Below are 72,089 nucleotides of genomic sequence, written 5' to 3' on the forward strand. Positions count from 1 at the left end.
ATGGTAGTGGCATATTATAAATTTTTCCTCATGGTCTTTACCTGCTGGCCCATTTTCATACATTTAGGTCATTTACAGTCATTTTCTGCCATTACATTTGCAAAAGCTATTTTTAGGGTTTTAGGTCTCATTAGGTCTAGGGTTTTGTCATCAAAGTCTTGTAAAAGCTTAATAATGGTCAGCAGGAACATGAGGAGGTAAAATAAGGTTTCATAACCAAAAATTTCAATAATCACAAGCTCAGTGATTGATTTTTCCTCATAACCCTGTTTTGAGGAAAAATAGAGTTTTATTGTTCTATGTATATAAATTTCATGTAATTTCATTTTTCCTACATGTAATAAGTCCAAGATGCAACCTTGGTCACCTTGCCAACCTCCTGCACTCTAGTTCCTGCAAAAGAGTTCAAAATTCAAAGCATTAGTCCATAAAAAGGCAAAAAGCAAGTCAAAATGCCAAAACAGAGTTTTAAAGATAAAGTGAAAAGGCAAACTTTAGAAAAGTGGGTTTCTTTTTATTGAAAAATTAAAGTGATGGGTATATAAGGTATTTTTCATGTTGAATACATCATTTGTGTGCCAAAGAGAGAGAAATAAGAGCCAAGTCATGTTTTTGAGGCGAAGAAGGTGATTTGCAGCAAAACCTAGCAGTTACACTGGGCGCGTCGCACCTGGGTTGAGGCATGGCGCACCTGGTTGGTGCGGCGCACAGAGCATAGGTTTAACATTGAAAACCTAATGGGTACGACACACTAGAGAAGCACGATGCACCTGTTAGTGGGCGCAACACACCTGCCTTCCAAGCCCGAACTTTGTCCAAATCACTTCATCAGCCTCCAAATCTTGCAAACTTCTTTCTTCCAAGTAAGTCAAGCATCCAAAAGTCCCTTTGCAAGAGTTTTCATCAACTTTGATGGTGTGAAAATAGGTGAAAAGGAAAACCCTAGTTGTTGCACAGTTTCATTGAAAAACTGCCTAGGGTTTGCAAAGTTGTAATTGTTGCTATTTTCTCCGCTACACCATTTTCATTTTCCTCTTCGCTACACTCCCCTCATTTCATTTTCCCTCCCCTTTCTCATTCACACTCATCCATTCCCCTATCCCCAAAACTAAAAACCCTAATAGCTAATTCCTACTATTCCCAAACCCTAATCTATATACCCTAACCCTATCACTTCCCAAAAACCACTATATCTAGCATGACAATCCCTCATTTACTATTCCCCTCATCAATCCCATTCGTCAAATAGCAAACACCTATTGTTGATATAAAATCTCTTCATACTTATCCTGAAACATCAAACAATGGAAAACATGGAGATAGATTCACCTTATGACAGGGATGAAGAAATAGTAAGTGATTCCTCCCAAGAAATTCATGCACCTAGAAAACCGCACAAGGGAGGAAAACACATCCGGGAGGAGCCCACTACACTTACTGAGCTATTGGCTTGCCCTCTTGCAGTAGCTTGTTTCAAACATCAGTCTTGCTATCAGTTTTGTGAGATGGTGGAAAGAGTCAAATACCATCATGAGCTTGCCAGACTTTTTGTTCTTCATCTTCACAATGGTTAGGTCAATTTGGCAGGTGTTACATTCACTTTGACACCTGAAACTATAGCTGAAGCAACATGTATTCTGAATGTGGGTGAATAGTGGAACAAGGGATAGCTGGTGGAAAAAGAGCATTATGAGCCTTATATCAAGGCTGGCTATCAGAAGCAAATCAATAGGGTATTCCCTTTCAGATACATATAGGATACATATGTTCCCCTTATGAAACTCATAATCAAATATTTTAGCTGTGAAGGCAGATTTTCTCGCTTATACACCTATCATGTCAGATTATTGATGCATTTTACTAGAGTGAGGATGATGAACATCCCCTATTTCATGTGCTAGAATATTGAGAAAATGACCACATTGGTGCAAAGGAAACCTCCTCATCAGCAGTACAACAACATCTATCATTTTGCACTGATCAAGATTGTGGTTTTGCATCAACTGAGTTTACTGAATGTTTCATGGGATGATTTCATTTCACATGAGGTCTTCACAAGCCCTCAAGTGACCCCATCAGTTTTTCATGAGGCGGGAGGGCCTTCACATCAGCAAGAAGTGCATGAGATTCAAACCACTAGTGTGCTAATGTTTATCACTTATCATAAGGGCACAAGGAGGTTATTTGTAGCAGCCAAACAAGTACTATCTCCACCCGGGGTGGAAGGGGTCTCATTTCCTTTAACATCAAAGCAAGTACATGACAAAGGTAAGCATCCATTGCATGATGAGGGGCCTTCAGAAGGTCAAGAGAGGGAGTTCATTCTCATTCAGGATGATGACTCTAATTTGGGCTCCCAAAGCTCAAAGCTCAAGGAAATCATCAAGGAACAAGAAGCTGACATTCATGACTTGTCTCTTAACCTGGGAAGAGCCATGTTATCGGGAAATCTAGTGTCTATGCAGAGCTTCTAGTCCCACTAAGATTGGTAGCTATCTTAGAAACAAACAAACTAAAACTACTTTTTTTTTCCTTTATGAGAAGTAGATAAGAGGGGAACAAAGGAGACCAACCTCTATCTTGCGCTTGGTTTCTTGCTTGATTCCTCTCCCTTTTGATAGATATTTGCCACTCGCTTCCTTGTCTACCCAGCTTCAAAGAGCACCTATGGAATCAAAGCAGCATAACACTATCCAAGAACAAAGATCTACTATCACAAACAATATAGGACCAGATATATATTGACCACACAAATGCATATATCATCAATCATACAAGAATGTGAAGGAAAAATTGAATAGCTTTATTAATATCAAGAATAGAAAAGAGCATTACAACCAATTTTTCTAACCCAACGTCATCCTCTCAGCAAGAAAGCCCTTCTTCACCTCATGAAAAGCCTAGATCACCCAACACTATGATGTTACACCAAGAAACCAGCAGCACTTCCTTACAAGATACAAAATTCCAACCTCTGGATCTCTGGGATGAGGGATCCATATATAGATGATTGTAGGGGGGTGAGTCAGCTTCTGGGTTTTTGATTAGTGTCCTCTCTCTAATATTTCTTGATTCCACTTGGAGATTGATTATCTCTTACTCATCCCTGGGCGAATTCAGAGAGGCAAGTGTCATAGGAGAAGTTTCTGGAAGATTCCATGACGATCCACCTTGCAAACTGTCTCTGCGATTTGTCCACTCTCACCCATCACACCTGATAGAAGGGCTTTCCAGTATGCATCGCACCTCCTGTGTGCATTAGGTGGGATGCATCGCACTTTGACCATGGAGCAAGTGAGATGGTCCAGTTTTGACCAGTTCTGAGCAGTTTTTCATGGAGAACTTCTGGGAGATGACGTAATCAGCTGACCTTGATCTTTTAGTGTATGAAACAACACTTTTAGGGACTTAGGAGCCCTTGGTTTATGGACATGTTTGATTGGGGTTGCAGTGCCGAAAAACTATCTATAACAGTTGCCCCCTGAAGCATGAGGTCGTTAATCTTTTGATGTCGGGTGAAATGCTTTATCATGAGGATCCAGAGTTTTTTCGAGCTGGGAGGCGACCTGTAATAAGATACAATACAATACATTATCTTCATAATATTTTTCATGATCTAGCTGAGGCGGGCATTCCCATGCTCAGCTTTATAAATTCATTTTCATGTACATAAGACAGACAACCGTTTGTGTGCAGATTGATGATTCTGGTAGAGCCATCATCCCTTAGATTGGATGATTATCTGTGCAACAATGATGTAGATTTGATGTCTTTATTTTCCTGAATATATATCCCAGCCCGGATGGATGAATCTAGATCCGGGGTCTTCAATCTTGTTTGATCTTCACTCAAAGTACAAGTTGATCCATGTGAGAGATGTTTTGGAGTTGAACATGGAAGGACATCGCCTGATTACCAGCGGTGATGTAAGTTGTTAACAAGCATGAGAGGAATCACCGATAATGATGATGACCCTCAAGGTATGGCAGTACAATTCACGTGGTGTGAAAAAGGGACTTGGTGTCGAACACCATGAAAAATCTTTCGGTTGAAGGCCATTGATGTAAACCTGTCGCCGGAAGTGAGAAAATTGCCATTGAGGGTTCACTTTCGGTCGAAGGCCATTGATCAAGCTTCAAAGTACTGAAAGGGTTGTTCCTAGATCGACTTCCTAGATAATGAGCTGATTTCGACAAGAAGTGATCCGTTGTAGGAGGGCCTTAATGAATCCCACATCTACGACATGGAACGGAGGAAATGATTTTAATGGAGGTGAAAACGATCTGATGATATAAGGTTTAGGGTGGCAGTCATGAAATAATGGAGCGTGAATGTATTGTAGTGGATGAGACATAGGTGAATTCTCTGAGCGACTTCTCTTGAACATACCGGCGACACTGACATGATGGATTGGTAGCGTTAACCCCAAATGTGGATGGTGTGATGGACCAATGGTGACATGACCAGTGAACAGAACAACCCAACCCGACTTGGATGCGGAGTGAAAGTGTCATGTTCAAGAGTGACTTGCTACCAATAAAGTTTCTTCAAGTTTTCTTCCCAATTTTTCCCCAGTCATTGCTGACTAGTACCTCTTTATTTTTGTCAAGCTTAAGGAGGATAACATATGCTTGTTCTATAATTTCCCCTTCGGGCAAACCCATCGCTATGTTTTAACGAGCCTAGCGATAGTGAAACTCATTCTTGTCTGTATGGACAAGTTTGTCGCTATTCGGTTTTAATGAGTTTAACGACAAAGATAACTTGGTCCTTTTCAATTTTAGAGAGTTTGAAAGGGACGTAAAGAAAACTCCAATAATCCTTTTTCGTCTTATAATCCCTTAAGTCTGAAAAAGTATAAAATAATGCGAAAGGGATGAATTTTCGGTAATTTTAACGAGCCGAACAAAACAAGCACTCGATATTTTTGTGTAATAATCCCTTAGGTCCAAAAAGATTAAAATCTAGAGGAGGGATAGCACTTCCGGTCACTTTAACGAGCTGGAGAGGCTAATTTCTCGGCAATCTTTTCATATTTTACGAATCATATGAAAAGAGCTTAAAGGAGACTCGTTTTTCGAGGAACGAGTGATAAATTCGGGTAGCAGCTGATTCCAGGTAAGGTTTGGAATTTTCCAATCATGGAAGTGTCACAAGGATGGCTAATAGGATCACTCTTCACAGCTGTTCCTCAAAAAGGGTAAACAATCAAATGGAGGTGAATGATCAGCCAATACAGAGTGGAGGTGATGATGAGAACATTACCAAGGCTTCAAAGGTTGATGATAATGCATTCATGATGGTTATTTACTGGAAATTGGTTCATTTTTTAATGAATGAGCTTAAACTCTGGGCGAAACATTTTCTCACCGCTTATGTTTAATTTTTAACGAGCTTGAACTCCACATAAAAATTGCTCGATCCAGTCGTATAATAAGGATGTCTCATCGATAGGTTCAATTTTTAGGGAGCTTGCACCATTCGAAACTATGCTCCGATGCCTCTCATATGCAAGCTAGGAACGACCAACTATGCTCCTCTACTTAACTACCAAGATCACTACCAAAGTTAGGTAGGACACTTTTTCCTTTACTTTGTCGGTGCCATGGTGGCCCCTGCGATGATGAATGGTCGATTCGACCACTCACTCGACTTAGGTGGTTGAAGTCAACGGAATCATAGAGCTAACGTTAGCTGGTCATTTCTCGCTTGCTCACAAGAGGTTTGCATGCCCCCAGGTATAGCGAAGTAGAGTTTCTAGGTTACCCTTCAATTTGCAGACAAAACGTTTGTTCTGTCGGGAAAGGTTTACCTTTTAATAGAGGTATCTTATCCAGTCTAATCCCCTCTTCCTATACAGACGGGGATCGGGCCAGTCATATATCCTTCATGGAAACCTACCCTATATCCAGAGTTTCCCTGCCGAAGCAGACCAGGGTGCATGCCCCCTAGGTTTCAGTCATATCCTCCCGAATGACTCGCGCTCTTCAGGTGGATGGACTGTAGATTTATGAGACATTCCTTGCGTGAAAATACCATTTAGGGATGGTATTCGACTATTTGCTATGTGTGAACCGGGGAACAAAAGCTGGTCTACGAGCTTGACCACTCTTCCTTCATGCGGAAAACACATTACTCTAAAGAGTGAGGAGACAATGGCTCCCATGCAATAAATATAGTCACGCCCAAGGAGTAGATTATAATCCAGAGGTCCTTGGACTACCATTATGTTCATGTGAATGGTTTTCCTCCTCAATGTTATCGGCACATTGGGAAGGATCCCTAACGGTCGACTAGTTCCTTTGTCAAAGCCTGTTAAATTTCTCATCTCAGGCAAAAGTGATGGCGAACCAAGCGCTTTCCAAGCAGTTGAGGAAAGGATACTCACAGAAGCCCCTTCATCTATGATGGTACCGGCCATGACCATTCTGTATATTTGTGCAATGATTCGAAATGGTACACTAGTCGGTAAACGGGGTCTACCTAGTAGATTCCAATCGAAGGAAACAACTAGGTTTCTTGGAGGTGGGACCGAATAGGCGGCTGGATATGACTCTGACGAACTTCCTTCCTGTGGTAAAGGAACGGGTAGACTGCCCCCATGTTCATCAGAGTCTGTGTTTATGAAGAGAATTTGAACGGTGTCGTTCTTGTTCTCTCCAGTGATTGTATCATCTGAAGATGGACCTTTTGAAGGCAAGACCGGGTCAACTGCCGCCTCGACCGTTTGAATTTCATTTGGTGTGAATTCATATGGTTTACCTTCAATGATAGAAGCTTCGACTGACCACAATGGCGTGTCAGTCAGATTTTCAACTAGTTATGGACTTGGTAAGAGTTTCTTATATCCAGGAGGAAGCCATAATGGTGAAACCGGACGGTCGTCCAAAAATCTTTTAGCCTCGTCTAGGAAGGGACAATGGTGGATGGCGCGATCGCCTTCACACAGTTTACAAGGGAATTTACTTTTCCTTTTCTGTCCCGACACTTCGCTTTCACTAGTGTACTTTCAACATGATCATCAGAGGTTGTTGACATCGGATTGTGCAAATGAGGAGACTAGTCCCTTAAGATCCGAGGGATGCAAGGACAATCTCGATGATAGTGATCTCCTTTGCACATGACACATGGAGATTTAGGCTTTGACAGTGAAATGTGTGGATTTTCACTAGATGATGCCTGGTTGCCCCTTTTCACCTTTGGCTCCTTCTTCTTCTTCTCTTTCTTCTCCTTCCCCTTCTTCTCCTTCTTAGTTACTTGATTTTTGGCTTTACCAGCTCCATCAAGCGAAGAGGAAGGAAGAGAGGGAGAATCAGACGAAGTAGAAGGTTGGGGGGTAACTTTGGTATCATCTAGTTGCTGACTTGATTGCTCAGGAATCATGGTGTTCTAAACGACAGAGGTCGAGAAGAGCCATATGGGCAGGCCGATTGTCAATCCTGGAAGTGACAATGTGGCCATATGGGGTGCACCAACATCTCCCCAAGAGGAGAAAGGACTAGGATTTCCTCCAAGGGGAAATCCTTGGTTGGTGGACTCCATTTTTCTCAACCTAAGACCAACGTAGGAAAGGTGACGTTTATTACAATTAAAATAAATTTTAGATGCTTTGACACAACTTGTTTTTTCAATTTTTAAGAGTTGAGAAAAAACAAAATATGAATCTAGTCGCCTTCGATTTTTAATGAGCTTGAAGTGACAAGTGCTCAGATGGACCTTTTCCTTTAAGGAGTCTAAAAAAGAACGAAAGAGACTACTCTAGAAGTCTAGACAGAGGGATTACCAAATCAATCGCAAAACTGCAGAATACTTTTTACAGTATGGCAGTCAATCTTCCCGAATACTGTGTTCAGTGCATTGCGATCGATAGGGTGGCAGACACAACTTCCTATGGATAAAGGATATAGCCTATTGTGGTCTCCCAATATATACTCAACGGTACGTGGGAGCACAAGTCCGTACTGGCACTTGTCATCTCAAAGTGGAGGAATCACCCAACCAGCAATGAAAACAACAGTTACCAAGCTTTACGATGCCGGAATACTTCTCTAGCCTAGACTTCTAAATGTTGTGCATTAGGTTCTAAAGAGTTTTTAGATTCATTAAATTTATTTTATAGTTGATCTTGTTTAAGAAATTTTCCTTTCAGGTTCACCGCGTGATGTAGATATACAATTCCTAAAATGCAATCTAATATGATAAACAATCGTTTAATCTTCTTTTTGCAATGAAAATCCTAGCTACTAAAGAAAGAGAGATGATATTCTTTCAACATAGAGCAGAGAGCACACACTATATGCACTGTCCTAAACCAAACCAACAAACAATCTAAATGCAAATGCACATGCATGTATTTGTTTTCAGCCTTCTTAATGTGTGAATGACAAAAAGAAAGCTAAGTGCAAATCTGAATTATTTTTCAAAGTGACATTACTAACAAGCTTCTTTTCAAGGAAAAATGAAGACAACAATGGAACTTTGCGATTTGGAATTGAAAACTTGCTTTCGACACTTGAAAAACTATTAATTCAAATCAAATACAAGAGTAACAGTGTAATCGACTATCAAGAACAATCGGATTCTCTTCTATGACTAAAAATGACACTTGCGACACTTCCAAATCAAGAAACGACAGTTCAATTACGCTACTTCTTTGTAAAAGAGAACTGAAAATGGCTCACAATACATAATTTTTTTTACAGTTCTTTGCACAATGGAGGTGGAATAATGGCAAGGAAGGGGGTTTCCACAGAGGTATACTGACTACAGACAACAAAACTCCTGAATAGAGCTGAAAAGAGTGAAGAAAAACCAAAGTCTGGAGGCAAAATTAGCCTTCTCTGACCATCACACCTATTACACAGGGATTCCAGTATGCATCCCACCTACTGCACACGGGAAGTGCGATGCATATTGATATCCTTGAAGAGAGGGTGCGATGGTACAGTGTGAGACTTTTGATCCAGTTCTTGATCACAGTTTGCAACACAGTCCAAGGATTTAGGCCGAGCAAGTGATAATCAGTAAATAAATCACAAGGGTAGATCTAAGGAGGTTACTAGAGCCACCACAAGAGCAATTAGGATGTTTACAAATCAATTGTTCAGTTTATAAACAAAACCTGGAGATAGACTGAAGCAACATTGATCTACTTTGCACTTGCATAGCAAATGCAGTTCGAAGGCTTGCTGGCTTGACTTCAGGCTTCGTCTGTAAGTTTATAAAACGAACAAATATAGAAAAGTAAACAAGCTATTCGCTCCCCAACAGAGTCGCCATTTTGTTATCGGGAAATCTAGTGTCTATGCAGAGCTACTAGTCTCACTAATATTGGTAGCTATCTTAGAAACAAACAAACTAAAACTACTTTCATTTTCCTTTATGAGAAGTAGATAAGAGGGGAACAAAGGAGACCAACCTCTATCTTGCACTTGGTTCCTTGCTTGATTCCTCTCCCTTCTAATAGATCTTTGCCACTTGCTTCTTCGTCTACCCAGCTTCAAAGAGCACCTATGGAATCAAAGCAGCATAACACTATCTAAGAATAGAGATCTACTATCACAAACAATATAGGACTAGATATATGTTGACCACACAAATGCATATATCATCAATCATACAAGAATGTGGAGGAAAACTTGGATAGCTTTATTATATCAAGAATAGAAAAGAGGATTACAACCAATTGTTCTGACCGAGCGTCATCCTCTCAGCAAGAAAGCCCTTCTTCACCTCATGAAAATCTTAGATCACCCAACACTATGATGTTACACCAAGAAACCAGCAGCACTTCCTTACAAGATACAAAATTCCAGCCTCTGGATCTCTGGGATGAGGGATCCATATATAGATGATTGCAGGGGGGTGAGTCAACTTCTAGGTTTTTGATTAGTGTCATCTCTCTGATAGTTCTTGATTCCACTTAGAGATTGATGATCTCTTACTCATCCCTGGGTAAATTCAGAGAGGCAAGTGTCATAGGAGAAGTTTCTGGAAGATTCCATGACGATCCACCTTGCAAACTGTCTCTGCCATTTGTCTACTCTCGCCCATCGCACCCCATAGAAGGGCTTTCCAGTATGCATCGCACCTCTCGTATGCATTAGGTGGGATGCATCACACTTTGACCATGGAGCAGGTGAGATGGTCCAGTTTTGACCAGTTCTGAGCGGTTTTTCATGGAGAAATTCTGGGAGATGATGTAATCAGCTGACCTTGTTCTTTCAGTGTATGAAACAACACTTTTAGGGACTTAGGAGCCCTTGGTTTATGGACATGTTTGATTGGGGTTGCAGTGCCCAAAAATGTCTGTAACAAGCCAAGTGGGTAATAAACTATCTTGAGCAAAGGAACAAATAGTTGGAAGACCATCAATCTATCATGGAGCTACAAAACATAAGAGAAAACTGACAAGTAGCAAAGAGGAGAAAAATCAAGTTGGCATTGCTAGAGCAAGAGATTGAAGCTGATTGTGAATCTTGACTTGAAAGGGAAAATATGCATTTGGAGAAGATGCTAGAGAAGGCCAAAAAAGAGAAAAAGATGTTGAGGCACATGGCCTATCACTATTTGGCAAGAAACAAGATTTGTAAAGCGAGAATAAGGACCTTGAAGGCCAAGTTGAGGAAAAATTTGAGGAGGAGGAAAGAGAAAGACAGGCTCAAGATTTTGGTTGAGGCTTCCTTAGTCCAACATAGTACTTGATGCAGGTCACTCAGCCCAAATTTCAAGAAATTTGGCACACTTTTTGTCAATTTTGAATTTTTGGAGGAAAAAATAGGTTTTTCTGCTTGGTGCGTAGCGCCACCCGGCGCTTGCTTTTTCTAGGGACCTCCTCTAGAGGAAAACTCTATATTTTTGGATTCCTCATGAAAAATTATGAATACCCAAAAATTACTAGAAATTTTTGTCAATTTTTGAGCTTCCAAAAGGGTCAAAAACACCTCAAAAATTCCCTTTCTACCCCTTTTTGGCCATAGAGGAAGCAGTGTTGGGAGAACTCACTTCTGGAGGGGTAAATGGACACCAAATTCAGAAATTCGACCTCTTATGGAAAGTAGATAGATAAACCTTTATAACAAGTCCACTTGGATTAAATTTGGTGCACGGGAAGGCCTTCAAAATCAGCTGTAAAAAGGAACTATGCACAGGGACAGTGGCGCAGCGCACAGGATGGAAAATTGTCATTTTTTGCCAAAAACTCTATTTTTCGCCTAGTTTTTTCTCAGTTTGACTTTTCTCCCTCTCATGGTCAAACTCATACTATAATTTGATGTAAATGGATGGAATTTGATGTAAAAATGTTGAAAATTTGCTCATGGAGGTAGATAAATCATGAAAAGGTAGTTTTGAACAGAATGAATCATTTTCCTAGGTTTTAGAGGCAAGCTGTTTCACTGCCTACTTTTCAGTTCTTAGTTTATATCTCGTTGAAACAGCTACTAAACTCATGAATTTGACCCCTAAAGCCTAGCATGAGTTGTTTGGTTCCTATATATAGTACCTTTTCAGTCATTTGTAAAGGTTGGACTCTTGTGAATGCTTTGAGCATTATTGTACATTCATCTCTGTAGTTTGGCAAAGGAATAGACCAGGGTTTGCAGCATTTTGTGGGATTCTTGTGGCAAGTTGATTTGGTATTGTTTTTCCTTCTGTAATTCAAGTTTACATGTGTTTATGTATGCCATCATATCTTTATGTTCAACTTAACTAAATGAATCAAGGATAAAGGTAGAATTCATTGATGTTATAATGCTCTACCTAGCGTTTGTTTAGTTATTCATGTTTTCAACTATTTGAAGAGTATCCCTGAGACTTTCATGCACTCTCCAACTCCTCACCAGTCTTAAGACTCTCCATTTCACTCAATTTAAAGTATGAAACCATTTTCCTACCTTGGCCCATAGAAACCTCTACAAGACTGAGTCCATTCCTTGGACCCAAATCTGCCTTTCACATTTGAGGCAACAAACCAACATTAAATTCAATCAAACTCCTCTGAGCATATACCTAACCTAAAATTAGTCTTACATCAGTCATCTCAAGCCTCATTTGCTATATTTTCCAGAGATTGACAAGGAGAGAGCCCTCTCCTGACCTAGTAGGGCTAGCTACCAGGTTAAGCATGGTTTGATGTTACCCTAGATCCTACCTTTCTTAGCCTGCGGTAGATTTAGGCTATAACAGGATACACAATAAAGGTTGGTTGTATAGATTAGGGTTTTGGGCCTAGGAATTGCTTGACTGGTAATGGCGATATACACAGTAAAGCCTGACGAATCCCTGGTTGGTTTTGTTGTGAGTCCCACATTCATGCTTGGAATATGGCATGGGGATGATTTGCTGAAAGAAAGATTTGGTTCATTCCAATCTATGGTCAAATGGTACGTGGAAGTACCTAACTTGGTTGGATTTTGCATATGTTAATAAGAGATTTTTTCCCTTGTATTTCATGAGTAAATGTGATTTCTATTATGTGGCTTTGATGGTTGTTTTATCATTGTTATTATTCTGGTCATATGTTGGTTATAAGCATGGTCTTATGACATACTTTAGACATGGCTCTAATCATTTTTTGATTAGTAAATTAATGATTAATGAATACATGACCTAATAGATGATAATGTAGTTATTATTAGAGGGCATAAGACCTTCTTGAAAAATCTTAGATAAGTAAGAGGTCCCTATGTTCAGATGTGTATTTATGACCTGTACATTACATATTCATGATGTGTTTGATGAAAGTCCTATCATGGTTAAGATGAGTCAAGTTAGGTCCTTCAAGTTCTACTTTAGAGGACTTGTCTCCTTATTATTTATAATATATGAGAGTTTCATTAAGTTATGGGAAGAGGCCTGAGTCCTATCCCTAAAAAAGTAGCTCAAATCTCAATGGCGCTGGCGCAAAACTGAGTAAAAACGACTACAATTGATGGGGTGCAAGCCCATGAGAGTGACTGGGGGATCTCAATCACTAACTTGCCTTGTCGTGGGAGCAACTAAGAGCACAAGTTAGTGAAATCTAGGTTAACTCAATGGTTGGGAACCTGGGGTGGTTTGTTAGCTCTTGGGGGTCCTATAGCACCTCAAGGAGGTCTGTAAGGTTTTGGTTCATTGGTTTCACTTCCTAAACTGTACTTAGGGAGTTGAATCATATCATAGTAACTCTTTGTCACATATTTACCCTAGTGAACCAATAAGCTTGGGTAAGTGTGGGAGGAGGATTTTACACTCCCTTATCATTGTCTCTCCCTCTCTCTATCTATCTCTCTTATTCACCCTCCTCTCTCACCATCCCTCCCTCTCTCCTTCTCTCTCACTTTCAATATCCACCTCTATCTTTCTCTTCTTCCCTCTATATATCTCTATTTTTCCACTCTCCCCCCCTTTATATCTCTCTTCTCTTAATATACCTCCCTTCCTTCTCTCTTTCCTTCCCCCTCCCCCCTCACACACTCTCTCTCTCTCTCTCAATTTTCATTTACATATTTTTCTTTGTCTATCTATCTCTTCTTCCCTCTCTATCTATATCTCCTTCACTCCCTCATTCTCTCTCTCTCTCTCTCTCTCTCTCTATTCATATATTTCTCTCTTCTTCCTCATCCACTCTCTCCATCCCTCCCGCTCCCATTCTCTCTCACTTTCTATATCCACCTCTTTCTCACTTATTACTTCTCTATCTCTCTCTTCGTCCACTCTATCTCCTCTCTCAATCTCCCTCTCATCCTTCTCTCTCTCCTTCCTCCCCACAACATTTCTCCTCCTCTCTCTCTTTGTCTCCACCCCACTCTCCATCTATCTATTTTCATTTACGTATTTGTTTGAGGCTCTTTATCTCTTCTTCCCTCTCCATATCTATCTCCCTCCCTCTCTCTCTCTCTCTCTCTCTCTATTTTTCTCCGCTTTTATCCTCGCTATCTCTCTCCCTCCATCCCCCATCACTCGTTCTCTCATTACCTGCCTCTCACTATCTCTATTCATCCTTGTATATATTATTCCTATTTATGTCCCATCCATATTTCTCTCTCTCCCCCATTACCTCATTGTCTCTCTCCCTACCCCCCATCATTTTCTCTCCCTTTCTCAAACCCTCCCTCTCTTTATTAGTCTCTCTATTATTCTCCCTTCATTCTCTCCATCCCTTCCTCTCTCCTTCTCTCTCACTCTCTATTTTCACCCCTCCTCTATTTCTCTTCTTCCATCTCTATATCTCTTCTCTTAATCTCCCTCCCACCCCATCTCTTCTCTTTCCCTATCTCCTCCCCCCCCCCCTCTTTCTCTTCCTCCATCACACTCTCTCTCTTTATTATATTTAAATATTTTTATCTATCTATCCATCTCTTCTTCCCTCTCTATATCGATATTCATCCCTCTCTCCTCCTCTCTCCCCCTCACTCCCTCACCATCTATCTCCCTCTCTATTTATCTCTCTCTTCTTCCCCCTTTGCTCTTGCCATCCCTCCCTCTCTCCTTCTCTCTCACTCCCTATCTCCACTTCTCTATCACTTCTTACCTCTCTGTCTCACTCTTTTACTCTCTCTCTCTCTCCCCCCTCTCCTTCCCTCTCTCTCTTCCTCCCCCCCAACTCCCATCTCTCTATTTCCATTTACATAATTTCCACGTCTTTTTATTTTTTCTTCCCTCTTTGTCTCTATGTTCCTCCCTCACTCTTTCTATCTCTCTCCCTCACTCCATTACTATCTCTCTCCCTATCTACCCAATATCCCTCTCTCTCATCATTGTATCTTGCACTCTCCACCTTTCCCTCTCTCTGTTTGACTCTTTCTTCTTCCCGCTCCACTCTCTCAATCTCTCCCTCTCTCCTTCTCTCTCACTCTTTATCTCCACCTATATTTCTCTATTCTTCCCTCTCTATCACTCTCTTATTCTCTCTATTCCTTACTATCTCTTCTATCTTAATTTTCATCCCCTCATTCTCTGTCTCCTCTAACCTTGTTTAGGTACCTATTTTTCCTCCAACTCTCTATCTCTCTGATTCCATTTACATATTTTTTGTCTCTCTATTTCTTCTTCACTTTCTATATCTATCTCCCTCCTCCCTCCTCCCCTCTACCCCCCCTTTTACTCTCTCTACCTCTCACTCTCTCTCTTTGTATTTATCTTCTTCCCTCTTTCTCCCCCCTCCATATTTGTCCACTATCTCCAACGCCCTCTCTCTCTCCTTATCTCACACTCTTTATCTCCAACTCTCTCTCTCTATCTCGCCATTATCTCTCTCTCTCTCTCTCTCTCTCTCTCTCTCTCCCTCCAACTCTGACACTCTCTCTTTCTCTCCCCACCACTTTCTATCTATAACAAACCCGGGTTATATTTCCATGTAAAAAGGAAAAAACCAATAAAGGTCATGAGACACATATTCCAAGATGAATGGTGGGAAAACATTATAGTGGGAATCACTTGTGGTTCAATAATGGTTGTGGAAATTGGAAAAGGCATTGACAAAGGAAAAGAGGCAATAAATGGAATTTAATTATGAAATAAAGGAAAATAGGAGAAAATGAAGGTGAGAGACAAAAATTTTCATGCAAAAGGAAATTAGAGGAAAAATGAAGGAAAATGAAGAAAAAGGAGACACCAATGATTAAAAAGCATCAGAGAACCAATTGCTAGCTTTTGTTAGTTCTAGATTTTATTAGTTCAATTTTAGTTCTCTCCTTCCACATTCTAATTCTCTCAGACTCTTTCACACTTATATTATTCTTGGAGTATCCTTGGACCATTCTAGCATTCACTTGGATTGGAGAAAGAACTCAAGGGAGCACAAGGAGATAGTTGGATTAACAACTACAATAGGATTACTTTGTAGGTAACAGGTTGCATGTGTGATTTCCTTGCTTGTGTTGGATGCATGGTATATGCATGTGGTTCCTTGGTTATGTGCTTTCATTGGCATGGAGAGTTTCTTGGATTGATAGTGGTTTCAACCTTGCCTTTCCATTTCCTAGATATTCATGGTGTAGTGAGTTTCCCATTTGGATTTTTATGATTGGTTCTTAGGTTTCCTATGGATGTGGGTTGGAAAAATCTGTTTGGAGCCTTGAAACATCTTGGTCTCCCTAGAGTTTGTGGGTGGAGATGGGATATCTTTGGAGCCTTGTAACAATTGGGCTCCATAGAGGTTGTGGGTTGAGTTACTAGTTCCTGCAGCCATGGACAACTTGGGTAGAGACAAATATGGTCGATGTTAGTGATTTATGGACCGTATAGGTGAGATCACGGTGCTTGAGTGTTAAGGTGGTTTGGTCTCTAGAATCCCTGGTTGGATCTATTTTGGTTTAACCCTTATGATCCTACATTCATGATTTGAATAATGCATGGGGATGATTGGCTGAAAGAGATATTTGGTTCAACCCAATATATGGTTGAGTGGTATGTGGAAGTACCTAACTTGGTTAGAATTTTCATATGTTAACGTGAGGTATTTTCCTGTTGTGATCTAAGAGCACTTGTACTGGCTATTATGGTGATATTATGGCTGATTTGTCATGGGTTATATTCTGGTTATATGATGGTTATATGCATGGTTCTATTATGTGCTCTAGCTATGACTCTTATCCATGATTTGGTAAGCTACTGGATGGTTGATGAATGCATGGGATAACAAGTGTTGTTGAAACAAACTTGAGAGGGAATTGAGCCTTCTTGGTGATTCTGAGATGAAGTTTAGAAGTTTATGATCGAATATGCATTCATGACCTGTAGCTTATATGTTTACTATCTATTTGACAAAATGTCTATCTGGTATTAGACATGTCTAGGTTAAGATATTTCTCAAGATTTGATTGTTTAACATTATTATCATCATTATCATGATTATATAAAGTTATAGACATTTATGGGTAGTGGTCTAGAGGCTAGCCTAAAAAAGTGTCATAGATATCGCAACCTCATGTAGTGAACGTGAAATTTGGGTCATAATTGCATGGATATAGGCCTATGGCTGTTATTATAGCCTCCCAACTGCATGATGAAGTGTTATGGGTGTGTTTGGGGAGTAAACCTAGTGAAAAAGAGTTCTAGCTCAAGGATTGATAACCTGGGGTGGTTGGTAGGCTCCTGAGTGGTTTGTAGTCCCCAATGGATGTAAATTTACTTCCGATTTGTAGGCCCCACTTACATAATTGGAAATTGCAGGTTAGGTCATATCATAGTGACACTCAACTCATTTTTACCCTGGATAGCTTGTCAAAGTGGGTAAATGTGGGAGGGGTAGTTTCAAAATGGTATTAAAGTGAGGTTGCAGCACTGGACCTCGAGGTAAAAGCATATCATAATACAATTTTATGTGCTTGACATGTAGGTATGATGGTTAATGGTTGTTAAACACATTACAATTATATGCATGCCTGTCATTTTATTGTTGTTATGGTTAAATGCATGATATATGTTAGTGATTAGTGCGGTCATATGCACATGCATGGGTTTGTCATGCATGATAGTTAACTTGTTGTTATTTGCATTATGGTCATATACATGATGATTATTTCCATTGTGGTTAAGTTCTTGATATTATTATGTATCATGCTAATCTAAACTGACTTATGAAGGTGTAATAGCCTCTCGTGAGATAAGTTGAGGTATGATCTTGATTATGTCTTCAATTTGGTTTATCTAACATGGTATGTTGTAGGACAATAAAAAATCGGAGATGAAAAGCATAATAGTTGAGTGTAGTTCATATGAATCCACATACATGCTTGAAGAGACATTGTTAGGATTGGAAAGGTTAGTTGATTAGCAAGGAGAACAACATTCTCCTGTTATAGCAGATACATTGAGAAGTTTAAGTCATGAATTGTGAGTTTCAAGGCAAACAATGAGTAGTTGATTGAGGCATAAGAAAGGCTTTGTAGAGATTAGGAAAAGCAAGACGATGTTAATGCAGTGATTTTTTATATCCTTTCAAATTTGTAGAAGCAGGGAAAACTGGGGTTAGCCATGGATAGGAAGAAAGGGCTAATGGAGCTTATGGTAGAAGGTCTCAGAGAAGACACAGGTTGGACAAAGAGGATATGGTCAAAGGTGGAAAATCTTTGGATACACTTGACAAGAGGGGTAGTACTTATGGATTTCACTTTAGTTTTGGTTTCGAGAGACATCATCACCATCACTACCATCATCCTTATATGAGGAGTGAGAAGGGATATTTTCCAAAAGAGTTCAAGAAAGCCAAGCATCCTACATTCGATGGAGAAATGAAGAAGTCAGAAGATGGAGAATCATGGATGCATGGGATGAGTTTGAAAGACTCTTCAAGAAGTACCTATATGAGAAATGTCATGATTTAAAGTACAAGAGTTCAGGATGACAAGACTAAAGGAAATTGGCCTCAAAAGTGGGGAAGACATTAGAATGAAGGTGATAAGGATAACATGGGACCCCATAAGAAGTTTACTGTAGCTGAGAGAGGACATGGGTCTCAACTTGTAGAGTATAAGAGTAAAGGAAATGCAAGAGAACCATTTCGATGTTGAACCTGTGGTGTAGGTCATTACAGGAAGGATTTCCCTTTGTATCAAAGTGGCACAGTGGGATTGTGACAGGCCTTAGATCTACAATGCGTAGGAGGAACAAATAGTTGGGGATGTAGGCTAGAGCATTCCATAGATGTATGCATTAGTGGATAACAAGCAGGAATATCATTAGTCATCCATAATTGAGGTGGAAGTGGAACTAGCGGAGAGTTGTAGGTAGAGCCTCAATGCATCTTGCAACAATAGGAGCTCATGCTTCGGGATTGAGAAATAGCGCAAGTTAAAGTGCGTGGAAGTACTTTGGGGCCGAGGAATATATTTGGAAGAAAGTTGATCAAATGTAGGCATAATAATAGGTTTTCAGTTATAGCTAGAATTGTCAAGGGAATTGGAATCTATTGAGAGATGACATGTGTACGTGTTCAGTTGCAGGGTAACATGTTGTGTACAACAGAGCAAGGTAACTAGTATATTGTTATATTTATTTATGCACTGAAAGTTGTGTGTTTATGATAGTATGAAGCGGGGAATTTCATAGAAAAAGTGACTGACAAAGATATTAAGGAAGTCTTGGGATGAGATTTCACTCGTGCACCCATGGAAGCACTGGGAATAGTGGGGGTTGTGTCATGGTGTCTATTGAAAGTTTTGTGCTTTCAGTGTTTTACAATTGGTTTGCGCTTGATTTGTGGTTTTGATTATTTCTAGTGCATGGCCATGATACTTTGTTTGTGGTGTTGTATTGTTATTTTTTTCCATGGTTTTCTTCTTATTTGCTTCTTGTTCATTCCTTTTATGTTTTGAGGGTCTTGGGAATTGGTTGGGGAAATATGAAAGTTAATGGAGCTCGACAAGAGATGAGTGAAACCCGACAAGTAATGTAAGACCGAGATGAAGCTATATCCATGAATAAAGGGAAACTAAAGGCAAGATTATGACAACAATTGGGCTGGTTAGGTCCACTAGGGTAAATGGACACTGGCAAGACAATAATGAGAAAGATAATCAAGAAAGGTAAACCAAATGGATTTGAGGCATTAAATGCCTTGACAAATGTTGGGAACTATTGTTCTCATTATTGTGCATGCGTTGCACAGATAAAGGAACTCCTCTTAAGCTTGACCTTATGAATACAACTAATTATGTTGTGATCATCGTTATGTTAATGCCTATATACATACATGCGTATGTATGAATGCCATTGTCTGATAGGGTCATCAAAAATAATTCTTGTGGAAGAATGATTGCTTATGTAGGTGAATGGCATGAAAATATTCTTGGTCATGAGGAATCAAGTGGGTAGATTAGCCATGGAAGACCTATAGGGTTAGTATCATGTGGATATGATTCTAATATTATGTGTTTATAACCATGCTTATGTTTATGTATGGTAGGAAATGTTGAAGGATAAATTAAGCTAAATGAAAGAAGTGTGCTCTACGGCATGCTAAGAAACTCATGGATAGTGGAAAGAGCCACAAACTCGGGACTTGGGTTGTGGATGCATGCAGTAAGGCATGGGAAAGATGCTAGAGGAAAGAATTCATGGTAGAGATAATGTGGTCTCTGGATGTGAAACATTGCTGTTGTATACGTGTTGTACATGTTATGTTGTGTACATGTTGTACATGTTATGGTGTACATGTTGTACTGTGTCATGTGTGTTGTGTAGTCATTATATTTTGATACATGTATTCATTGTGTTGTATTGTGTGCAGGTGTATGTATTGTATTGTACATCATGTGTGGGTGTATATGTTGTGTTGTACACTGTGTGTGGGTGTATGTGTTGTTTTGTACAATATGTATGGGTGTATTTGTTGTGTTGTACATTGTGTGTATGTGTATGAGTTAGGGATTGGTTCTCTTGATGTATAGCGGTTGTGGGCTGAGGCCCTGTAACAACTTGGGTTCCCTAGAGGTTATGGGTTAGAGCCCTATAACAACTTGGTTGCCCTCGAGGCTATGGGTTGAGATAGTAATCTCGGGAGCCTTGGACATCTTGGGATGAAACCAATCTTGAGTGACTGATATTGAGGGTAGAGGCGGTATAGTCCCTGGATGCCCTTGTTTCTGATACTACATATGGAAGAGAAGGCAATGGGTGCTTGCTAGGTTGGAAACCGATCTAGTGTGTGAATGTGGTCAAAGAGAAGAGAAGATACTGGGCACTTGCTGGGTTTGCCAACTGATTCAGTGTGTGTACAGAAAAGACAAAGAACAAAAGGTAGAAGCAAAGAACCATTTAAAAGATAAGTATCAATATTTTTCTTCAATTTTAATTATGCATATAATCTAGCTTTTGATTTATGATGGTAGAGATATAACCATATGTGATATGTTTATATATGATGATGATGATTTGATCTAAGATCTAATTTAACTTGTTGTGGCAGGAAGTAAACAAAATTGCAAGTGTACCTTATTGATGAGCTACCACTGAGTTATGATTTGAATTTATTTCAATTCCTTTTGAGTATAACATAAATTATGTACTTGGTACATGAAAGCACAGAAATGAGTAGTTTCGGTGGTTGGAACTGACTGCAAGAGTGTTAGAAACAATATAAAAAGAAATTGGAACATGACACATTATGCTAGTAAAGCACTTCTGGAGCAGGGCCATTATGGGACACTAGTACCCAATAGTGTCCATTGATCACCATGAGCATGCTATGACTGGTATGATAGTTTCGAGGTAGGGATATGCCTTTGTTTTTAGACCTTCCAATGAAAGGAAATCTTGCCAAAGGATGGATCACCCGATAAGGGGATGTCAGCGAACTTGGAACATGAATGACTGCACGGAAGAGGGTGACCAGATTACCCGAGGGAGTGGGAAGCAGAGAAGGAAAGGTTGGGGAATAAATTTGTTTTGGTCATTAACATTGCCAGACGGAATCAGAAACACATTAGGAGTGTGCCCTGGAACAATGAGTCTGTAACTGTTCACTATGAGGATGAGTAGCACAAGGATTGTAGCAATGGACATTGGATGTAGAGTTTGACTTTGGCAATGGATTCTAGACTTCCTGGGAAGGAAATGAATCCTAGTATTTCTTTGTAGGTGGAGGCGTGAGCCTTTGGATTCCCTTGTTGTTGATGCAGGCGTCATATCCTTTTATTTTTTGGTTGAGAAATTGTGCATATGTATGTATGTGTATATTATTTTAAATATTGTATTGAGATATGTTTATAAAGCCCCATAGGCAGTATGTTTCTCATGTTTTCAACAACTTGTCATTGTAAATAATGCATCGAGATATGTTTATAAAGCTCCATTAGTAGTATGTCTTGCTAGTAATAAGAATCATAAAACATAGAGGATGGTGTTCCCCCAAGGGGGAGGGGTTTGTAACAACCCTAGGTTATATTTCCATGTAAAAAGGGAAAAATCAATCAAGGTCATTGGACACATATTCCAAGTTGAATGGTGGGAAAACATTATAGTGGGCATCACTTGTGGTTCAATAATGTCTATGGAATTTGGCAAAGGCAAGGAGGTAATAAATGGAATTTGATTATGAAAATAAAGGAAAATAGTAGAAAAGGAAGGTGAAGAGGCACAAATTTGCATGCAAGGGAAATTAGAGGAAAAATGAAGGAAAATGAAGAAAAAAGAGACATCAATGATAAAAAGGCATTAGAGAATCAGTTGCTAGCTTTTGTCAGTTCTAGATTTTGTCGGTTCAATTTTGATTGTCCCCTTCCACACTCTCATTCTCTCATACTCTTGCACACTTAGAGTATTTTTGGAGTATCCTTGGTGTATTCTAGCATTCACTTAGCTTAGAGAAAGAAAGCAAGGGATCACAAGAAGATAGTTGGATGAAAAACTAAAGTAGGATTATGTTTCAGGTAAGAGGTTTCATATATGATTTCCTTGCTAGTTTTGGATTCATGGTATATGCATGTGGTTCCTTGGTTATGTGTTGTCAACGGCATGGAGATTTTCCTACATTGACAGTGGTTTCTACCTTGCCATTTCCTAGACAGCCATGGTATATTGGGTTCCCCATTTGGATTTTTATAATTGGTTCTCATGTTTCCTATGGCTGTGGGTTGGGACAAATTATCTAGAGTTCTGGAACAACTTGGGTTCCCTGGAAGTTGTGGGTTGAGTTACTAGTTTTTGGAGACCTGGACAATTTGGGTAGAGACCAATCTGGTTTATTTTAGGGATTTTTGGACCGTATAGGTGAGATCACTATGCTTGAGGGTTGAGGTGGTTTGGCCTTTGGAAGTGCTAGCTAGTTCTATTTTGGTTTAACCCTTATGATCCCACATTCATGCTTAGAATATGGTGTAGGGGTGATTGAATGAAATAAGGGATTTGGTTAATCCCAATCTATGGTTGGGTGGTACATAGGAGTTGCTAACTTGGTTATCATTTTCATATTTTAATATGAGCTATTTTCATATTGTGATCTAAGAGCACTTGTACGGGTTATTATGGTGATTTTATGGGTGATTCATCATGGGTTCTATTATGGTTACATGCATGATTCTATTAGGTGCTCTATCTATGGTTTTTGTCCATGATTTGATAAGTTACTAAATGGTTGATGAATTGATGGGATAAAAAGTGTTGTTGCAGCTAGCTTGAGAGGGCATTGAACCTTCTTGGTGATTCTCAGATCAAGTTTAGAAGTTTATGATCAAAAATGCATTCATGACTTGTAGCTTATATATTTAGTATCTTTTTGATGAAATTCCTATAAGGTATTGGGCATGTCTAGGTTAAGTTCTTGCTCAAGCTTTGAGTGTTTAGCATTGTTATCATCATTTTCATGATTATGGAAAGTTACAAGAATCATTTTTGAAGCTAGCCTAAAAATGTGGCATAGATCTCGTGACCACATGCACTGAACATGGAAATTTGGGTCATAACCACATGGAGATAGGCCTATGGGTGTGGTTATAGCCTCCTAACTACACACATGCAGTGTTATGGGTGCAGTTGGGGGCTAAACCTAGTGTAAAATGGTTCCAGTTCAGGGATTGATCACCTGGGGTGGTTGCTAGGCTCTTGAGTGGTATGTAGTCCTTGAGGGATGCCAGATTAATTTCTGTTTGTAGGCCCCACTTCCATAACTAGAACTTGGAGGTTAAGTAATATCATAGTGACACTCAACTCATGTTTACCCTAGAGAGCTTGTCAAATTGGGTAACTTTGGGAGGGGTAGTTATACTATCTCTTTATTTCCATTTACATATATTTTTTATGTTTCTCTATATCATTTTCCTTCTTTTCTTTTATCTTCCTCCCTCTCTCCTTCTCTCCCTTTTCTTCAATATATCTCCCCCCTTTCTCCCCCCCTCTCTATCTCTCACTCTCGCTCTTCTCCCCCATCCATTTCCCCATCTTGCCACTTCTCTCACTATTTTTCTTATTCCTTCCCTCTCTTTCCTCTTCATCTTTATCTCTATATGCCTCTCTATCTTTTCCTCTCCCCCACTCCCTCAATATATCTATCCATTTCTCCCCCATATCTCTCTCTCTCTCTATCTCTGTCTCTCCCTCCCTCTCTCTTCCTCTATATTTATCTCTTTATGCTTCCCTATATTTTTATTTTTCTCTTTCTCATCACCCTTATCTCTCTCTCTCACTTATTCGCTCCCTCTATTTCGTCTACATCTCTATCTCTATACGCCTCCTGCTATCTCCCTCTTCCTTGAGAACATTCCTTGATTGCAATGAACTTGAAATTTATCTCGTAATTATTTTGTATTTTATTTTTTATTACAAAAAATATCGATAAATTCATAGTTGCAATCTTCACAAAAAATAAAATACATTTTGGAAAATAAACTGGAAGTTGAGAAAATAATGCTTACACACAATAAAATAAACACCAATATTTTGGATTGAATAGCCCTCGGAAAAAACCCTGAAAGGAAAACCAATGCAACAAATGAGGGCTTATATTACTATGAAATAGTAAAAATCTACGTACAATATCTAGATTCCCAACTTACTATCCTGTAATAAATAATCTCACCAAAATAATTAGGAGAAAAATTCTCCCCCTGCTAAATAATTCTTCCTCCCTTCTGACCTACTCGCACTATTGGCCTGCACAATTCGCATGACTTATGGAACTACTCCAAACTAGGTCGTCTAGCCTTCTCTTACCACTAGAAAAATTCTCTCTACTTTCTCAAATGTCTTTCTAGACTCTGACAACTAATCCAAACTCTTCTCGACAATTCTCTCAACTAGAATGGCTAACTCGCACCTCCTCGATGACTTTGTCTACATAATATTTCAGGCTCCCTTCTACTGACTCTTCAATACTAGAAATCCTCTAGAACCCTTTGTTGTTGCTCCCTTAATCACTAATGCTCTCCTTCTTTGGCTCAAACTCACTTCCTTTCTAAATATCTACACTGGATAACTCGATCTGCCAAGGAAATCACTCCCCTCTTGTGTCACAACTATGTCTATATCCATCCCATCGACCTGGTCTTATAATATCTATTTGGAGCTTCAACGAACATGATTAAATCCTCATAATTGACTAAGATCATCTTAGACTGAATTTGTGTGAGTCTCTAGAGCATTCTTGGTCTTCCTTGATTAATTCCCATGAATTAAACAGTTTTCCTAAGTTAGACTTAGGAAAAATTTAAATGATGGCTAAGTAGTTTAATAAAGGCATTTCATAAGCTTATCTCATGAAACCTTTTATGGGTTTTGGAAATATTGTGTTCCTTAGTCTCTTAAACAAAAATCAATACTGGAACACCTACTCGATGCTACCAAAATCTAGCAATCCCTCTTAGAGAGGAAGGTGTTCTCTCTCATAAACATTTCCCCTATATAGTGGGACCACACTGCTAGTGTCTAACACCTACAACATCTTGTTATGTTCCACCAAGCTACTACACATACTCTGATTCATCTATTAACCTTGTTGCTGAACCACTCTACATCTTCAGTGCTACTAACATTACGCTATGCTCTCTTCATTGTTGCCAACATTTCTTGGGTTGCATATGATCTCATGCTGCTACTGGTGCAACTATTGCATCTGAGAACTAATCTATTGTTCCTGCAACTGTCCCATGAGTCTATGATTGTAACTAGCTCTTCCATGTTTATTGAGTATCTGGTTGTGCCTACTAACATCTCGATCCCTTGCTATTGAATACTGTGGGTCCCTATAGAAAAGGCAATGATACAAGAGGAAACACTTGTATGATTCTATCTTCCTTGGAACCTACCCATTCCTACAAATTTCAAGTACTATGCTTCTCCTCCTTCCATAGGTATAATCACTATCAATGTAACCTCCTCCAACCTGGAGTTTAACTCATCTATCTTTGCTGAAGTTGCAGTTTGCTGCTCCCCCTTCTTGTCCTTTTTTTTCTTGGGACATTGGGTGTTGTAATGCCAAAACTCACCACACTTGAAGCATTTGATCCTTGACAGATGCTTCTTCTTCTTTTAACCTCCCTTTGAGCTTTGTCTCTAAATGGGACACTTCTTCACTTTTCCTTCACTGGCAAGTGCTACATTCTCCTACTCCTCTGTTAGGTCCCTATAATACTAATGATTCCCCCATTACTATTGTTTTTGTATCCATTATTATTATCGTTGCGCCCCTATTGTCCCCATATTGTTATTATTATGCCCCATAGAATCCCTCTATTGTTATTTTTCTGCCTTTATATTACTATTGTTAGGTCGGCTTGGTTATATTGTGACCCCTTAGACTCCTATATATAGAAAGAAGGTTTTGTCATTTGAATCATCCAAGAATTGTTCATTTGTGTAATGTAAAGGAGGCTTCCCCCTCAAAGAGGCTGAATTCTAAGGCATTGATATATCTTTTCTATCTTTTTGTGAGTTGGTTTCATAACATTTGGTATCAGAGCTTTGGATTCTAGGGTTTCGCTACTCCAAACAAGTCATCGTGGAATTTTCGCTATAACTTTTTTTCTGCGATGTTTCAAAAGCTAAAAAAAAACCATTTGAGACTAAATTGCGTTGAACCTTGGGTCCAGATTTCAAATTTTGTATCACTATATTTTTGGAGATATGATCTGAGGAAGTTAGGGTTTTTGCAAGATCCAAAATTTCATCTAAAATGGGTCATTGTGGAATTTTTGCTATAACTATTTCGCTACGAAGTTTCAGAAGCTAAAACAAAAAACCATTTGATAAGAAATCAGTTTGAACTTAGGCTTTGAATTTCAGATCCTGTATCACTATATTTTCGGAGATATTTACAGTTTTTGCAGACCCCAGAATTACATTCCACAGGTCAACTTGGGAAAATTGTCATAACTCTCGCTTTGAGCATCAGATTGAATTTTTGTAAGAATTTATAGAAAGAGGATGGACTATAGTTTTTTTAGGTATCAATTTCATAACCTAAGGTTGAAACACTGACCAACGGTACATCATACAAGTTCACTCTAATGAATCAGTCTATACTCAAGTCATCATGGGAGATTTGACATAACTTTTCATTGGAGAATCCAATATTTATTAGACTTGTGGGGTTAGAAATATTACTCAGAGGGTTACTGTAAGAAGAAATTCTAGATTGGGAAGATCGAAAATTACAGAGATACATCAGATTCAATATTGAGCTCCTACAAAGTGAAAAAAGGTGTGTAGTTTTTTTTAAATGTTTGCATAAGCTTGGTTTGAAAAATTAGTTTGAAGGAATTCAAAGGGCATAGTGAAGCATTATTATTGGTAATTGATGCCCCGAAGAAAGAAAATGGAAACACCTAGTAAGAAACCTGAAAGCTCTAGCATGACTCATGAAGAAGAGGAAGAAATACAAAATTACAAGACCAAGTGTAACAAATTTCACTCGCACAAAAAGTAACAGAAAATAAGATGGATGGTTTAAAGAAAGATGTAGAAGCTAAGATGGATGGTTTAAAGAAAGGCGTGGAAGCTAATATGGATGGTTTAAAGAAAGGTGTAGAAGCTAAGATGAATGACGTGGAAGCTAAGATGGACGATGTGGAAGCTAGGATGAACGGTGTGGAAGCTAAGATGGATGGCATGGAAGATAAGATGGATGATTTAAAGAAAGGCATGGAAGATTTGAAGATAGATTTGAAGAAAGATTTGACAAAGTTTCTACAAGAAATGCTTACTAATCGCGAAAGGGTAATAAAGGAAACTCATGATGAGAACAAAATAAATGTTAATCATGATTTCATAGACTCTAACATTGGATCAAAGAACCACCATGTTCCAAAGATCGATATGAGGAAGTTTGATGGCAAGATACTGGAACATGGATACTACAGATGGAGCAATTTTTTAATCTCCATAATGTGCAAAACACACAAAAGGTATGCATTGCAACTTTATATTTGGAACCAAATAAGTTTGGATGACATCAATGGCTTTTCTCTCATAAACAAATTGTCACTTGGGCTATTTTTACAAATGAAATGATAGCACATTATGAGGATACAAAAAGCAACACTCTTTTTAGCCAATTGATAAGTTTCAAACAAAATGGTTCTATGATGGAGCACATTGAGGACTTCCAAAAATTGAATATAAGGGTAAAAGATATTCCAGAGGAGCATAGGATTGATGTGTTCATAGGGACTTTAAAATATAACATCCAACATGAGGTTCACCTTTAGGAACTAGATTCATTGGAGAAGGCATTCAGGTTGGCAAAAAAAATGGAAAACAAAATTATGGCAACAAGGAAGTCTACCACTCACAATCATAAAGATGGAAGTGTTGATGCCCCTAGCCATCCACAACCTACAAGGTTGACACCACAACAAATGGAAGAAAAAAGAGCGAAAGGGCTTTGTTATAGTTGTGATAGAAAATACACTAAAGGTCATAAGTGTGCCGAGAAGAAATTATCTTACATAGATTGTGAAGAGGAGGAAGAAAAGGAACAAGAAAAATCAAAAGAAGAGGATATACACTGGGAACAAACCCTAGAAAAAGAATAAATGAATCCGACCATATCTTGTAATGCATTGGCTAGAATTACCACTCCTCAAACTATCAAGATAGAAGGGCATGTCAAGACGAAAAAGGTAATAGTGTTGATTTATTCGGGAAGTACCCATAATTTTATTCATTGTAAGATAGCCAAGGAATTGAATTGCTTCCTATATCATTGTAAGATAGCCAAGGAATTGAGTTGCAAGTGGAGGAACCATAAATTGCTCAGGAAAGTGCCATAATATCAAGCTATCGATGGGAGAATATGTATTGAATAGCGCAATGCTTTCCATTCCAATGGGTGGTGCTGATGTTGTACTAGGAGTCCAATGGCTACAATCCTTGGGTTCAATAACTTTTAATTTTCAAGAAATTTTCATGAAATTCTTTTTAGAAGGAAAGGAAGTTGAATTAAGGGGTACCACAGGGAAATCGGGAAATATAATCAGCTCTAATAGAATGACAAAGCTTCTAAAGAAAGAATAACGAGGCATAACTGCATAATTATGTTCACTAGAGGTTCCCACATCGAAATCATCCATTTTTCCAGATCTCCAAAAAGTCTTGGACAATCATTCCAAGGTATTTGAGACTCCCAAAGGCCTCCCACCTATTCGTGATCATGATCATGCTATTAATTTGATTCCAGGAATTGTTCCTCCAAACATCAGGCCTTATAGATATCCCTATGTGCAAAAGAGTGAAATTGAACATATGGTTGCAGAAATGCTAGAGGCTGGTATAATTCAACCTAGTCAAAGTTCTTTTTTTGCTCTGGTAGTATTGGTTCACAAGAAGGATAGATCATGGTGCATGTGTCCAGATTATAGGGAGCTCAACAAGCTCACTATTAAAGATAAATTTCCCATTCCTGTCATTGATGAATTATTGGATGAATTGCATGGATCAATTTACTTCACCAAGTTGGATCTTCGTTTAGGATATCGTCAAATCAGAATGATGACTGAAGACATTCCAAAAAAACATTTAGAACTCATGAGGGTCATTATGAATTTTTGGTCATGCCTTTTTTCCTTACTAATGGATCTTCTACATTTCAAGGTTTGATGAATTCCATTTTCAAACCCTTCCTTAGAAAATTTGTGTTAGTATTTTTTGATGATATACTAATCTACATCAAGTCTTGGAAGGATCATGTCCAACATGTTGACATGGTGCTCAAACTATTGGAGGAGAAACAATTATATGAAAAAATATCCAAATGTTTCTTTGGAGTACAAGAGGTGGAATATCTGGGTCATATTGTATCTCATGAAGGTGTTAAGGTAGACCCTAGCAAAATTAAAACCATTAAGGAATGGAAAATCCCCACATCCATAAAGCATCTACAAGGATTTCTCGGGTTGACAGGGTATTATCACAATTTTGTTAAGAATTATAGGAGAATAGTAGCACCTCTAACAACATTATTGAAGAAAGATGCATTTTCATGGACTCCAGAAGCAACAAAGGCCTTTGAACATCTTAAAGAGGCAATGTGCCAAGCACTAGTATTAGCTACACCGAACTTCACAAAAACATTTATTGTGGAATGTGATGCCTCAAGAAATGGCATTGGTGTTGTTTTAATGCAAGAAGAAAGACCCATTTCTTTTGAAAGTCGTCCAATCAAAGGAAAGTATTTACACAATGCTATTTATGAGAAGGAAATGTTGGCAATACTACATGCACTTAAGAAATGGCGACCCTACCTAATGGTAAAACACTTAAAGGTAAAAAAAAATCATGATAGTCTTAAATAATTTTTAGAACAAACATTATCATCAGAAGAGCAGAAAAAATGGGTCACAAAGATGTTGGGTTATGACTTGAAATCATCTACAAAAAAGGGAAGCAAAATGTTGTGGCCGATGTACTCTCAAGAAAGGATGAGGATGTGGAAGCATTTCTTTTCACCATTTCTATTATCCAACCAGATTGGATAAATGAAGCAAGGGATGAATGGAAGAATGATGAGGAAGTGTGGGCACTCATTCAAAAGATGCAACAAGATCCCAGTACAACTAATACATTTAGCTGGAAAAATGATTTGTTATGGTACAAGGATCGGTTATACCTATGTAATAATTCACAACTCAAACAAAATATTCTTAGGGAATTGCACACCTCTCCCTTAGGAGGGCACTCAGGATTTCTAAAAACCTACCGCATGGTTAAGAAGGATTTTTTTGGGATGGGCTTAAATCGGATATTCAAAAGTTTGTGGCGGAATGTTTGGTTTGCCAACAAAATAAAGTTGAAACAATTAAGACCCCAGGACTATTACAACCTTTATCCATTCCAAGCCAATGTTGGGAGGATGTTTCAATGGATTTTATCACTCTCTCTATCACTTCTTCCCTATCTCTCTCTTCTTCTCTCTCCTCTCTCCCTCTATTTATCTCACTCTTTCCCCTCATCTCTCTTAGTATTACTGTCTCTTCCACATCCACTCTTTAAATCCACCCCTATCTCTCTCTCTTCCCTCTTTATGTATCTCTTCTTCCACTCTTCCTCCCTCTCTCTTTCTTCTCTTAATCTCCCTCCTCCTTCCCTCTCTACTTCCTTTGTTTCTACTTTCCTCTCTCTCTTTCTCCCCCCGCTCCAACTCTCTATGTATTTATTTCCATTTATATATTTATCTATGTATCTCTATCTCTTCTTCCCTATTTGTCTTTATCTCCATCCCTCACTCCCTCACTATCTCTCTCCCTCTCTCCCCCATCACTCTTTCTCCCCCCCTACTTTTACCCTCACACCACTATCATCCCTCTCTCTCCCTCCTCTAGCTGTATCTCTTTTTCTCCCTCATTTTCTTTATCTCTCTGTATCACTACCCAAATCTCTCTCTCCCCCCATATTTACCTAACTCTCTGTCCATAGTTACATGTTTTATCTCCCTCCCTCTTCCTATCACTCTCCATCCTCTCTCTCTCCCTCCCCTCACTATCTCCCTCCCCCCCCCTTATATTTCCATATCCCTCCCTCATCCACTCAGTCTATGCTTCACAAAAAAACCCCAATCTCTCTCTCTACCCTCCATCTCTATCTCTATCTCTATCTCACTCCAATATATATATCTACCTCCCCCCCCCCTCTCTTCCACATTTCTTTTCCTCCAATTTTTTTTTTGTCTCCTCTCTCTCTCTCTCTCTATCCCCCCCACCATTTGTCTATTCCTCCTTTCCTCACTCAATTAGTTCTTCAAAACAACCCCCCCTCTCTAACTATTTCTTTATCTCCGTCCCTCTAGTCTTCTCTATCTCTCCCTACATCATTCCGTCCTCCTCTCTCATTTTCTTCCTCCCCATGTCATTTAACTATCTCTCACTCTTTCTCTCTCTTCCCCTTCCACTCTCTCTCCCTTTCTCCTCCCCCCCCACCAATCTCTCTCTATACCCTCCATCTCTATCTCTATCTCTATCTCCCTCCAATATATATATCTACTCCCCCCCCCCTCTTCCACATTTCCTTCCCTCCAATTTTTTTTTTGTCTCCTCTCTCTCTCTCTCTCTCTCTCTCTCTCTCTCTCTTTCTCTATCTCCCCCCCATTTGTCTATTCCTCCTTCCCTCACTCAATTAGTTATTCAAAACAACCCCTCCTCTCTATAACTATTTCTTTATCTCCTTCCCTCTAGTCTTCTCTATCTCTCCCTCCCTCATTCCGTCCTCCTCTCTCATTTTCTTCCTCCCCATGTCATTTAACTATCTCTCACTCTTTCTCTCTCTTCCCCTTCCACTCTCTCTCCCTTTCTCCCTACTCCCCCTTCCCCCTCTCAAAATCCACCTCCAAATTTATCTCTCTTACTCCCTATGTCAACCACAAACATCTCCCTTCCCACCCTCTTTCCTAATCTCTCTCACTTTTTAACACTCACTCACCACCTCATTCTTCCCCACCTCTCTCTCTCTCTTTATCTCTCTCTCTCTCTCTCTCTCCCTTGGACCCTTTATCCCTCCCTCTCTTACTCCTCCCTAAGAAAATAAAAGACCTACCTTGCTGAAGGGGTCTCTTAGACCTAACTTTGTCATCATATATTATGTATTATGTAAATGTTAGTAATCCTCAGTAAATGTGTATGGTAAAGTAAATGGGTGGTTGAGAGTGGGTAAAACCACTCCAACCACATATTTCATGTATAAATATACACAAATTCTAATGGAAAAATAGTTGGAATTCCTTCCCAATATTCTGTTGTTCTTTGTGTATGTTCATGTGTATTCTCACTATTCCAAGATGTAGCATGTTCTTTCTTATTGTATGTTTATACCATCTGGTTTTGTTGCCTCCTACATTTGGCCAGGTGATAAAAACAAAAAATGAAGGAGTGGAATGAACCTGGATAAGGAAAATGAAAGGATTAGACTCCAAATAAAGATTTGTCTGATAAGTGCTGCCCAAGAAATTTTTGCTGCGTGCAAGAAGTGTTCGTGAATGTCAAGTCTCACAGCAGAGAACTCATAAGAAGATGATGAGAACCTTCATGAAGAAAGATCAAGAGGATTATTCTACAAACTTAAGCATGTTAGAGAAGCTGCTCCAAAATATTTTGCTGTATGGAAAATCTTGATGGCTAGTGTTTTGAATCTGATAAAAGCAAGAATTCTTATTAAGGAATATTTTTTATCCATTGCGAAAAGGAAAATCGATTGAATTTAAAATATTTCTTATGGAAGCTCGTGAAACATGTATTCCACTTTGATCGATTATGAATTTTGTGAACCTACAAAATATTAAGATTATAAGTGCAAAGTATAAGGGAACCCACTAGAAGAATTTAATACACTGCCTTTTTATATGAGGAAATATGCGCAGTGCACATGCTGCATTAAAAAAGCTATATTAATGGAAATGTAGGCTGCTTGATGAAAATTATGACTACTTTAGCACAATTGTGGTTTGAAATTGGTCAAGCCGACTTAGGTGACATGTGACTATACATATGGATCAACCAATGAGAAATCTACCGTGAAAACCACTTCTACTTCGACTTATGGTAAATTATACTGCTAGCTTATTGTGTCATTTTAATCAAATGTTTTTTTTTCCAGAAGAAAAATCTATATATGTTATATTAAGGTCATATAAGCATTTGATGATTACATGGTAGTATGGATCGGAATGTACCATCGATCATATATCAATTCCTTCATGGTCGATCTAATGAGAAAAATAGCAAAATGGGGAAATAAGTGTTCAGAAACCATAGATACAGATATACACATACATGTCCTTGATCATCGGCCGACCAAAATGGAGAACTGTGGCTAACATTCATAGAAACCAATATTCACTGAGAAGATAGCATGAGCCGGAACTCGATGATAAAGGAAGCAGGAGGAGGACGATCCGGCAGTGGAAGGCCGTCAGAAGAGAGGGGCCGAAGAGAAATGAAAACTAATCCGGAGGCAGAGAGCCGGTAATAGAGGATATGATGATCGCAGGAGGAGAAAGTTGATCCTGAAAAACACAGCAACAACGCCATTTCCAAACATGCCAGAGCGTGAGGAGGAAGATGGCGTGCCAGAAGGGCCGCTGTGTAGACCACCAAGAGAACGCCTCCTTGACCGAGGGGAAAGAAAGGACAGGAAAACCATAGGTCGAAGATAGATCGCTCCAAATGGCAGTGGAGACAAAACATTGAAAGAACACGTGGATGTTCGTTTCCAATTGAGAACAACAAAGGCAGCACTGGCTTGGACCATGCCACCCTCTATGTTGAAGAACATCCCATACTAAATTCCTGTCGTGAAAAAGTAGCCAGCCGAACAGAATTGATTTGAGAGGGCATTTGGCTTTCCATAGCTTGAGTGGAAAGAGGGAGGGTGGAGGCGGCCTGTGAGAGAGGGCGGTGTAGAGTCGATTGACGGTAATGGGGTGGGTAGTGGAGTCCGTGGAGCAAATGAGGGAGTCGTGAGTGCCCAGTTGAAGGATGTTGAGGCGAGAGAAATGTTGGGTGGCGGAGGACCAAAGGGGGCGGAGGGGGAGGGGTAACTGAAGCTGATGATCCGATTTCCAGATGGGAGATAGAGAGGACCATTTGTCAATGAGCCTGGACCAAGTGAAGATGCCCCTGGAGTGGAAGAAGGTAAGAAGCGGCGGAGGGATATGAGATTCCAGATTGTGAAGGGTGGGATCGAGTGCAATGAAGACGGAGGAGCCAGAAGAAAAGGTCCATTTGAGAAAGCTAAAGAGGAGACGCTGATTCTTATGGAAGCAGCACCAGATGGGAGAACCATGGCAGATCCCAAGAGTGGATCTTCTGTGCCAAAAAACTAAGCTGCGATTCTTCAAATATTTTTGTTTGATGAGAGCAGACCATGGGCTGTTCCCGAAGAAGGCCCTGTACATAGATTTTGCGATGAGCGCGTTGCCAAAACGCCGCATGTTGATAAGGCCCCAGCCTCCATGTTTTTTGGGGGAGGTCATTTTAATCAAATGTTGTTAATTTAATTGTTATGTTGATCATTTTACAATTAAAATTTCACAAATGTGGAATACAACATAAGTATTATTTCTCGTTGAGCATGTTTGTATTTTTTTAACTAGCTCATGAAGCCAACATTGCTTAGTGTTTTAATAGAAATGAATTTGAAGTGATATATTCAACCAATCATGAGATTATGTTATAAACGTGTTTCATTTTTTTTGAACAAGCCAGTCATTGAGAGATGTGACAACAAAAATATCCATGCCTCCTTTCTTAGATATCATGTCAATGAGAAAATTAATAATGAAAAACCATATTATGTAGAATAAATCACATGTCGGAAAAATAACTGGAAGATATGCAACGAGTTACATGAATAATTGTGAATATTAGTGATGTTTGCAATGTGTGTTACTGAGTAGTTGGAATCTTGGCTTGAACAAGATACACGAGGAGGAAAATGGTTTGCAACTGAAGGGGCATGTGAATAGTGTATATACGATTGGATGTGAGAAGCACTTGATGGAGTCAACTTGGACCATTGGTTAATAAGAGTGAAATTTTTCCATTGGATAACTTGCCGATAATGCACATGCTTGGAGTCAACCTCGACTTGACTATTCATGAAGTTAACTTCAACCCAACCTAGCTGTAGAATAACATTGACTTCAAGTTGACTTTTCATGAGACAACATTATGATTTCAGGTTCGATGGGAGAGAGTAGTACTAATCTTAGCATTGGATTAAAAAATGCTAAATTAGAGCTTATGTGGAAATTTTCTAAGTATTGTTAACTAACTTGAATTAATTATTTTGAATGCCTAAAGGTGAAGGTTTATTATATTGTTGCTACTTATGTATTGTTAAAATTGTAGATGGGATTTCAAAGTAGAAAATAAACTTACATCAAATATTTTGAGTCTATAATTAAAAAAATGAGTCTACATAAATTTTTCTATCACTAATTTGAGTGGTTGATTGAGGCTTTCAGTCAGTCCTTATATTAAAAAGTTAAGGGAAGGTGAAACATGAGATGTGTTTAAGGCATGCGATCTTCCCCGCTTTTTGTAATTTAAATTAATTCTTTGTTGATGAGTCGATATTAGATCGATATATACTGTAAAAATCCCAACAAAAATTAGTCTATTTATTTGTCAGTGCCATCCTTCATAGATTTAATTATAGACTCATCCCAATTAATATTTATACAACTACTTGATGACGTAGCAACACATCAATCATAAAAATAAAGCCATTAAGACAATTAGAGACAATTTTAAAGCAACAAAACATATATAATTTTGTAGCAAAATTCAAGAACAGGAAATCATATGAGAAAAACACACAAAGAGCTAAATGATCAAGATGATGACAACATCAAAAGAATGTATAGATTGGGCCCCCCAAAATAAAGTTATAGAATTGATCTTGGATTGTGTTAGAGGTAAGAAGTAAGATGGTTGATGTGGAATATGTCCAATAATTTTTTATTTGTACGAAATACTCCCAAGAATGATAGTCATGTGTTGGAATCATCGTAGAGAGAGAAAAAAGGACGCCCCCGGATTAGAGAGGAGATGCTCGACAGTTCTTGGTTAGAGTAGTAGTCCGTATGATTGAGAGATCGTAGTGGATGTGAACAGTTGAAGATCTATAATAAGAGGCCACCAAAATAGATGAATTCATAGTAAGCCTTGTACATGGGAATCCTCCTCTCCAGCTGGCGGATGTTGCAACTAAGTTACCTATGCAGCTCAATATGCATGGTTGATGTACAATAAGGATATTTCTACAAAGAGCAGTGGTCCAAAACGTTATTGCATCCTTTTTCGGGACCTGGAAGGCATTGAAGGTGGGGGATATGTTGAAGGGGTCTCTTAGACCTAATATAGTCATCATATGTTATTTATTATGCAAATGTCAGTAATACTCAATAAATGTGTATGGTAAAGTAAATGGGTGGTTGAGAGTGGGTACAACCGCTCCAACCACATCTTTCATGTATATATATACACACAATCTAATGGAAAAATGGTTGGAATTCCTTCCCAATATTCTATTGTTTTTGTGTATGTTTGTGTGTGTTATTTTTGTTCCAAGATGTTGCCTGTTATTGCTTATTGTATGTTTGTAACACACCTCAACCATTTCCCACCAACTCACTCTTCCCCAACCCTCACTCTCTCTATGTTTCTATCCTTATTTCTCTCTTTATTTCCCTTGATCCCTCTATCCCTCCCTCTCTAAGGCTCCCTACCTCCCCCCCCACAAACCCACCTCAACCATTTCCCATGTTTTAAAATCACTAGTTGCATGCATGTGTGCACATTCCTAGCATTGGAAATGGGCACACATTTTTGAAATCCGTACACTTTATTGAAACTAAGATTGCACATATGTTGTTGACACTAAGAATGCACATATGGTATTAACACACATGTTTTTTTTGAATTTAATTTTTTCCTGGTCAGAATCTAATGTGCATAGTGACTTGGTTGCTTCAGATATAGATTTGGGATTATGAACTTCGTAGTTTGGGATGAAAATACATGAAAACATCGATTTTTGAAAAAACAAATATATATCGCTATCTTCCACATTAATTTTCTATAACCTAGACAAATCTATTGTCCATGAAACTAAATACCTATGTAGAGTCAACTCTTTAGATTCTAAACATATAATTTTTTAAATGTTAATTGTTTTTACTATTTTTAATATATTTTTCTCCTGACATATATCAAAATCTTAAAATACATCCCCCATCTATTTTTTATAACTTTTTGGGGCCTTAACCATTTGGAAAAAAAATTACATGGTGCATTTGAGGACATTAAAACCTACAATTTAAAAAAAGAAAAGAAAAAAGAAATGTTTGATAATGGTAAAACCCTTTTAGTTTAGCCTTGAGGTTCAGCTTTATTGTTCGAGTCCTCATTGTTAAAGCACCTTTTCTATGCAGAGGTCATAGGTTTGATTCTATCAACACTCTTGGGGTCATGATCCATGGTTGAACTGACAAGAAGTGTTCCTTCCAAGTGGATCTTCTTGATACAAATATTTTGTGGATGTAACAGTGACTAATCTTCACGGTCCATGAACCATATAGAAAAAAAGTACCCATTTAGGATGCACTAATGAAAGACCTTGTAATTTCAAGGATATAATGGATTTCAATTATTTAAGAAAAATATCAAATTAAGATTATAATTATTGGAAAAATAGTTATGTACGAGAACAAGTTGTTCTCTACATATCCACAAGTTTTTGTAGCAAGTTTTCATCATTTATATACTCAAAGGATACACTAACAAAAACATATACATTATGTTTTTCATGAAATATAATATATCGATGTTAGGACAACTCAAAATTGGCACAAGGAGGAACAATTTCTATAAAAAAAAATAATATATTTGGAAAACCAACTCATTTTGTACATTTCATCCTTTTATACCATCTTCAAATTAATTGGGTAAGTACCTCTAATTATCCCTCCAAATTGACATATTGTTGTTTTTCCATATTTTCATTGCTAGTAATGCACCATGAGAGACCATAATTAACTTGCACCTATCCATAATCCATTTGTCATTAAACATTTTATTTTTATCATAAGTTTTTTCATAATTTATTTTTAGTCTTTTACATATATTATTAAAAGAGTTATATATATATATATATATATATATATATATATATATATATATATATATATATATATATATATATATATATATATATATATATATATATATATATATATATATATAGATATTAAAAATGCATATACATATAAAATAGACTAAATGTTGTAAAACAAAATAATATAAAATATGTTAATTAATAATAAAATATTTCTTTTTATTCAAAACAAATACAAAATATATTAAAATATAAAGTCTAGTACACATTTTAGAATATACCAAGATACTCATGACAAAAAAGGGGGAGAAAAAATATAGTCCCCATCGACATGAAAAAAACAACAGATAAATCTATATGGTCCCACCTACACCATTTATAAATGTCATATTGCAAGACATTTAACAAAATTTCCAAAACAACCTGATATGTAAACATAATAATAACTAAAATGCCAGTTTAGATGAGAGGCAACACACCCTCTTTCCATATTGTATCTTCCACAATAAAACTATATTGAAAGACTCCTAGTGTTGCACAAAGACCCTCTTTAGATAGACCATCCTCCACCGCCACCTTATTTGATTCCTGGTAAATATGTTGGAATGAAATGGTTTGGAATGAGTTTTTAGAAGTGTAATACGATCAAACCAACAACAAAGATTAGGGGCACAAAGTTGGACTGGCCCTGAATCCCATCAATAAGATCCTTTGAGTCTCCATAAATATATATGTGATCCAACTAAATCTTCTTTACAAATCATAGTAAACCCTAGAGTGCCAAAATTTCTACTTTGGTATTGGATCCAGTACCTCCATTCCAGTAAAGTTTGTATTATGAACAAGGGCATATCCCGAGACATGTCTCACAACCACAGGTGCTACCCTATGCGGCCCCATTAAACATCCCTGTTGGAAAATGAGTTTGTGGATGATTCGATCTCACACTAATCCTTTTGACACCCTGAGTACTTCCCTCTTGTGTACCCATCGATGCTAGAATGTTGGAACAAATACAAAGAACATTAAAAGGAATCCTTTAAAAAATACAATACTTCCTTGCACGACAGAGCTCCTAGAAAATAAATAACGGGACAATATTTTGTTTCCCATATCTAGATACCTACCATCTGAGACATAGATCCACAATGTGAAAACTTTGAAAAGGGAGTTTTAACATCCATAGAACCAATGTCCAAACCTGTAGGGTCACAGAGCATAAAAGAAGTAGAACCATTTCCAAGTATTTTGTGCACAAAGGAAATCAACATTTTCCTTGATAATCTCTCTTGCATAAATTATCCCAAGTTAGGGGGTTATTATGCCAAACCAACCATGTGAAGAGGATAATCTTCAAGGGTAAATTCAAATTCCAAACATTCTGAAACCAACAATTGTTAGTCAAAGAGTAATATGAGCATAATATATACTTGTAAACCTCTGCGACCATCATAGAGCTGAGATTTAATTTCCCACATCAAGTGAGATAATATCCCTTCTCTTTATTACATAGACCAACTTGTCAAAGACTGTAATTAAACTTTCCATGTAACAAATTGGAGTCCAACCAAGCCAATATTTGATGCCTCCTTCCAAATAGGATGATGGCCACTCCATTTCTTAATAAACTGGTCCAAATATATGAAACCCCTAGAATGAAGAAAATTAATAGTTTCTTCTGGGATGCTGATAGTTGGACAGACATTAATCAAATGATCGATACCAATAAAAATTTGATTTCCTTTACCAAAGGACCATCTGAGTAAATGTAAAAATCATCTTTTAACCTTGTCGAAGCTCAACCAAATATCAGATCCTAATCTGAAACCAATTTTGGCCCTTCTGTACCATTTCGTGATGCCTAGCCTCTTCAAGTACTTTACCTTAATAATATTCTGCCATAGTCCCTTGCCATATAGACCTCTCTAGAGGGATTTTATGAGAATTTCCCACCCAAAAACTCACATGTCCAATAAGCCCCAACTACCATACCCCTTACGCTTAGTAATTACTCTCTGCAAACCAAGTGAAATTCATGATTCTCTCTAGTACGAGACCAGAGGAAACATGAAACAATAGAACAAATTTGTTTAATAATTGTCATCAAGAGTGAAAACGGGTAAGTCTAGTAAACTGATAATTGTTGCAAAATAGAATGTATGAGAGTATATCCTCCCCTAATGAAAGCCACCTGTGAGTCCATCTGTTTAATTTGTTATTAAATTTATCCAAGATCCATGACCAATCTAGAATTCTATATTTATTCGGCTTCAATCTATAACCCAGGTAGGTAAAACCAACCTCCAACATTTTGATCTCAACACCAAAAATTCTAGTTATGTATTCAATCTCCTCCCTATCTCCATTAGAAAATAAAAGGATCAAATTTCTATCGTTAGCAACTAGACTTGATGCCTCCCAATAGCTCATAAGAACAGTGTGTAGTGCAGGCCATTGTGTTCATGAAACCAAACCAAAGGTGAGGATATCATAAAAAAAAAACAAGTGCGTAATAGTCATGTTGCGAGTGAAACTGAATCCCATAAATCTATCCATAGTCCCGACCTCTCTAATCTTTAGGCTTAAACCATCGAAAACAAGAATGTAGAGAAGAGGCAAAAGAGAGAAACCTTGTATTAATCCTCTTCCATCCCTGAAAGTGGATGAGAAACCATTAATCAACACAATAAAACTTATCGTGGTTACATAGGCCATGATCTAATCCATGTTGTGCACCGCAAGGCCAATCTTAGTTAATATGAGACGCAATAAAGCCTAATCAATGCAATCATAAGCCTTCTGTAGGTCAAATTTCATAACCATAACCTCCAACATCTTTGAGTGTATGGAATGTATACACTCTTGTGTTGTAGCTATAGCGTCATGAATAAACCAGTTTGTAGAGAAACCAAAATTTTCACGAGTAATATGCTTAGAGAGAGTATCCTTGATATGACCTGCAATAACATTGGAGATCAATTTATAGGTGATGATACAAAGAGAAATGGACCTATAATCAAAGAAAGAGTGAGGATGTGATGCCTTTGGAATGAGGGCTAAAAAAGTGGAATTTATGGCTCCAGAAATGTGTCCAGTAATGCAATATTACTCAACAAGATCCAGTAGGTTATGTCCCATCAAATAGAAGAAATACAAGAATAACTCCATTGTCCAACCATATAGACTGGGACTTTTGTCCTTCACAAAGGACTTCATACCCAGATGAATTTCCTCTAAGGTGACCAGGTGAAATATGGCCTCATTAGAAGCCTTAGAAAGCATGATAGGGTAGTCCTTAGTCCCCCTTGATAATCGATATTAACCCCAACACGAGCCAAGAAAATACCCTCAAAAAATGAAACTGCCTCCCTCTGTATCTCTGCAGTAGTATATACTTTGTCTCCATTTGCTGCAACAATGTCCCATATAGTGTTCATATTCCTTCTATTGTTTGCGTACTAGTGAAAAAAGTGAGTATTCTAATCGCCCTTTTGAAGTTAGATTGCCTTTCTCTTGAGGCGTCAAGTGGTCTCTTGGATAATTTATATTTTCCTCTTTTTTTCCTCCCGCTCCTTCAACCTTGCAAGGGACGATTAAGTAGGGAGTGCATGATCCAATTCCATTCCAAGTCGGGATATTTCCTTTATAATCCCTTGTAGCTCCCTTCTCATCTATAGTTTTTTATGATGTTCCCAAATCCTAACCCTGCTCTTTAGAATATTAAGTTTCTTTGTAATCAGAGACATAGCTGATGTTCCAGGTCCAGAAGCCTCAGCCTTCCAAGTAGTAGTCACCAACCTATTAAAGTCATCATATTCTAGTCAGACCCAATTGAATTTGAAAGGGTTACCCAAATGCAGATCCTCCCTTCTCCATTGAAGCACTATTGAGAGATGATCCAATATATATGTCTTGTCCACCCAAGATCTCAAGAGCTCCATTAGATTCTCGTGAGCCAAAAAATGGTCGGGTCGTTTACCAATATGTTCATCCCTGCCCTGTCATTATTCCAAATAGGGGAAAGTGGAAAAGGGCAGATATTCGCAAGATGATTTTCCTCATAAAGGTCTTGAAAACACATAGCCAAAAATTCTCTATGATTCCAAACACCCCAACATGCCAATCAGTTGAAAGATAAGACATAAATCACAACTTTTATATAATTCACTCGTTGGAAAAAGATATGAAAATATGGGATGCCCAATCCCTCGAAGGATGAGCCATCACAACTTTCTATATAGTTAACTTGCACAAAAAAAAAAAAAAAAAAAAGGGGCAAAGTTGTCATCCATAAATGAGTAGTTCACATTTCGTCCACAATAAAAGGCACTATTTCTTCAATGTCACCTACAACTCCCCCTTATCCCATTATCCCAAATGATGAAACATGCCATTGCATAATTGAATTGTGGTGATTGAATGTTGTACTAATTTATAAAGTTGATGACTTTGATTAGATACATCGTAGCTTTACAGATGCATGGTTTTATTCTTAAAATATATTAGATATATATTCTTTACCTATATTATCTTTTATATAATATATTATGTGCTATTTTGTTAATTAAAATAGTCAAAATTAAGTGTTACTGTCGTCACTCTAAGCTAACAAATATTGATAAAATGGCTTGCATGTTTGTCATTTTAGAAAAAATATGGAGAGAGCGCCTTGATGCCATCATGGGGTTATAATGGTTAGAATCGAAGCCTAATGTCACCAATGCAGGCCGGAGAATATGGACATAATAATTGACGTGTCTATCTCCTTGCTATGTCCAAGATGAGAAGCCTTCACCATTCGATAGTGAAGCCAACTGAAAAACTGTACCGACCATGATAATATGTAATCATTAGAGATGTATTTAATTATGCATCTCAAATTGTGAATGGATATAATTCTTTTCCAACCATGGTGTTCTTGCTTAATAGGGAAAAACTACCTATCTTAAACCAACAATAAAACATTATATATTGGAATTAACATCCACATAATAAACATTACATTTTACCATATCCACCTTTCTTTACAAGTGTCCTTTGCAACTTTAAAAACAATGGCCTCTTTTTTGATATTGGCAAAGTCAAACTTTTGATTAAGTAGATAAGAAAATTAATATATCTAAAAACAATATTACTTTTAAAATTAATTTAAATAAAAATGAATTATAATATATTTTTAAAATAAAACTAAAATGGATTCAAATACATTTTTAAAATGAAATTATTCTTCAATTTATTTATTTGTTGTATAAAATATTATATGGTTTTATTTAAATTTGGAATATAGGTTTTATAATTATTAGTGTTATTTTTAGTTTATTAAATTAATTTGAGTGTTTGTATGAACTATTTGTATAAATTTATTTTAATTACAAATTAATTAGTACTAAGGGGTCAAATCCCTTGAGGTGCAATCTCTCTGTAGAGTACAAAACTTGAAAGGTTTGCATTTGAAGGTTTAAATTTCATTTTTGAATGCATAAATGGATTCAACACTTTGAACATTTCAATTGTATAGATTACAAAACTTAAACTTGCAATTCCAATAAACTTTTGTTGGATTTCAAATAAAATTGATCCCAAAATATACCTTCAAAAGGGCCACAGAGTTCTTGAAATCTTTTAACCACAAAAATTGAGTCTTTTCAATTGTTTTATATAATATATACATTGCTTTTCTTTTAACCATATATGATATATAAATATGACATTGAAATATTTTGTTAGACCACATTGTCTACATTAAAATGTGTTTTTGGTTATTGATATATTTTCAAATACACATCAATGTTACTCGATTTTGTCTATTAAGATATTTTATTTATGACCCACATTGACTTTTTATTATTATTAATACTATTTTTTGAATGCCACATATTAATTTTATATTAGAAATTGAATGAATTACACATCTCCCTCTTATTACACCTACTAGGAAATAATTGTTTTTTCTACTTTCTTTTACTTATTCTCTTTAGACATTAAAGTATTTTACTATTGTTAACATTATCATTATTATTATTATTATTATTTTACTTTCTCCCTCCAATACATATACATATATGAAAATGATATTGAAATAAATTAGTTAATATGGATAATATATTTTTTTTTCAAGGTTAGGTAGTCACTTCATATTAATCTTTCAGAAAAAGAGATACATAGTTGATCTCCACAATCCACTGGTCTACCACATTACAAATCAAAATAGTAAAGTCCCAAAATTATTACATTACATGTTGCCAAAGCTATACACCTACCATTCAAAGTAAATTACACCTAACAAAAATGGATTTATATAATAACCAGAACTACACCGATCCCACTGTAGAAAACTGTAATAGAAATGCAGACTCACCTGATCATGTGATTTTGATGTAGATTTGACTTGAATTGGTGGCTACTAGTCATTATCTTCATCGTATAGGGTAAATATGATGCCTATCATTTTCGTAGCCAAAATAAAGACTTCATTATCTATTTTCTCCATTTTGTTGAGAATATCTACAACACAGACCAATGTCTCTTATTGAGTATCAAATCTCTCAATGATAGATATTCTCATTATTGTTTTTATATGTTAGTAAAGCTTGACTACCTACATGTACGTAGTCTATTGAGATCAAGTAGAAGTGCCAATCATAGGCATCTAACTCCTATTATCCATGAAAACCTATTGATTAGGAATCAATTCATGTTCAAAATAAACTTTCTCTTCCATATTAGAGATGGTATGTCTAACCATCTCAGTAATAACATCCATATCACAATCCCTGGAGCAATGAGCTACAATATGAACACGAGGATGGGAGGAAGATAGATAAGGTGTATCAATAGCTGCAAAGGGACCAACTCTATTTCCTCTCCCTCTTTAGCCTCTCAAGGAAATTCTGTGTCAAGCTATATGAAGGGAAGATAAAAGAATATGTTGTAACAGATACAGCCACCCTCCAAAATTTTTCCTTCACTTCATTTTGGGGCCTCCCTCCTTAAATCTTAGTAGCTTGTCTTTCACTACCCAGGTACTTGTGTTTTCATTTGAATTTATCTTTCACTTTACATCTTGTGTTTGCTTACTTGCTTTGTTGTCTAACCACAAGCTGGCCCCATGACTTGGTTGCAATCCAATTGTTGCACTGCCTTGATGATCTGCACAATCCTTGAGGGAAACCAACCTTGCTCTCAAGAAATGCGCCGTGCAACCCAACAATGGGATTTGGCTCCAGAATTGCATATACCTAGCTAGTAGCTTATCTTTTGCTGGGAAACTGCGGAGAGTAGCCCAAGCCATCAAGTGAGCCTTCAGCTCCAAAATTGTGTAGAGCTAGCTGACAACTAGCCTTCATCCTAGGAATTGTGTAATCCAAACCCACAATGAGTACTCACATCTAGAATTGCACAAAGCCAGTTGACAACCTGCCTTCAGATGGGAAATTGTGTAGATCCTGAGAGGCAGCCCATAGCCACTCAACCCAGAAATTACGTAGAACCATACTGTGCTCAGAAATTGCTCAATACATGAACCAGAGAGTTTCCCAGTCCTTCCTAGAATTGTGTAATATTTTTAGGTAGTGCATGGCAGTTTTCTCAAAAAGAATGAAGCTAAGAGGAAAAGCATCCCTGTGAAGTAGGGAATCTATTAGTAGTTTCCTGAAGGTGACACATTTCCATCTTTAGAAGTTTCTGCTAAGTGTTGTTGTTGTCCTTGATCTCAAGCATATGAGTCATGAACTCCATTTGCTCAAATCTATGTAATGGATGCCTCTAGAGATCATTTATGCATTTGATCATCAAGCTCTAGCTTCCCCAGGATATCAAGGAGCATTTGGAGCATTGTCATCACTTTTTGGGGTGAGTTTTTCCTTTATTTCTTTTTGCTACTTTTTTTGTGGCTTTACTTGCATGCACTGCGTCTCACATTTACTTGCATGCACTATGCAATGTGGAAGCTCAAGGCCTCTACCTTGGCTTCTAGAATTGCGCAGAGGTTGTACTGGGCTAGCTCCAATTGCGCAATGTGTAGATCCAAGAGCTAGTCTCCAAGCTTGGTCACTGAGACTGCGTAATGTGAAGTCTCTCATAGGCCCTTTCTGAGACTAAACTGCACATTGTGCAGTTTGAGTCAGTAGGCTTCCACACTGACTATCGGGACTGCGCACTGTGTACCTCCCATAATCAATCAGTCACCCGTGTTAGTCAAAATTGCGCAATCCCTCTCATCAGATGCCATGATTTTTGCTTCATCATGGTGTGAAGTTGGATTTGTAAGAGCTAATGTTTTCTTGCCATGCGTGTCTATTCTGTCCCACAGGTACCACACTCGTGAAGTGCTTCTCTCCAGCAGTCATTGTACCATGTCACCAAAGAGAGTTGTTTCAAGAGCGACCACTGAAATCAGTTTTGGGGAAGAAGTTGAGCAAGCGCAAATTTACTTGCCAATATATGCGCATGCCCAACACTAACAAGGAAGTAATACCAACAACAGTGACAAAAGGCAACAATATAGTATAGGATTAGGGAAAGAGGAGATTGCTAACATAATAAAGGGAGAACAAAGCTGTAGAGAGAAAGCGCATTCAATCTTCGTGTAGACAGTTTTGAAAACAGAAGGAAAAGGAAGCACAAGGCACAGATAACAGAGAAGAGGAAAGAGTAGAGCTTGTAGGTAGCAAAATTGAGATTGAAGCAAGAAGAATAATATTTGAAGGAAGATCAGGAGATGAGAAGCAGAAATAGGAAGAATAACAAAGGCAAGGTGTAATGATAGAGCAACAATGCTAATACAGGTTGATGAGTTGGAACAACCAACAACTAAGGAAGAGAGTGAACAGATGCAGGTTCCCTCACCAAAGCTAAGCACAAGAAAAGAGTCCAGCTAGAGGTCGATAGGTACATGGAGTAGTTGATGCGTGAGGCCACTAGTGATGACTTGCAGCTGAGCGCAGATAACATGTAGAACTACATTGGTGGTCCGACCACACTCAGGTAAATGTTGTGCATGCTTCAGGATGATACGGACATAAGTTCCAAGACCACATGCCCAGATGCCATGGATGCAAGAGTCCACTTTCAACAAGACACCAAAAATAATTTTGGGGACATCACAACATAGTACCATGCTTCGCATCAGTACATGATAGAGAAGCATCAAGTGGATGTTTCTGAGTTGGTCTCTTCCCAAACCTCGAAGTCATAGTGTTTTGTTTTGTTAGGTTATCTCTAGCCTATTTTTCCTCACATGGGTACACGTGGAAAATGTGTATTATTTGTAATCGTGTTGTAAGTGAAATTCCGAGTGTAATTAGTGGAATGTGAACAATCAATATATAATGTAAAGAATTATTTGTAAATAAGTTGAAGAGTTATGAGGGTAGTCGAATAGTCACAAATGGGAATGTCAAGGATCATCCCACCCTTTGTTATTAATAGAACCTCATAACTCATAGAACGGGCTTTTAGGAGCCACACTCTGGCTAGGAATTTCTTAAAGAAGGCTTGAAGAGTATTGTGACGAGCCTTGGTTTCTCCACAACGTAGAGTAAGTACATATCTTTGGAGGAGCAAGTGGTGTTGACTGTAATGTTCCACTATTGGGGCTAGTGGCTGTCAATGGTGTATGTATGGATGGAACTTTCACTTAATAATATAACTAAGCCAACACGTTTTCATGCATATGTTGTTATTGTAGTTCAACTATTCTGGTTACTTTAGTAATGTATGTTATTTCACTTATACATTTGTGTATGAACTATTTTGTATACGATTGTATGAATCTTATTGAATACATGTTGTTGTGTTAACCGTCACTTTGGATTGTGGATTATTCTGCTTCCAGCTTGTGATGTCATTCCACTTGTGTGTTCCTTTAAGGCTGCGTACTATTACAAGATTCTAAGGGAGACACTTCCTCTTCCCCTCTGTGTATTAGAACCCCCATTAATATCACTCGACTCATTGCAAGGTCACACACTTTCTTCCGATAAAGTTATCATAATTACCTCTACATGCTATTGCAGTCGAGGCACTATTGTACTACCCACTCCTGGGACTCTTACTGCAAACAGTACGAGGCCTAGTTGGGACTTCTTACTGGGGAGATCCCCTGACAGGTTGGCGGGTCCAACATCGTTAAAAAAATAATAATTCTAGAATCTAGGGTTACAGGATATAATGTAGGGAAAAGATAAACATAAACAATACTAGAGGAAGAGTTGTTGCAGGTAAGATAAAGACCCATGATAATAAAGAGGAGAGATATGCTTCAAAGAGTTTATATAAATTTAGAGATTATTTCATTTAGAAACCACAAATGATATGGAGTAATAGGGAAAACCAAGAATAGAGTGAGGAGTAAGATATTAATAATAAAACGATCCCCAATATTTGGAAAACATCAAAGAAATGACAATAAAACTAGCAGCCAATTTAGCAAACCTTGGGTAGAGAAGGCAATACCAAAAAACCAAGGAAGCCTAAGACTAGAGCTAATGAGCTCATATTCACAAAATTTCACCTTTAGATTGAAGGCCACAATGAAACCTACAAGCAGGGACATGAATTTTTGTAAATGCACATCAAGTTGGCCATAGAGAATACATGAGCTTCCCAAGTTTATTTAGAAGGGAAATCTAAGAAAATATCCCTAAAACCATGTAAGGAAATGCTTTTAGGGGACAAAAATAGACTAATGAACTCATTGATAACCTTCTATGTCAATTATCCCACCAAATGTTTATCCAATTTAAGAAAACAACCTTAGACCTAGCATTCTCCCTCCATTTCAGGTAATGATTCTTGACCGTCTCCATAATTACACTGGTAATGATCTTGTAAGTAGCCAACTAGTTGGATTTTCCTCCTAGGGATTCTGTACAGTAATTACCATGATGAACCATAATTCCCATGCCTTCACCTCCATCTTCGTATCCACCTTTGATCATTGTTGCATGTGAGCTGCTAGTTAGGGGGCATACAATAGCCTACACTTAGATTTGGCACACTCATATTAACTCAGGGGCACAAAGCCAACACTCTGATACCAATCACAAGGGAGTTAATATGGATATTGAAATAGTTTATTTAAATCTTGTATTGAAATGTTTTTAAAAAGTCCAAAAACTACACCTAATCCTTACACTCAAATGTGAAAATATAAAAAATTAATTATTTATATATTTTTACTTTTATTTATTTTATCTCTCTCTAAAGTTTAGATAAAATTATGGTATGACATATTTTTTTTAATATTTTTATCAAACCTAATTCATACTAGGTTCCGATATCAACAATGAGTTAAGAGCACATTGAAAGTGATATTATTGATGTCTTATAATGTTTTTAATTAAAACTAACCACACACATACACACACACATATATATTTGTTATTATATCTGAAATTGCTTTTTATTTAGAGAACACTTTTTCTTTATTTTAAAAGGGACACATGTCAACTCATCATTGAGTATGGAAGGAATTACACTTTTCCTCATATTGGGTTGTAAAATGTGTCTCTTAGCAGAACAAGTAGGAGTTGCCTAGCCAAGTCCCCAAGTTTGTTGCCTCTATAGATATTATTATACCTTTATGGATATTATTAGACCTCTGTGAATATCATTGAGTCTCATTTGTTATCCATAATGATTTAGGCTACCTAAAGTGAAACAAACAAAACTACCACACACACACACCCACACACTTTCAAAATTGCTAAATTAAACTTACAAACTAAGTTTGTTTTTTGTTTTTTGTTTTTTTTCATTTCAAAATTTTTGGGGTTGGAAAATTTTCATTATTCATGTCCAATAAAAAATACATTCTCTAGTTTAGTTTTGTTTGCTACTAGGGAAACCATACCATTGGAAGAACTAGAGTTATTTAAGATTCCAAAAAATGAGAATGTTCAAGGGGATTGAAACCAAAAAATAGTTATTTTGTTGCCTTCTAAAACATTGTGGACATAAAGCTAAAATATTGTAAATTAAAATGAGCATATGGAGAGTGTACTCAGGCTGCCATCCAATCTTTTTGGAGTTTGATTCTTCCATAGTTATCATTTATTTGCTTCTCCTTGGTGAGAAATTTCTATCGGCTGGAAGATTGAGATTTGATTCGATGTGCTATAGTTAATTGTCCACGTCTGTCACAGTGAGTTGAAGGTCCTTAAGCAATAGTAATATTTCATCTCAGGCTACATTCCTATCTATTAATACTTATCCCAGAAACATTTTGAGTTGCCAATATTTTTTGATTCTGTACATATACTTGTAAACCTCCTTCTAACATGACCAACATCTGGGACCCATCTGGTAATTTCACTAGCTAACTCTATATCTAAGAGCCATCCTCTCTATCTAGATATTCCCCTCTCAACATTGGAAACTTCCTCTTACACATGTTGTGGCACATTGGCCTTATATTAGATAGCTGAGGTTTATACCAATTTCTAGGTGCAAGAACTTTCCATTTTCTTATAACAAGCTACTCCATGACAAGAGTGTGTTTGTTGCCAGTGTTATTCCTACATGTTTCATGCATGAAAAGAGTCCTTCCAAGTATAAGAGTGGCAAGAGTAGGAGTTAAGACTAGAGGGATGGAAAGGGGGAGAGAAGAAAGTAATACCCAATGTTGTCTTCAGAGAGGCTTTGCATCCTCGAGTTATGTGAAAGGACAGAGAATAACTGAGGATTAGATGTAGTAGAGACCAGGGATAGGGGAAGCTAAATATATGAGGAACAAGGACATGGAGAAGGTGGAATAACAAACAATGAGAAGAATAGAAAAACTAAGAGCTAGAATTGCTTAGAAGGGAAATAACAAGAAAGAGTTGGCATGAGCACCAGAGGAAAAGAAATGTGACAAATATCATAAACACTTCACCATATCCACTCCACACATGAGCCTAAGGCCATAACCATAATCTCCTAATTTTTGTGCTATATTTCGTGAATTTCCCCCTTGCTCATGCATGATCGCTTTGGTACTTAAGCTTGGTATTCCCCAACTCATGTAATGAACATTTAACTTTAAAATTGGTGACTGCAATGACTTCATACAATACATTTGCAAGCCTCCAAATCTCTGCATTAACGATTAAAATGATAATCCACCACTATAACATTAAACAACACATGTTGATGATCGCCTGAAATAATTGAATGGTGTTCCTTCATGATGGTTGATTTAATTTTTGAACACTATTAATTCCATGAGGATGTTGTGCCATGCCCACCAATGGTTGTACTTGGTGGTAAATGACCATACACGACACCATCTCTCCCCCTCTATACCCAATATTGATCTAAAAATAACCCAAGTAAATATTTTAGACATTTTGATCTTAGAAACAGTGTTTAGCACCATATCTTCTGCAATTTTCAAACATATAAAGTTTTGTATTTGATCTACTCTTCATAATAATAAACCAAAATAGACATAAAAAACTAGTATGTAAACCCTTGATTTAGAGTGATGCAAAATTATGTACTTTACAAAAGAAAAAGGAAAAAAATAATTAGATATATAATTCAAAATAATGATGATAATAATAATTATCATTTCTCTAAAATTAAAAGTAATGATTCATATTTTAAGAAATAAAAAAGATTATTTAGATTTACAAAGTGGATATAAAATTGATGACCTAAAAAATTAAATAAAGATCTATTAAACTACTTCAGAATAAAGTGTATTTTAAAATAACTTTCAAATTTCAATTTTATTTATTTCAATTCTAATATTAAGATTTCTTAAATTATTAATATTAAAATTGATGGATGGATTTTATTTTAAAATGATCTCTTTAAAAAAACTATTTATTTATTTAAAGTTTAATATTAATATTTCATAAATTATTAAATATTAATAATATTTTAAAATAATTCACATAAAAAATATTTGATTAATAATTATTATATTTATAATAAAATGCTTTTTATATGTTTTAATTAATTTAATCGCTCATAAAATATAAAAAAGGATATTTATTTTAAATATTATATTTATTATAAATCAATTATTAATATTAATGATTAAATAAAAATTAAAAAGATAGTTAACTTTAAAATTTATTAGAAAATATTGTTTGTAATAATTCCAAAATATTATATTATATTACATTTAATACTTTTTGAATTTTAATAGAAAATAATATATCGGAAATTATGGTTTTAAAGGAGTGAGAAAATTATATAGTTATTATGATAAATTATGAAATTAATGAAATAAAATAGTATAATTAAATAATTAAATAGTTATTTGTAGAATGATCAAATTATTGATAAAAATAAAGAAATTTGATAAAAATGTTGAGGTTAAGAGAAAAAGAGAAAGAGAAACATTGAATTTAAATATAACCATAGGGAAGGAGGAAGGTTTATTAATGTAAACAATTAATATGAAAAATAGGGGAGAGGAAAACTAAGATGGAGGTGGGGAGGGAAAGGAGTAGAGATTAGGTAAGATGAAAAAGGGAAGATGATGGGAAATATAGAAAAATGATTATACAAAGGGAGAAAGGTTTAAAGAGGAAGGAGTTAGGAGATAGAGAGAACTTCCAATGGGGAGAATATAAATGAGTTCAGATAAGGAAGAGAGATGAAAAATCATGAGAAAATGGAAGAGATGAGGAATTAAGGGTAAAGGGGACAAAGAAGAGAGATTAGGAATTCAGGGGGTGTATTTTTGAGTTAGGTGATTTATAATAAGATTTCGAGATTGAGTGAGTTTGTAACCATCTTTTTAGTTAAAATTATTGGGGTGATTATCAATTTTAAAATATTCCTAAATGATACATCAAGAAAAACAACATACGAATGCAAATATTTTAGTTTAGGAAAATATGATGACATGTTTTGAATTCTGGATCCATTTGTGAGAATATAGACATTCTGTTGTGGAATGTGCTAGCTATATGTTTTTTAAGACAGGTTTTGATTGATTTTCCAATTTGGTTAATGTAGGATTTGCCACAAGAGCGGGATATTTTATAAAATACCTATCAAAACATAGGATTAGATTATATCCTTAGTAGTTATAAATAGATGCTTAAAGTTTTATGAGGTTTAAAGAGGGTTTTAATGTTCTTTTTTGCTAAGATATTCAAAATATGATCAATAATTCCATAGATGTAGGGAAGAAAAATGAGAGAAAGAGACACCATAGAGGAGTTAAATATATTAGGATTAGATTGAAGGGATTTTTGTAAATCTATGTTTGTAGATTGAGTAGTGATTAGTTATAATAACTTTAGTGAAATGAGGTATTTTTTTTCCAAAGAGATGGAGATCAAAGATTTGAATTACACAAGTATCAATATTTTTAAGAATGATATATTTTTGGGATGGGTGGTGGTGGGATTAGGTATGAAGATATATATAAGTATTTATATTTTTATATAGGCTCCATGAGCATACCACCAAGCTCACACGTGATGAGAAAATCCAAAAAAGGAAGAGAGTTTTCCTTTTGGATTTCCATAGTGAATTAAAAGTAGGGAAAATTTCTATTAAGTTGGGACAAGAAAAATTCCAAGGAGGTATAGCCACAAGGGAAAACAATGAAAGTGTCATCAACAAATCAAAACCAATATTTAGACTTTAGGTGGAAGTTGTTTAAATCTAGGGCCTGAAAATGTTCAATAAAATCTTTGTAACCATAAGTGATAAGGATAACACATGGTTGTACCTTCAATTTGTTTATAGAATATTCCTTAAAATGTATAGAAAGTGAAGTGAGGAAAATTTTAATTAAATTAAGGGTTTTAGCATGGAAAAATTTAAAAGTAAAGTTATGAATTTAGGAGACAAGTATTTTAGTAAATAAGGCGACACCACATTAGAGTGAAGATTATAAGTTTTGTCGTTTAAAATTAATATAATATTTGATAAATGGAGGTTTCTATTTTTATAAAATATTAAAATTTATTAATAAGGAATCAAAATAAATCCTAATCTAAATTTGTGTTTTTAACCATTTATGCAATAAAAAAAACAATTAAAAAAATAAAATATTTATTTTATCTTTTATAATTAAGAAAGAAAATTTAGGAATACATATGATAAAGTTATTATTTATATGTAAAAAACTTTTCTTTAGCAAAATAATTTATAAAAAATGATATTTCTAATTTTAATTTTCTTTTGAAGAATATAATTTATTATTTTAAAAAATAAGCTATTTATTTACCGATATTTAAAGTTTTAATATGGATTAGTTAATTGGTAAAACTATTGTTTAGTTTCAATAAAAATTAATATTGAAATAAATCACACTTTAAAATTGTTTTTTTTTTTAATAAACATAATTTTTTATGATAAAAGTTGGTTTTTTTAATACTAAGTTGAACCTAAGCCATGGCTAGTCCACATGTTGGATTGTGTAAACTTAATCAAGTTTGGATGCCCTTTAAAATATCATAATCTCCAAAATTAACTATCACCCTCAATCTCTTCTCATAAAATTTAAAACCAAAACTTAATGAAAACTAAACTCTAGAAAAACCAATACCTTTACACTTCATAAATTTAAAAATATCCCTTATAAATAACTCTAGAATAAAAATACAGCAATTCAACGATAACCACTATAATCAATTTGTTTTTAAACTAGTACCATTTACCAACACTAACAACTTTCCACTTAAAACTAAAATAAGCCTTCACAAACTAAATTCAACTCAATGGCATCATACCCATTTAAGAAAAAATATAAATAAGGTTAATTGTATCAATTACTTTATAAAATCAAGTGAGAGTGTCACCCATACCAAGTGTGATTGTGTTTTGCATACTCAAAAATGTTATAAGCAACATTTAAATGTAAACAAGAGTAAGTGTTAGTATTTATATTTGCCTCCCAATACGAGTAAACAAGAGTCCTAACTATTCTTCTATATGGGCTAGAAAATCGATATAAAAATAATTGCTACATAGTAGCTAGTCTCTATCACTTAGTTTAAATATAACTAAATTAAAGTAAAAATATTGAATTCAAGATAGTGTTAATGTTTAGAATATGGTCAATTTAGGTTTTACTAATTGGTAAATATAGCTATTTTGTTATTTGTAATTTTGCATTATGGCGGTGGAGAATCCAATCCTACCCAATGATAATAAAAATCAATTTCCATGAAAATTATTATACTCATTTAATTATTCTTGGATTTTGATAAACAACAGATATCCAATCCACAGTTATTTTAAAAACTGCAGACTTCCTAGAAAAAAATTGTCAAATGCTACTAGAATGGAACTAGATTTATTCTCTCAATAATGCTCAAAAGATTCTACAAAATAAGCCTTTTCCTCCTCTCAACAAACCCACAAAAATCTAGAAATCCTTTGGGATGATTCCAGCTAGCCCATAAACACCCAAGAAGTGCGAATTCTTGTGTTTGGTAGAATATGCACACTATAATAAATTCTCTGTTGTTGTCTTCCCAAATTCCCCACTGTAATGCCTCCAAAATCCCTACAAAAATCCTCCTATTGAAATTACTTCTTCTTCCACCCCCTAACTCCTCCAAACTCCTCTTCCTTCTACACCTATGCAGGCCTTGTCCAAAAGCTTTGTGCATGAACATATTAAGATAAATTCATTTCACAATATCCCTACACTTAAGCCCTGCAAATCCACCACAAGCTCTCTTACATAAGATAGGAAAATATCTTGTAAATTGGATGGTCTTATAAGCTGTTGTAGTTGATCCCCGAATGAACAATTTGAGTTGCCTCTATGCCTAGGAAATGTACAAAACTGGGCATAAATCCTGCAATGAAGCTCTGTGAGTGTCCAAAATGAACACCCAAATTTCTTCACTAAGGAGACAATCAATTTTTTTCGAGATGAGGGTGGAATTCTACTTGGAACTCCTGTGTTAAATAACATTTCTCTTTTTGTGCTCAACAAATCCAAGAGAGTTTGATTTTTAAAGTGAGGTAGAAAAAAGATGGAGAGAAAATGCTCCTTTGCTACCTTAAGTACTCCAACCCCTTAACATCCTTGGTGGTCCTCAATTTCCACTAATTTTACCTTCTCTCTTGGTGGTTTGAATGGATCTATTGGTGGCCCCCACATTCCACTAAGATATAAGTTTTACCCTTTTTCCTAATCCACATGACCTTCCTTTCCTCTAAAATTAAAGTAGGGTCTACTCACCCACTTTTCCTAAGTTATCCAAATAACAAAAATTCTCCTCAAATGTCAAAATTTCCAAATTGGATCATACTAGCAAAATTTATTTTGTTGGGTATATCACAATCCTCCCCACGAAAAATTGCTTGTCCACAAGCAATTGTAATGCTAGATGTTGTAACACCTTCTCACCCTTCCAAGAGGTATCTTCCTTAGGCAAGCCCTTCCATTTGACAAGGAACTCCTAGATGACCCTATTTTTGAGCTTCCCCTCTTTGACCTCCAAAATGGATTAAGGAACTAATACCAAGTGCCCCTCATCATCTAACGGTGGAAACTCTATAGCAATTGTAATCGTGGATTGGATTTCTGTTATTTTAGTTGTTTTTTGTACACCAATATGTCTAAGTGCGAGTTTTTCCTAACAAAGAGATTATACTTGGGCCATGTGATTAGAGAGGATGGGGTGCATGTATATCAGGATAATATCCAAGCCATTTTGAATTGGCCTACCCCTAGGAATGTGATAGAGTTACGAGGATTCCTAGGTCTATTCACCTACTACAGATGTCTTGTGAAGGGTCTTTAACAACTAGCAACACCCTTCATAGATATCACAACAAGGGGTACATTTGAATGAACATTTGTTTCACATGAGGCCTTTGTGTGCCTCAAGGTAGTGATGATTTCCTACCTAGTCTTGGAAAAACTGTATTTTTCCAGAGAAGAAGTGGGAGAGCATTTATATGAATTTCATTACAAGACTCCCAACTGTCCACGGGAAAGATTGTATCTATGTGGTGATGGATAGGGTGACTAAGTTTACCCACTTTCTTACTATTCCAGCTAGGTACTCAGCTTGACAAGTGGATAAGATTTTCTTTAGGGAGGTGTTTAGGTTGCATGGTCTTCTGAAGACCATTATCAATGACAAGGATTGCTAGTTCATGGATGGATTTTCGCAGAAGCTCTTCAAATTGGTCGGGATTGATATTACACCTAGTACTAGTTACCATCTACAAAACGATGGAAAGATGAAGATAATGAACACGTGGCTAGAAGGCTACTTGCAAAATTGTCTGACCGAGCAACAACAAGCATGGGTGAAGTGGCTACACCTTCGAGAGTACTACTATAACACCACCTATCATATGTCCATAAATGTGTCACCGTTTTGCGTTCTTTATAGTTATGATGCTTCGTATTTTTCCGACATGGTGTTTGGAGATAACCAGGCCCTAAGGGCTAGAGATTGGATTTAGGAGAGCTAATAGGTCCTTAGGGATCTCAAGGATAACTTGCAGACCACTAAGAACCAGTAGATGTATGCAGATCAACACACAGTTGAGAGGTAGTTTGAGATTTGGAACTTAGTACATTTTCATCTCCAATCATATTGAAAATCAAATCTTAAGCAGAAGGGGGACATGAAGCTTAAGTCTCAGTTCTACGGGCCACACAGGGTGACTAGGAATGTCAAGGAAGTAGAATATGAGTTGGATCTTCCACCTAAGAGAAAAGTACATAATGTGTTCCATGTATTGTGCCTAAAGAAGGCCCTGGGCCATCATGTTATAGTTGTTATAGAATTTCCACCATTAGACGATGAGGGGCACTTGGTTCCTGAGGCTATTTTGGATGTCAAAGAGAGGAAGCTTAGAAATAAGTTCATCTGAAAGTTCCTCGTCAGATGGAACGTTTTTCCTAAGGAGGATGCTACATAAGAGGGTTAGAAAGTGTTACAATATATAACATTAAAATTTCTAGAGGACAAGTAATTTTTGGTGGGGAGGACTGTGATATCCCCAACTAAATAATTTTTTCTAAGTATGATCAAATTTTGCAATTTTGATAATTGAGTCGAATTTTGGTTATTTGGATAACTTAGGAAAAGTGGGTGAGTAGATCCCACTTTAATTTTGGAGGCAATGAAGGCCATGCACATTAGGAAAAATGGGAAAATCAAAATGATAGTGGAATGCAGGAGCCACCAAGAGGGCCATTCAGACCACCAAAGCAGGAGGTAGAATTCGTGGAAAGTGGGGAACAACAAGGAGGATAAGGGGTTGAATTACTTAAGGAAACAAAGGATAATTTTCTCTCCATCTTTTTTCTACCTCATTTCAGAAATCAAACTCTCTTGGTGTTATTGAGGATAAGAAGAGAAGTGCTATTTAGCATATGAATTCCAAGCATAATTGCACCCTCATTTTAGAGAACTTTGAGTGGATCCCTAGTGAGGAAAATTGGGTGTTCATTCCAAGCACTCATAAGGCTTCATTGCTAGAGTTATTCCTAGTTCTATGCATTTCCTGGATGTAGAGGTAACTCAAATTGTTCATTCAAGTATCAACTACAACATGTAACTTAGAAGATTGACCAATTTGTAGGAGATTTTCCTATCTTATGCTAGAGCTTTTGTGGTAGATTTGCAGGGTTGAAGTTTTGGGATATTGTGGGCCGAATTACTCTTAATATGGTAGTGTGTAGGGCTTTCTAGACTAGGCTTGCACATGTATAGAAGGAAGAGGCATTTGGAGGAGTCAAGGGCTAGAAGAAGAAGGAATTTCTAAAGGAGGATTTTTGCAGGCATTTTGGAGGCATTACAGTGGGGAGTTTGGGAAGACAATAATAGAGCATTCCCTATAGTGCGCATATCCTACCAGAGAGGATAATTCACACTTCTTGGGGGTTTTTGGGCTAGATGGAGTCAACCCAAAGGATTTCAGGAGTTCTGTGTTCTTGTTGAGAGCAGTTCAAGGCTATTTTTGTGGAATTTTCCAGGAATTATCGAGAGAATAAATCTAATTCCATTCTAGTAGCATTTAATAGTTTTTTCTTAGTAGTTTGCAATTTTTAAAATAATCGTGGATTGGATTTATGCTAATTTCTTGGATTTTTGCTATTTTAAATATGGATTGGATTATTATACTCGTTTAACTATGGATTGAAGTTCTATTATTTTAACTGTTTAGTTATTAATTGAAATCCAATCCACAATTATGATATTTTGTTCTTTATAATTTTGTTTTGTGGCAATGGAGAATCCAATCCTACTCAACGAGTATAAAAATTGATTTCCATGAACAATTTTAATAACCATATTATTTTTAAAAATATATTAGATTTTCTATAGCATATTATATTGTTTTTCAAAATTAAATAATTATGAGAATATTGTAGTTAAAGAAAAAAAATTAATTAACTCTCCCTTCCCAACATACACACACACACACACACATACACACAACAATAACTCCAAACATAGAAGATCTAAACTTAAGATGATGGGGAAGTTGCATTTTGATCATATTTATGTTATGATATATAAACATGACCGACCATATATGTGTCTTTTGAAATACCATTGCTTTATGTAAAGGCAAATCAACATAATAGGTACAAGTGATTCAACAATCACATGCAGTTTGAATTCACACTTAATCTGATAAAAGATTTGTTTTTGATTAATTGTATCATTTTCAATTTTTCTTTCTTTCCATTTGTGTCGATAAAATTTATTATTAGTTCCCATTGAGAACTTTCAAGGTTTTTATCTTTTGATTTTATTCTCGAGCGAGTAAGAAATATGATTGCACACTAAAAAATAATTTTTGCATATTCATTCACAAATATAATATGTATATATAGTTGGAAGTATATCCAACTAATTCGAAACTTGAATATGGAGGTTAGGATATTCTCTCAAAAAAAACCAAAACAACTCTAAACAAAGCATGGAATGAATATCTCCAAGTCCCTCCCTTAATTCTTACATGTCAAATACACAAATTACAATAATGATACTGATATTCGTTTGGCTGGTCTTCATTAACACTTACACCCACTATGGAATCTTTCAAACTTTTCACTTTCTTGACCACAACTTTGAGCTTACCACTTGACCCATTTAAGACACAATTTCCTCTAACCATCCTTGACATACTTGTAATGATTAACAATATTTACATACTTTATTCTTACAAGTTACATAGCTCGCTATAGTTGTTAGAAAAAATAGTCAAGTAACTAAACCATCCTATGGAAAAACTCCCATCTGTCAGATGACGTAGCTCATTGTATCCACAAGTTATCTAGGATAGTTGTATGGATACTAAATGTGTTCAAAATTTAATCATAAAATTTGACCTCTTAAATAAACATCAAGCATAATAATTTATATTCATGACCCACCAGTCCTTCAAAATAACCTATAACTGACGTTCCTAGCTTCACACGACCCATCAACTTCATAACATACCAAAAACATAATCAAAGCAATGATATAAAATGTTCTCATGGCACCATATACAATAAGAACCACCAATTTAAATTATGTTACTATGTTCAATATAATTGGTTATTCATATTTCACAATCAAACTTAACTAAATAAAATGGGAAAACCAACTGCTTAATAAAGAAGGAAACATAGCCATGACAATAAAACCAATCAACCACTCTCCTCCAAACAAAGACTTTATCCATTGGCTCAGGTTTGATTCTTTGCACATTCGACTTGATAATCCCACCCACACACCTCATTGTAAAGCATTAAGTATCACGGACGATGATGTTTTCCTAAATAATGTATGTGTCATTAAATCTAAAACACAAACCCAACTAAAATATACAACTATCAATACCATGCCAGGGTGAATTGATGGCCATTATTGACACCTTCAACACATCGAGCATACACGTATTACCTCAACGTATTACAATGAATAATGCATGGTGGTATTCACATACCGAGGTGTGAATAATGCATGTTGGTATTTGAATACCAAGGTGTTTTAACGGTGCAATTTTCTTAAGTTTGATTTGAGCTGAACCATTGAATGTAATATAAATGATTAGAGGATACCATGATAGGAATCTGAATGAGATATCCTACTTAATTCAAACAAATAAAATAGCCTCCATAGATTGTAAACATGGCTTGATTTGTAGTAGGGAATTCTCCCTGGATCTCCTAGGCATCATGATTTGCGTAGGTCGTGAATTACAATTTTGCCATTCTCTTTACACAAATAGCTTGTAGATCAAGAATTTCGGAGGCTGGTTCATGTAGATTTCAAGATGACACTGTACAAAAATTCAATGTATAGCGAACATATACATAACTCAATCAACACGGGTAGGGAAAAAATTTTATTGTAGTTTCCCATAGGTAGCAATGGCTTTGAATCCTTGCACAACTTGAGTCCACATTCAACATTACTCACATATTTTCTTAGTACTCAACTCCACGTTGATCTCGGCCTGCATGCAACGCAGGTCTCAGCTACTTAGGCTCCAAATCAGGCCCTCATAAGTCCTTCAAAGAACTGTTCTCGCTATCTTCTCCATGGTGTCACCTTCACACCGGTACAAAAAACTCTTAACATAGGAAAAAAATAAAATGTACTGTTACATACTAAAATCATTTCACATTTCCTATTCCTGGTCCAGACCCTCCTATAAGGAAGTAAGCCCAAAAGGGATTTGATACCAAGTAAGAAATCTGATTGCACACCACAAAATGTTTTTCACACATTCAATCACAAATATAATACATATATATAGTTGGAAGTAGATCCAACTAATTCCAAATTTGAATATGGAGGTTGAGATATTCTCTCAACAAATCTCAAACCAACTCTAAACTTAGTATGAAATCATTATCTCCAAGTGAGCATCCATGATAAGTAAAATTAGCCCCCTACCACATCTGTTAATAGTCGCAAAATAATTGATATGATTATGTCTGTACTGTGAAATGAGATACATACTCAGTTATATGCCGGGTTACGTAATCAAAATGAATGAATACTTTTATTATTGGGAATCTATGATAAGAAAAAATGTTCCCTCTGAATGCATCCATCAATAACAAGACTATTGATTCATATCGATCAAGGATTATAGAATCGTAAAGTAGTATGCTAAAATTAATAACATAATTGAAAGACTCATCTAACATTAATGAAGATGGGGATAAATCATATTCAATGAAGTAAATACATACATAGGAAAAATGAAGTAAATAGATACATAGGCGGTGTGACAACTTATCACACTATTTAACCCTTGTTTTCAGGCCTGGAATTTCAATTTCATTTTGCCTTTCAATAAAAAAATTTGAGGACATTTTTTTTTTATACCTATCATTTTACGTTAGTATATATATTTATGATTCAAATTATTTTATATCTTTGTATAAAAAATTTTCTACCATAAATTCTTATTTTCATGATATATTGACTATACATTTTTTTATGCTAGAAAAATAATCCAAAAAATATTAATTTTTCATACGCAAAGACCAAAAATTATACTTTGTTATAGATGTATGTATTTTGTAACTAATCATTTTTTTTAAATTCTAGAGAAATATTTTAAAACCATATCAACAATACTCTCTTCACATACTTAACAAGTTCAAACCACCAATCAATTCTTAAAAATAAATATACCAGAACTAGTACGTATAATGACTTAATACGAGATCTATAGTGATCTATCGATTCATATTGGATTATAATGGTTGATGCATCATGAATTGAAAATAACATTGTTTTTTGTTGATCTACATCTATTATGTACCCACCTAAGTAATGATATGGTTGGTCTACACGAGAGCCCTCTATCTGGTGGGTAAACAATAATGTGTTATAGGTCAGGAAAATAAGAAAATAAAATAGAAAACATAAGAACAGAGCAAACATAAGGACAAGTTTGTGTCGGATTTTACATTGGACCATGCATTGCAATGAGAACTTCCATTATATCTTAACCTACAATTTATTTTCAGTCTAAATAATTAATAACAACAAAACCGTGAAGGCGATGGAAATTGGAAGAACCTCCTTTGTCGGCTTAGAACAATTACCCCCTAGAAGAAATCTAATTTCCAAAATGTTCCAAAGCACACCAATGAATATTATAAAAGATAATAATAGTCTCCCACACAAGGGTGGGACACGAGAAAAGACATGGTCTTTGTAATATATACAATTTTCCGATATTAGTTGGAAAAGAAGTATGTGTTGAAGTCTACTACTCCCACTTCCCACATTTCATTCCATTGCGGGCCATTGCTTCAAACATTTCCTTTTAAAAATAACTATAATTAACATTTCCTTGGGAGCTAAATGATCTCTTTCATCTCCAAAAACTTATAGAAGGTATTTAATTCATATTGTTATTATGGCCACTTCTATAACTTTTACTATTCATTCATGATGTAAAATCTATTTTACAATGATCCAGATACTTCTCCAAATAATTCAACAGGTGTACAATATGTATGGTGTTAGTAGAGTATAAGTTCCCAACACTTCCAATATTTCAATAACCATGAATCACTCGATAAATAAACCTATGCAATGGACTTTTTGGTATTCACAAGCTTGTTTTTCCTACCGTGGTTATGCATTTCGTGAGCAGACTCAAAATTAGAGCTAAACTTTTGTGTGTGGGATTCAAGGTTTGTTGGAATAACCATATGCATAAGAGTTGTGGCCTCAACACTCATATAATTCACAATGACATTCAAATTGAGCTCACTTTGAAAACTATCCTCTTGTCCATGCCCCATTATTCATTCCTTGCTCATATTCCTTACAAACATGACAAAGGTGATGCCAATTCTCGTTTTGAAACATTTTTTGTTCCTGGACCACAGAATACCGCATCATTCCATTCCTGTTTATTTATCATGGAAGAAATTCTTGGTCATCGTAAACCTAAACCTAAACCTTATCCTAAACCTTATAATCATATTCCAGGTCATCGCAATTTTGGTTCATTTTGCCTAAATCTATGTGAGAAACACACACAAAAAGTTTTGTAACATCAATAGGTAATTACATGGAAGCATTGTAACTTACTATTAGATTTTTTTCACGTGATTGGACCAAAGCATCGGATGTCTAGAGATCCTTAATTACACCTATGATAACAAAAGATCATATGATCACAACCACTAGTATGAACATCATAGGGACATAAATACTCTGTTGTAAATGGGTACCATAATTTATGAAAAGTACTTTGAATTCTCTAGTGTCAAATTAATAGGTTCAAACTTTTAATGCATGTAATTTATGACATTTAATTTTTTAATATAATGATCAAATATGGGTTGTAATAGTAAATAAACCGTCAAATTCAAGGCCTGCTTGCTGCTAGAAAATAATCTAGACTCACAACGCGAGGTACAAAATAGAGTAGTGATGTATTTAATGAGATGTAGTGGATCGACATCCAAATGTGTTGACACAAGTGTGGGACATGCACTAAAAGAGGTGGTAGGAATTGTGAGATTAATATAATAACAATATAATAACAAAAGTGTTGAAAATATTATGAATTGACGATGTCTGACGACACATCACCATCATTAAAAAATAAGAATGAAATAAACCAATTAGAATGGAAATAAATAAAATTAAAATATTTAAAAATAAATTTCGTTATATAATATAAACTTTATACCTTGTTTAATTTTTAATGAAATCATGAATTAATTAATGGTGAAGCACTAAACGAACTTGCTCACAATGACAAGGATAATAATATAATCTAACAATATAATTTGGGACAATTTCAATGTCCCATTGGCTCAGTCAACATAGAAATGGATATGTTATAAGAACATGTTAGATGGACGATATGCACACCAAAATTTTTAACACATGTAAAGTGATATGGGCAATTGATGTCTAGCACAATGAAGGAAGTTGAAGGCAAATGCCTGAGAAGAAAGTGTAGGAATTTATAGGGTAAGTTCCTTAGATAGAACACCAAAGGACACCGCTCACAAATACATCACAGATTAGTACACCAGTATTCCTGACGTGGTTAAAACCTCAAAAAGGGAAACAGTCCACAGACTAAGCCAACGCGGCCACTTCGAGAAATTTATTAATGTAAAATAAAGAAAATTTACATAAGCTTCTCTCAGGAACGGTCACCTAAAAAAATGGCCCTCCATGCTATTTAAATAGAGATCATGGACCAACTGGGTGTTAAGCCATGGATCAAGTGTTGGTAATACTAAGGATAGAATGAACCATTAGATCACTTCATGTTTAGAACATATCGTGACCATCCGATTGTAAGTTACAAAATGTACATACTAAAGAAACACATACCTAACTATACACTAGACCAAGTTATACTTAATTATTTCCTATGTGTCGGAATATACTAACATCCCCCCTTAAGAACAACTTGGGATAAGATTGAAGGATGTACAAAGATGACACAATAGGAGAAGGAAGGATGCATTAGAGCCTATTCCCCCTTAGTGATAACTTCCTGAACTCCAACCATAACTTGAAGTTTAGTAAACTTTGCCTCTGTGAGAGCCTTTGTAAAGATGTATGCAACTTAATCATCAGTTGAACAATAGTGCACTTCAAGAACATGGTCATGAATGAGCTTTATGATGAAGTGAATGTGTAGTTAAATGTGTTTGTTGCACTGATGTTGGACGAGACCTTTACATAGTTGAATGGAACTTTGATTATCACACCAAAGTGTAGTTGGATGTTGCTGCTTAAAACCAAACTTTAACAAGATCTGACGAAGCCACAGGGATTCCTTACTAGCTTCAATGATGCCATGATACTCCACTTTTGCTGAAGAAAGGAAATGGCACTTTGTTTCTTGCAAGCCCATGTAATAGGTTCAGAACCAAGAGTGAAGATATAACCTGCAATAGACTTTTGATCATCAAGGTCACCAACCCAATCAAAATCAGTGAAACCAACCAATAGAGGAGATGCTTCTACACTGTAATGAATTCCAAATTGAATTGTACCTTGAACATAATGAAGTATTCTTTTAGCTTCTTTCTAATGACTTTCATGTGGGTTTTGCATAAACGAGCAATAAGGCCAACATGAAAGGAAAGGACAGGGTGGGTATTGCTTAGATACAAAAGTTTTCCAACAAGTTGACGATATAAGGTAGCATCAACCTCAAGGGAAGTACAAGTGACTAAAAGTTTGGCTCTAGACTGAAAGGGAGAAGGGTCTGGCTTACAATCTTCCATGTGAAAGTGGTGTAGAAGATCACAAGCATACTTGGACAGGGAAAGGAAATACCTTTTTTGGATTGCAAGACTTGAAGACCAAGAAAATAATGCAAGTGTCCTAAGTCTATCATTTCAAACTGCTTTTTAAGGCTGGACTTCACATGGTTTATGAGGTTGGGATTACTACCAGCAAGGATAAGATCATCAACATAAAGAGCAAGAATGATAAGAGACTTACCCACTTTCTTGGTGTAGACAATATTGTCATAATGACACCTAGAAAATCCAGTATCTAAAAGAAAGCTATCCATTTTGGCATATCAAGCCCAATGGGCTTGCTTGAGACAATAAAGGGATTTATTAAGCTGACATACAAGGCTGGAGTCTGTTTGTATAAAGGTAGGAGGTTGTTCCATATAGATTTCTTCATGCAAGTCCCCATGCAAGAAGGCAGATTTAACATCCATCTGATGGACTTCCCATTTGAAAGAGGCATCAAGGGAAAGAACAAGGGAGATAGAGATCATTTTAGAAACAGGGGAGAATGTTTCAGTATAGTCAATTCCTTCAACTTGTGAAAATCCCTTAGAAATAAGATGAGATTTATGTTTATCAACTTTTCCATTTGGTCCAAACTTGGTTTTGTAAACCCATTTGCATCTAACAAGTTTTCATCCCTTTGGAAGAGGAACAAGGTCCCATGTATCATTTGCCAATAATGAACAATATTCTTCATTCGTAGTTGTGTCCCAATCTGAATGGCCTTGAGCTTCTGCAAAGGTGTTAAGATCATAATTCGCTGAAGCTTGAGCCAGTAAAGAATAGGCTCTATTGAACTGAGAATGTGTATGACGTTGATTTGTAGGATCACTTGGAAGAGCACCTGTTGCATACCAAGTAGTACATACCCATTTTGGAAGTTGAGGAGCTGAAGGAGGATCCCGAGAAGGTGAGGGAGGGTTTTCATCCTCGCTATTATCATCTGAAGAAGGAATATTTTCAGAAGTAGAAGGGATAGAGAGAGGTGGCACATCCATCGAACTAGGCTCGTAGGCCAATATATTTTCAGCAAACTTTACATCTCTTCTAATGATAATATTTTTGGATTTAGCTTGAAGAAGTCTATATCCTTTGACATCTTCAGAATATCCAAAAAAAATACATTTTTCACTCTTAGGTTCTAAGGCTTCATGTTTCTCCTATGGAATATGGGCCCATGCTTCACTTCCAAAAATACGAAAGTGACTTACATTTGGTTTAATTGAGCTCCATGATTTTTCGAGAGTGGTATTCTTTAAAACCTTAGTATGAGTGCAATTTACTATGTAATTTGCATAGTTAGTTGCTTCTGCCCAAAAATTAAGACTAAGTCCTTTAGATTGAAGCATACAATTATCCATTTCCTTTAAGGTGTGATTCTTCCTTTCAACTACAACATTTTGTTGTGGAGTATATGGAACGATATGTTGCAATTGAATTCCATGCTTAATGCAAAAGTTGATGAATTTTTTGTTAACATATTCTATGCCATTATTAGATATTAGCTTAAGAATTTGATGTCCAGATTGTTTCTCAACAAAGGCCTTAAAGGCCAAGAACATGTTAAAGACTTCACTCTTGAGTTTTAAGAAGTATACCCAAGTGTGTCTGGAGAAATCATCAATGAAAGTTAAGAAATACTTGTAGCCAGAGAATGAAACAACTGAAAGTGGACCACATAAATCATTATGCACAATTCGTAAAGGGGTTGAGGCATGCCAAGAGGCACAATTTTCAAAACTATCCCGATGATGTTTTCTGAGTACACATATGAAACAAACGCCATCTCTGCAAGATACCATAGGAAGACCTGTCACCATATTTTCTTTACATAGATTTTGAAGGGAGCGATAATTTAAGTGACCAAATCGCTTATGCCAAAGTTTGCTCACTTCATCATTATGAGAAACAAATACTGAGGGAAGAATTGATGACCCAAAGTTGTTAAACTTATACAACCTTGTAGAATCATCAACAATACTAGTAGCTAAAATTTGTCTAGGATCTCATAGGTTCTTAATTAAAACATCATGAGGTGAAAATTCAATGATTTTAGCTTCATCTGAATGAGTTATCTGATATATAGATAGAAGGTTGCATGATAAGGTAGGAATACATAATACATCATTAAATTGACCATCGTCTAGATGAATAGTTCCTGTCCCTACAACACTAATAGATCTATCATCACCAACATATATATTTTTGGTGTTACAATCATTTAAAGAAGACAACATGGCTTTGTTTTTGGCCATGTGATAAGAAGATCTAGAATCAATGAGCCACTGATGACAATGAGAAGAAGAAGATACATTTAGTGCATAACTAGACCGAGATGCTTGACAATCACATGCAGAAAGTGCTATTCCTGAAGATGAAGTTAAAGTTAAAGAGTGCTCCAAATGGATGTTATGCTTCTTCATTGCTGCTTCCAAGGCTTCCATCTTCTTAAAGAATTTATATTCTAAGTGGCCATCATGAATAAAAAAGTTGCAAGGCCTATCAGAGTTCTTCCCTTTGTTTTTAGTTTCCTTATCATTTTGTTGAGTTGATTTTTCATTGTGAGACTGAAATTGCTTAGGATCCTTTTATGGTTTAGGACCATTATTTTTAGGATGCTGCTTCTTAGGATTCTTTGAAATTTTTTGTTGCTGGGCTCCTGAGGCTTTCTTAGAAGAGTTTCCAGTATTAAGAAAACTAAGATGTAAGAGTTTTTCTTGTTCTCTTATTAAAAAATCACAAAAGGCATTAAAAGAGGGGGACTTGTAGCCTTGTCCTTGAGAAATAAAGGCTTCTCTTGTAGAATGGAAAGTGGAAACAAACACAGAGTAGGCTGGTTCTAACTTAGTAATAATAGAATAGATAAGGCTACCATATTTCTTAAACTTAACACTTTCCAAGAGAAGTCTAAGGGTCTTGAACTTGGACAAAAAATCTTCAATGGAAGAAAAATTATTGGGGTCCAACGTAAGCAACTCATTTTCAAGTTGATGGGCTCTAATTTCATTTTTAATTCCAAAAACTTTACTGAGTTGTTTCATTGCTTCATCGGGGTATCAATTTTTGCGATACAGAATCTAAGTTCTGGACAAATAAACATCCCTATCAACCCACATGCTTGATCTTTCTTATTTTCCCATTTGGATTTTTTATCTTCATCTTTAGGTTTAGACTCTTGGCATGAGACTATTTTATAAAGACCTTTACTTCGAAGTAAATCCACAATGTAGGATAGCCATTGGAAGTAGTTGGTGCTGTCAAGAATAACTAGGCATGAAATTTCCATTTTAAAAGAATCTGAAGATGTAGATGGTGAAACTAAGTGTTCCAATGGAAAGATCTCGAAAAATTAAGCTGATTAAAAAAAACGGTTCTGGAAACGGCTTCCAGATGAAGAAGTTATGATTTTTTGAAGAAACATTGTTGAAGATACTGATGAACTATGTGAATGTTGGGAAGTGAATTAAAATGCTATATTTAAAAAAAACTTTATCTCCATTTCCAAACTTAATCTAGTTAGCTCACTTTAAAAAAATATTACTTTATGTGACCCACTTTTATAAATAAGTGAAAGTCACTTTTACAATGGTACTTTATCAACTATCCACTAAATTGTAACTTAAATAAAAGATAAAGAGACTTTAGAATTATATGTGACTCACTTTTTATAATGGGTGAGAACACTTTTACATAAAGTAACTTTAAAACATAAGTTATGTGTGTTTTTTGAAAAAGTAACTCAACAAAAAGAAAGACTTGAACCCAAGACCTCTATTCTCATAAAGTAACTTTGGACCAAGTGAGCTAGTTTAAAAGCTTAGTAATTTTTGGAAAGGAAGAAGGTTTTTTTTTTCACTGAAGCTTTGGAGTGCGTTCTTACTTGAGAAACCTATTTTTTTCCTAAAAAACAAAAAAAAATACACAACCCAAAATGAAAAATAAAAAGTAATCCAAGCCTTACAGCTTAGAGTTAGATTTGACTGAAAACTAACTATTTTTCTCTATGTTTCTAATTTTCCGAGATCACTTTAAAGAATGATAGAAAAGAGCATATGCATGAGAAAAATATTTTATTTTTTTTTCTGGTTTGCCCAAATCACACAGAGTTGCAGGGCAAAGAGCATACGCAGAAATGAAAGGTATAGATCCGGTAATAAAAAATAGAGAGATAAATAAACTAAAAATAAATAGAGAGATAAATAATGAAAACATCAAATAAAGACTGTATACCTCGAGATCTTAAAAATGACATAGCTAGGGTTACTAGAAACCTTTTTCTCGTGAAACGAAAGGGGTTCCTAACTGGAATAGATGCTCCTAACACAATATAGCAGCCCTCTTAGCCTGAAATCAATTAGAACTAGTAGATCTAGGAAATGACAGTCGGATGCAGTTGTATCGGCTTTAGATTTGGATCACCAACAGATGTAGCCCTCAAATAACTCTGATATCATGTAGGAATTTATAGGGTAACTTCCTTAGATAGAACACCAAAGGACACCGCTCACAATCAGATCACATATCAGTACACAAACATTCTTGATGTGGTTAAAACCTTCAAAGAGGGAAACAATCCACGACTTGAGCCAATGCAGCCACTTTAGGCAATTTATTAATGTAAAACAAAGAAAATTTACATAAGCTTCTCTCATAAATGGTCACCTAATAAATGACCCTCCATTCTATTTAAATAGAGATCATGGACCAATCAGGTGCTAAGCCACAGATCAAGTTTTGGTAATACAGAGGAGAGAATGAACCGTTAGATCACTTCATGTCTAGAACATATCATGATCGTCAGATTGTAAGCTACAAAAAGTACATACTAAAGAAACACACTTTACCTAACTATACACTAGACAAAGTTATACATAATTATTTCCTATGTGTTGGAATATCCTAACAGAAAGATTCTTTCACGTGATAAAGAAATGGTTGTGGAAAATATTTCCATTTTTTGTACTTTAAATACTTTGGTTCTATATGCTAATACTTTGAAATTACAATTATATGGATAATTATATGGCTCCTACTGAAATTTTAGGAATATGTGTCATTGCAATTTGCTAAAAAATATTTCATATTTTATCCCCTTAAGTTTTCTTAATTACATGTAAATGTGTTTGGATGCTATGGATTTTCTTTTTTGGTATAATTATAATTATTATGAGTTATGTTATACATGTTATTCGTATTAGTTTTTTCTCATTGATTCTCAAACAATGTTATATCTTTATGTACATTTTAATATTTACATTTATATTTTGATAATATATAGTTCCAAATATTTAGATATACTTCCAAGTCATATAATTCTTATAGTATTGTGTTCCAATTATATGGGTTTCCCATTATGATTCTAATATGAACAGGA

Source organism: Pinus tabuliformis, chromosome 2_2, assembly GCF_031772625.1.
Source record: "Pinus tabuliformis cultivar Carrire ecotype Pingquan chromosome 2_2, CPIR1, whole genome shotgun sequence".
Classification (NCBI taxonomy): Eukaryota; Viridiplantae; Streptophyta; class Pinopsida; order Pinales; family Pinaceae; genus Pinus; species Pinus tabuliformis.